The 64,511-nt window shown below is 36.9% G+C and overlaps 5 protein-coding genes and 1 non-coding gene across 10 annotated transcripts in view; 3 read left to right on the forward strand and 3 right to left on the reverse strand.

Annotated features, from left to right (window-relative positions):
• LOC131939637 (uncharacterized) overlaps positions 1-948 on the forward strand; it is a 27,159-nt gene extending 26,211 nt beyond the window's left edge. Inside the window, exon 19 of the mRNA XM_059298071.1 lies at positions 1-948. This exon is cut by the window's left edge and continues 3,354 nt beyond it. The gene's annotated coding sequence lies outside the window, so the exon portion shown is untranslated.
• A 1,086-nt stretch (positions 949-2,034) lies between these two features.
• Positions 2,035-9,150, reverse strand: LOC131939620 (splicing factor 3A subunit 3). Its single transcript, XM_059298036.1, has 17 exons — positions 8,933-9,150; positions 6,651-6,698; positions 6,437-6,489; positions 5,423-5,528; positions 5,207-5,279; positions 5,002-5,093; positions 4,706-4,788; positions 4,467-4,539; positions 4,306-4,371; positions 3,967-4,035; positions 3,679-3,746; positions 3,368-3,487; positions 3,014-3,248; positions 2,596-2,706; positions 2,403-2,493; positions 2,248-2,303; positions 2,035-2,160 (listed from the first exon to the last, which is right to left on the reverse strand). The coding sequence occupies exons 1-17, from the start codon at positions 9,026-9,028 to the stop codon at positions 2,083-2,085; spliced, it is 1,518 nt and encodes a 505-aa protein (XP_059154019.1). The 5' UTR covers positions 9,029-9,150; the 3' UTR covers positions 2,035-2,082.
• Positions 9,151-9,376: 226 nt separating this feature from the next.
• On the forward strand, positions 9,377-9,448 carry Trnaw-cca (transfer RNA tryptophan (anticodon CCA)). Its single transcript has one exon. It is a non-coding gene; the product is annotated as a tRNA-Trp (tRNA).
• A 1,967-nt stretch (positions 9,449-11,415) lies between these two features.
• LOC131939622 (adrenodoxin) lies at positions 11,416-18,965 on the reverse strand. 3 transcript variants are annotated; one of them, XM_059298042.1, is made up of 5 exons: positions 18,931-18,965; positions 15,872-16,041; positions 15,167-15,279; positions 14,047-14,179; positions 11,416-13,427 (listed from the first exon to the last, which is right to left on the reverse strand). In XM_059298042.1, the coding sequence occupies exons 2-5, from the start codon at positions 16,027-16,029 to the stop codon at positions 13,331-13,333; spliced, it is 501 nt and encodes a 166-aa protein (XP_059154025.1). In that variant the 5' UTR covers positions 16,030-16,041; positions 18,931-18,965; the 3' UTR covers positions 11,416-13,330. The 3 variants fall into 3 exon arrangements, with proteins under 3 accessions (XP_059154025.1, XP_059154026.1, XP_059154024.1); XM_059298043.1 differs by lacking the exons at positions 15,167-15,279; positions 18,931-18,965 and adding exons at positions 15,507-15,613; positions 18,182-18,533; XM_059298041.1 differs by lacking the exon at positions 18,931-18,965 and adding an exon at positions 18,182-18,497.
• An 11-nt stretch (positions 18,966-18,976) lies between these two features.
• On the forward strand, positions 18,977-29,922 carry LOC131939621 (radial spoke head protein 3 homolog). Of its 3 annotated transcripts, XM_059298040.1 has the most exons (9): positions 18,977-19,253; positions 19,694-19,711; positions 20,226-20,310; positions 21,872-22,159; positions 22,548-22,751; positions 22,921-23,083; positions 24,445-24,659; positions 28,753-28,784; positions 29,394-29,450. In XM_059298040.1, the coding sequence occupies exons 1-8, from the start codon at positions 19,135-19,137 to the stop codon at positions 28,780-28,782; spliced, it is 1,122 nt and encodes a 373-aa protein (XP_059154023.1). In that variant the 5' UTR covers positions 18,977-19,134; the 3' UTR covers positions 28,783-28,784; positions 29,394-29,450. The 3 variants fall into 3 exon arrangements, with proteins under 3 accessions (XP_059154023.1, XP_059154020.1, XP_059154022.1); XM_059298037.1 differs by lacking the exon at positions 28,753-28,784 and having other exon boundaries at positions 29,394-29,922; XM_059298039.1 differs by lacking the exons at positions 19,694-19,711; positions 28,753-28,784 and having other exon boundaries at positions 18,979-19,253; positions 29,394-29,922.
• A 4,705-nt stretch (positions 29,923-34,627) lies between these two features.
• On the reverse strand, positions 34,628-47,471 carry LOC131939638 (zinc finger protein Xfin). The gene is made up of 3 exons (XM_059298072.1): positions 47,181-47,471; positions 36,738-36,978; positions 34,628-36,151 (listed from the first exon to the last, which is right to left on the reverse strand). Exons 1-3 carry the CDS (start codon positions 47,469-47,471, stop codon positions 34,908-34,910), a joined length of 1,776 nt encoding a protein of 591 aa, XP_059154055.1. The 3' UTR covers positions 34,628-34,907.
• Between the last annotated feature and the right edge of the window lie 17,040 nt (positions 47,472-64,511).

Raw genomic sequence — 64,511 nt, forward strand, 5'->3', positions numbered from 1 at the left:
CCTGCTGTATGTAATCTATATTTGACTGGTGCTTTCCCATATTCTTACTATGTAACTGTTAGCCCTAGATCATAATCCTCATGTATACATTTTTGTACTAATTTAGTTTTGTTTATGGAGCATTACCTTTTTTTAAAAAAATAAGAGTAAAATGCTTTTGAACCTTTCTTACATTTACAAAGTTTCTTGAGGTTTTGCTGTATTTTTCTGTATCTAGTTGGTTTTCTTTTTAGTGATTATAGTTCTTTTTTTTTCTTAAAATTGTGTAAATTTTACATGAAATTCATTTCAATTTATAACCAAAAAAATTAGTTTCAATTTAAATTTTAATAACAATTTTTGCTATTTCAGTCCATAACCCTTGTCTTTCCATTTGTCTGTATATTACCTCAAATTGATAAAATAAAAAAAGTTTGTCAGTCATTTAAAGTGCATATTCTGAAGATTTTAGGGTACAAAATGAGCATATTCAGTTACAACAGTTTAATAAAATTGTTTTTGTACCCCTTTTTGAGCACATTTCTACTTGACAACTCCCATCAGTTTATGTTGTCTGACTTCACATTTGTCATCAACAGCAGCACTGTCAATGTTGGCTCATCTTGTTTTATATTGGAATGTTATTTATAGCTGCAACCTACATAAATAATTTAAAAATGAACTGGATGTGGCAAAGGTTAATGAAAAATAAATAGCTGAATTATCCAATGTTGTTTAGAACGAAGTTTAATTTTGGTAATTTTTTGTCGTTTACAAAAGCTAGCAGATTTAGAATGTATTAGATATTAATCAATTTATACAGCTGGTGTATAATAGGATGGTGGAAGTGTGAATTTTATTTTATTTAGGGTAGTTTTATTAATTGATCATTTTTTTTTCTCCCATGTCCATAAAAGATGTAATTATTTTTTTTGGTAACACTTAATAAAAGTTCATGTGTTAATAACATACCATTGTTCTGATATGTTTCACTCAAGTATTATTTTGGAATATAACGGCAACTTCCTAATTCTTGATAGTTTAGCTAGGACAGGGGTCGGCAACCTTTTGAAGCGAAAGAGCCAAAAGTTACAATTTTCAAAATCTCCCTGGTTTTAAAGAGCCACTAACATTTTTTTTTTATTTCAAATATTTTATTTTTTTATTAAGATTATTAGTATTTTTTCAAGGAGCTGGAGAGCCGCATCTTGATATCAAAAGAGCCGCATGCGGCTCGCGAGCCGCAGGTTGCCGACCCCTGAGCTAGGACATTCAAAACATGAAAATCTACCTGGTGCTCTTTAACATTTAAAGGGAAAAGGCTTTATTAAAATTCACAAATCACGAAAAAGATCACAAATGAAAATGTTTTAAGAGGTAAAGAATAAATTTATTTTGGTGTAAGTTATAACAATAAATGGTGGTAGGACTAAAAATAAAAGCCTGGGCACTTAATGATGATAATTGAACTTTCATTACTATTAATGAACTCCCTATGAAAAGGAATACTTTCTCCATCAGTGAGTGCCCAGGCTTTTATTTTTAGTCATATCAGCACATAACTTAAGTATGGTTACACCAAACTTAACTTTTTTTCACTTGTGGTATTTTGTGGTTTGTGAATATAATAAAAAGACTTCTTTAAAAAACATTTTATGTGCCAATTATTTTCCACTCTTTAATTTGTTCAAAATGAAATCCACACTAAAATAGGCTAGTGCTAAAATCTATCCAGAAGTTTGTAAAGTAGTGAAAAGAATTCACCTTTGATCAAGTTTTTTTTTTTTTAAGTTATTGAATATAGTAAATTTTAAATAAAATTTTAATGACAAAAGGAGGTAGGTTAAAAGAATTGAAAGATTTGTAGAGTGTGAATATAAAGCCTTTAAAATGATCATTTTTTAAATTTACATATTTTTGCATTGTCATCCAAGACCTACCACTGTGCCCAATTTCAGCTCTATCGGACAATGGGGAGTGGGTTAAATTAATATTTCAAAATTTGCTGAGCTAGATTTCTAGTAGGTTAAAAACAAGCAACCTATAACAGGTTATAAAAATATTAAGAGTTTATTTCATAAAAACAATTTTAAGTACAAACTCTTATAAAATGCCTTCTTTCTTCAGCAATGTGTACATTTTCTTATTAATAATATTTCCTTGAGAGTCCTCATATTCCTCCTATAGAAAAAAAAAGTAAAGAAGTAAGGAATAGTTAGTTAGCCAACCAATAAGTTCATTTTAAAAAATATTCAAAATTTTAAATACCTCAGTGTCAGCCTTCCATCGCTCAGCTTCCTTTCCTGATTTGATCCTTGTCCATACTAGAAAAGAAAACAGGATTTGTTAACTTAAAAATCAAACAACTTTTCTACTTACAATAATAATTTTTTTCTAAAACAATATGTAACAAAAAAACTTACGCGCCAGAGCATCTTCGATAGATGTGACATTAGCAAAATGAGCTGTGTTGGGGATACCAAGGCATCTCATTCCCAGTGCATGCCTGGATTCCTGTGTAAAAAAGTTACACGATTAACTTCTATAAAATATCCATCTAAAGCTAATAAAGTAATTCTCAACTTTTTGTGGAAGACAAAAATATGAAGCACTTACTGCAAAATGTCTTTGGAAAGCTTTAGGTCCTCTGTATGGATGGTTTCCACAAATTTCACACGTGTACGTCAAATTTAGACCATGAAGTTTATAAAGCCAATATGGGATTGGCTGAAAAACAGTTTTTAACATTTAATTATTTATGGGTTTAATTACTAAATTGATAATATATATAGACATTTCCCATTTATTTCTGACACTAACAGATAGAATTCAACAAACATTTGGACACAAACACATTTTAAAAAGGCAACTTTTCTTTGTAGTTTACAAGTGATTTTATCAAAATTGTCTTACAGATAGCAAAAAAATAATTAAAAATTAAACATGTATTGTGTAGAACTCTAAAAGATAACCTAGCGAAATACCTATTAAATAAACAACAGAAGCAAAAAAAAAAAAAAAAATTTAGTCCTACCTTCCCATCCCAACCAAGAGGCAAATCTTTAGGATTGTAAGGTGCATCATCAGCATCCTCATCTGAATCAGACTCTTCAAATTTCTCTTCATCAGACTCTTCCCTCTCCTCCCCTGTCTGAGCTTGCTTGCGCTGCACATTGTCGCGAGTGGACGACCTCTGTTCACTCAACAGCTCACTTAACCTGTACACCTGAGCCTCCAACAGAGCAATCTCCTTTTGCTTTTCTGAATCTCTGAATGAATAAGATAATTTCAGATACAGGAAAAACTTGATGTCTATATTAAAGAATAATATCGATGAATAAAGGGAAAAAACCCACAAAAAACACTAAAATTATTTGCAATGACTTACTTGCTTTTACCAACTTTGCTTGCTTTTCCTGGCTTGGACTTGGCAAAAAGAGCTGGGTCAAGTTCATCCAAACTTTTGCCTTTAGTACTGAACAAGCGCTGGGCTCTTTGCTCTAGGGTTCTGAAGTTTGCAGTAACACAAGTGTTAGAGAAGTTAAAAAGTGTGCAGAGATCAGAAAATAACCTGACTACGTAGATGTGAAAAAAGTCTATGTTCTTTGTAGTGTACCATTTACAGTGGTTTAAGAAGTATCCTTTTAGCTGTGTATAAAATAGTTCAGCTCATTTGATACATTAAAGAAAATTACGTACCCTCCACATTTGACTCCAAGTGCCATAAGAGCAGACTTCAAACGATCTAAACCCAAGGATGCCAATTCCTAATTTAAGAAACAACAAAAATCTGCTCTTAAAGAAAGTAATGTAATTTATTGTAATCACCTTATATTTATGTAAAGAGATCTCCATTTTAAATGTTAATAACATTTTTTTAAATAAAATTATTACATCTGGTCACTTCACATAAAAATTATTTTTGATTATACACCTAAACTAGCACCATTAGAATCAGAAGAGTCAACAAAGGATACCAAGCCTTACCTCCCATGATGAAAATGCAGACAGATCAAGATGGGCACCAGAGTGTGTCAGAGCACCAGATGCTTCTTTCTAGAATAAACCAATTTTCAACATTTAACAAAACATGTTAGGCAAGTAAAAATAACAACAATATTGTTTTAATAAAAACATTTCACACCTAGGTTAAAAAGATCATAAAACATTCTAATGAATCCAGCTAAAAGCAAATATACAACAATAATTTTCTATTGCAATACAGGTAGTTTACACTATACAAAACTATTTCTCTACTGAGCCATGGTTACAATAAAAAGTTCTGTATTTACTGAGATACAATTCTAGAACAAATGCTAGACTTACTGGCCACCCTGGAAACATGCCATCAACCCACAGTCTTTCAAACTCTATCTGGACTTGTTCAACCTCCTGAGTGGTGAAACACAAGGAATGATAAGAATATATTAAGTAGAAATGTTGGAAGCTCAGTCTATTCAACTGAAGGGAATGTTAGCACTACTTACATCTGACAAGTCAACCAGAGGCTTTATTTTTGACATGTATTCTGCTAGGTAATCTAATAAAAAGATTAGGTACCTGTAAACAGAAAAAATAAAGCTAGTGGATATGAATACATCCTACAATCAACATAATAATACAAAGTAACAAACTAGCAAAAGAATGTGGTAGTTTATTTGGCAAGATAAACTAAAGAGTATCTAATCAAGTAGAAAATGTTTCAAAACACAAATATTAGACTCACTCTCTGTAAGCTGCATTCTTTCTGTCTTTTGGTATATCATACAGATGATCAAATGTGGACAAATATGTAATGTAGTCAATTTTCTGAAAATAAAAATGTATTATAGGAATCATTCCAGAGTAAAATATACTATATATCTTTAAATCAACTTTGTGACCAGAATTTTTGTCATCAAATTTAAAAGCAAAATTCTTTGTGCCTGCAAACATACACTTAAAAAATGTAACATCATGGAGCTAGATTAACATATTTAACTCAACTATGTCTAAATAATGTATAAAATTGTATGCACTTACATCAATGCCTTTTAAGTTCAAAAATTGTTCAAAACATTTGTGTAAGTCCAAGTATTTACCATAACCTTCTTCATCAGTGAAATCAACCATATCTGTAACATAAGTTTGATAAATTAAAACAAATGAGATAAAACGTGAGTACTGTGCTGTTTTAAAATGTAACCAAGTATGCACTTTTTTAATTCATATAACTTTGTTAACTCACTCTGTGCATCATCTGGTGGACTTTCTCTCTGTTTAGCCAACTCATCAAACTCAATGGACATTGGTATGCTAACCTGCAACATTCAAAATAATGAAACATGTACAGACTAAATCAATTTTTGTGTGATTTAAATATGCAAACATAAGTCATAATAAAAAATCTCAAATTTCTATTACATACATAAGTGCTAAGACGCATGTGCTAGTTATGCATTACCTCATTGGGATGTTGGCGGTAAAAGTTTTCAATGGCATTAAGTCTTTTCTTAAACTCAGCATACTCATTGGGCCCAGCCAAAGTTTGTATTTCTTCTTTACGGACACTAAAATGATGAAACAAATCTTAGAGAGACATAACTAAGTATAGACTGTACTTTTGATTAGTTTAGCACTACAGATGGCTATTGCCCATGAGACTGTAACCTAACCCCATTAACTAGCCATCACATAGTAAGCTTTGTGGAAGAAATGAAGCATCTCCAATCACTTTAATTCTGAAATATTTTTGAGATGTTATGGGGGTGATGTGATAAGGTTATGGGAATTTGTTATAATCCCAATTTTAGAATATGAAGAAATGAACTTTTTCATCTGAATTTGATTTGGATCTAAATTCTATAAATCCACTTATCAAGACGTACACAATGAAATGTATACAATTTTTTAGGTCAAACTAATACAAATTACTTTAAAAAACAACATAATGATCATTGAACAACCAGCTTTTTAAAGGAATTATTTTAGTCTCTTAATCAGCATGTGCTGATATGGTGTTGTGTTGATTAATTAAGTATATAATTTGGTTTTAATTTTTCAAATAGGTATTGGTACCCTATGTTATTTTAAATGTGTTGGATTTTAGCAACTTAGTTATTTTTTTTTGCTTTGTCACTAATATCGTTCAATATGTAGTAAAGCACATTGCGTTTTGACCAATAACTATTTTATAAAATATTTTTGTCAAACATGTATAACAATAATAACATTAAAATATATAGGCTTATAAATTACTATAATTCACTTGTAAAGGGTACAGACGGCTAGTTTATACAGAATGGGCATGTACACAAATCAAATCATGGGGAATAAAATCAAAACACATAAGGTAGGTGTTAATTTGCTTGACAAGGTGAAAAGTATGTTTGCAACAGTCACAACCTAGTTACCAAAAATTTTTATTACTTCAGGAAAAAAAAAACAAGTGATCAGATCACAACTGAATTAGACTTACCCATCTTTATCTTCATAGAGTTCCTTCAACTCTCTAGTGGTTTCTGCATATCTCTGTGGATTGGAAGATTGATGATATATAAATAAGAGCTTTTGCTGAAATCTTTCATGTTAGCGCACCTTTAAAGATCATCTAGTTAATAAGTCAAATACAAGTTTAATTATAAAAGCTGTATTTTATTAATTTATTAAGAAAACTTCATCTTTATACTCACATCATGGAGAATTTTAAGCCTGTGGTCTGAATTTATTTGTTCCCTTTGCTGCAATAAAAATGTTAAATAAAATTTTTAATTTTAATGCTCAATATCTTTAACACGGCCATGTGGGACATCATTTTAGCTGAATCTTCTAACTTTACATCATTTTGGTTGGCCATGATTATTTAGTAAATTAACAGCACAGAGCCAACAATAAATAAATGAAGTTTATAAAACAACATATATTTTCATAAAAATTAAATGAATTTTATGGCAACAATTTGCCAAAAGCCCACACATTTTGAAATAAGTAATAATTAAGTTTACTTTAGTAAATGTTTATTTACATAAATTCTTAATACATCTTTTTAAAATAATAAAATTATTTCCTTCATAATTTATTTTTAAAAATATTTTTTTTAAAATAAACAAGCAATCATTAGCACAGAGAAATTTGAGTGCAGTAAAATTTCCACAGATTTAGACTAGACAGTATCTGTATTTCTCCAGGTGTTAACGCTAACCCTACCTTAACCCAAAAAAAAAAAAAAGCTTTTCCTCTAACCATGTGGCAACAGTCTACTTAGCTTAAATATTATTTACTACAGTACTACATTTACATTAAGTTTGGTCTATAGTTGCAAATTCTCAAAGCTGTATTAAATTTTACACATTTTCTCTTGTAGATTTGCTAGTTTTTGTTGGGCTTTTAAAGTTATTTATAGTTCTTTGGTGTAGTTATCGGTTCGGAATCAAAATACATAAGATTTTAAATTCTTTGTTCGTACCCAGAAAACCAGAAGCCAGACTTGTTCAGGCAGAAAGGTTTCAACTAAACAAGTAGATTGGTCACGAGTGTTGTATGTCATTTTTAATATCTTTTCAAGATAAGAGATTTTTTTTAAATATTCAAGATATATGTCGATTCTAAATATCTTTGGTTTTATGATTGCCAGCACATGTTTTATTGTCAGCTGGAGAAAAGTTCAAGGGTCACTTTAGTGAAGATATCAGCAGGCCTATCTAGGGCCTATAGCATAAATTAAGATTGTTGATGATGTCACTTTTGTTTTTCCCCAGATCAAGCAAAATGAAAAAGGAATTGGGGTCATTGAATATTATGGGGAGTTAATGTAAGCTTCTCTTCTCTTCTGTAACTTACTACTACCTTGATTGCGAGATGAGAGTAATTGGGCTCGAGTAAAAGGACCCAGGTCCAAATTTATAGCGGCTGTGGCTCTTTGTATCTGGGTCCGAATAGATTCCTCAATAGATTCAATAGGCTCCAATGTCCAATAGACAGTTTTTGTCACTGGTCTTCACTACTGACTAGTATTTCTCGCTAACCCGGAGGCGTGGCCGGTTGCTAACAACAATATGGCGCCCGGACCGGACGCTTGACTTCCGACGATTTTTCGGCCAAATTCCAGAGACCTTCTACTAATTAGTTTTTAAAATGTTTACCACGCGCAAAATGGCGGGACTTTCACGTTATAACAACAAGCTATAGGTGGCAGGGCTATATATGCCAGTAAAGCATTTTAAAATTTGCGTTGGAGAATGAAGGCTAAATTTAAAAGTTGGTTTCATCAAAAATACTAGAACTTTTTAAATATAGATTTCCCTATTACAAAATTGATTTCCCTACTAAAGCATTATTAGTTTTATCAGTCTATGAAAAAATAAATCAAATATAGTCAACCCTTTTTTTTATAAGAGTGGCCAAAAAATGACAACCAAATTTTTTTTATTTTTTTGACCACGTGACCGCTATTTGATGATCACTAGTGGGGAACTCTGGGTACATGGCCACTTAAAAAGTCTAACCCCATTTGTGGTTCTCTTTAGCTTCAAGTGCCTTCAGGGGTAAGAAGAGTTGTCATGGAGAGATGTGTTGTCCATGGCAGTGAGTGTCAATAAATATTAAATTGAGTAATTTAGTTTAAAACGAACTAAAAACTTCAAAATTAGTCCCTAATGGATTAAATATGGATGTCTATCATTCCGTAGTCATGTTTAATTTGAAATTTGGGTAAATTCTAGATTTAGTAAGAAAAGCTACTACTGACTACTCTCTCCTCTCTAGATTTCTAGATGATGAGATGTAGACTGTGGTATAGAGTGTTCACTAGGCTTAACTACGTGATACTATTTAAGGCCTTCTAGGTTTATATCTAAATTTTAGATCTACAAGACTAGTTCTACACAGTCAACTGCTTCAACACTCCTGACTCCTCTACTCTTCACTTCAAACGACTCTCCAAACGAGTACGAGTGAAAGAGAAGAGAGAACCTACCGTTTTCTTTTGGTGTAGCATTTCGCTTGTCATTGCTTCCATTAGTCTCTCCCTTTCTTCATGATTACGGCGTTGTTGCTCAAGTATGGATTCCATTACTGAATGATCTAATTAGTAGATCAAGTAATTAATTAGAAATAGATCTAGATTCTAGATCCAGAGTCTATTATTTTTACCAAAACATAACACAACAATGTGTCGTTTATACACCGGTCAGTTTTTTTAATAAAAGCGGAAGTAGATTTCAGAAACAATATGGCTCCTGAAATTACATTATATAAAATTCATCAAGAAAGTATAAATCCATAATTTAAATGGTTTGAATTACGATTAAGAGTCTAATAAACAAAAAGGTAATATAATTATTAATTTTCTTGAAATACTAACCAATATTGTTTTAAAAACTTACATATATAAAACTAATATTTACCCTGTCTTACAGCTGGCCCTGTGGCGCAACGGTAGCGCGTCTGACTCCAGATCAGAAGGTTGCGTGTTCAAATCACGTCGGGGTCATCTATAGTTTTGTTCTTCTGAATTTAATTGTAATATTATATCTCATTTACTTTGCGTGTGCTAAGTAATAATGAATTCGATGTAGATCTAGACTTCTAGCTTTTTTTTGTTTATCTAATTTTTTTACAAGCTTTTATTTATTTAATTCGCAACGTCTGACTTGTATGTGGGTTTGTGGAAAATCTTGTAACTTTCCAGATACCTTCCACTTCGATGACAACACAAGTCTATCCATTTTTAGTTTAATTAGATGTTTAATTAGTTATTCAAAATTAATTGAACAGTTTCGAAACTAACGGGAGGTAACAAAATTAAATCACTTGATATATTACTATATTCAAGAACATAATGGGAGATAACAAGCTAAAGACGATCACTTTAACAGTCTGGTGAGCTGTGGATCACAAGAATGTTTACAATCGTAGAGCCGGCTGATCTAGCGAAGGATGTTAATGACGGATAATAAAGTTTTTAAACGATTTGAAACTAAGTTGAGGAAGTAAGATAAAAAGAAATATCCTTCACTCTATCAGCTTGCTAGTGTATATTAATCTGGCTGCTTTCACAGGGCAGATAATCGTCTTTCAGATATCACGAGCTACTGATGGTGTTTTGAAGAAAATATTTTTAGTCATATGGACTTCATAAATTAGGAATCACTAAAAAGTAGAAAAGAAAACAAATATAAAAACTTTATAGTAACAAGCTTTTAAATGCACCGAAAAAAAGAAAATAAAACTAATCTGTTTTCTCTTATAAAAGCTTTGGTTACTAAAAGATCTAATGAGCGGCCAAGGCTTTTCTGAAAGAAAGCAAATTGGTCTTATTTTCAGTGCATTTAAAAGCTTGTTGCTATAAAGTTTTTTAATATTTGTTTTATTAAAATAATTTTTAATGACTAATTGTCTATCTAATTAGATAAAAAAATTTATATTCTTGCATCGTCATCTTAGATCTACCACTGTTCCTAAATTCAGCTCAACCGGATAATGAGATGTGGGTTAAATTAATATCAATTAATAGTTAAATTAATATTCCAAGATTAGCTGATTAACAAACAAAATAATATAAAATTATGTATCTAATTAAAGACTTAAATTAGAAATAAGTTAGATATCCTTGCATTGTCATCAAAAATCAACCACTGTGCCAAAATTTCAGCTGCATCAGACAATGGGAAGTGGGTTAAATTTCAGCTCAGTCAGAATATGGGAAGTGGGTTAAATTAATATTCCAAGATTTGTGGAGCCACAAACATCTGAAAGAGCTAAATAAAAACCTTAACCAATGTTTTTCATAAGCTTTTATTACATTCAGAATATCTGCCAATGTAAGGGTTTGTGGATTGTAACTTAATTTTGATTGGTATCTGGTCCTAGGTGTTTGATGTGGCTAACTGGTCTATGGTCCTACATGTTTGTTCCTATGTGGTATCTAGTACTATGTGTGTGATATTCTTATGTGGTATCTGGTCCTACATGTATGATGTTCTTATGTGGTATTTGGTCTTACATGTGTGATGTTCCTGCGGTATTTTGTCTTACATGTGTGATGTTCTTATGTGGTATTTGGTCTTACATGTGTGATGTTCTTATGTGGTATTTGGTCTTTCATGTGTGATGTTCTTATGTGGTATCTGGTCATACATGTGTGATGTTCTTATGTGGTATTTAGTCATACATGTGTGATGTTCTTATGTGGTATTTGGTCTTACATGTGTGATGTTCTTATGTGGTATTTGGTCTTACATGTGTGATGTTCTTATGTGGTATTTGGTCTTACATGTGTGATGTTCTTATGTGGTATTTGGTCTTACATGTGTGATGTTCTTATGTGGTATTTGGTCTTACATGTGTGATGTTCCTGTGGTATCTGGTAATACACATGAGATTTCCTATCAATGAGAAATTACCTTTTACATTAACACTCAATACAAAATGCTCAGATCACTAAAAAAAAACACTGACTAGTTTTGATTGATATTTAATTTCTCTGATCAACACCATCAACAAAACCACATACAGCTTGTGTAAGTTACAAGAACACTTCGTACATACAAGATGTATCTCCCACCACTGATGCCCCCTTTCACAATCAAAACATAACATGATAGCTCTCATACAAGAAGTTGTTTCTGTCAGGACCATGAAAAGGGCACCGGGAAGCAAGAACTATGGTCATAAGAACAAACATCTCTTCACTATTTTATAATCTTGTGTCCTAAAACAAGGAAAACATTTAATCTTCTAGAGCAGAGGTCGGCAACCTTTTGAGGCGGAAGAGCCAAAAATTAAAATTTACAAAATGTTCCAGTTTTCAATATTTTTTTCAGCATTATGGTATTTGATTAATATTAGGTAAATAGATTTAAAATAAATGGGTTTAAGTATGAAATAATATTTATTCATATATAAAACATACACATGTTTTTTCACCAAACATAATAGTATTTTAGCTAGCTCTGCTAGGATAATAAAATCAAATTATATAACTACAGGCTCTACTCCACCTATTCTCATTGTTTTTATCTTGTTTAATTTTTTTTTTACAGTATAATATTTTTATGTTATGAAAATAATATATTTATTATGGAACTGGCGAGCTACATCCTAGAGCTGTAGGTTGCCAACCCCTGTTCTAGAGAAATCTAATACATTAAAAAAAATCTTGTTATATAGTGAAATTATTTGTTTCTCTTTGCTCTGCAAGCATCAATTGTGGAGGAAGGTGGGGAGTATAAAAAAGTAAATAAAATTTAAAAAAAAATGTAAAACAGATTAACTTTTAAATTTAAAGCTTACATATCATTATATGTTACTGCAGTCCATATTAATTTTTTTACTTTGTATTTATCTTTATTTTATTCACAGAGTTGACCCATACACAACTCCAGACTATTGCTAGTTGGACTTTAGTGACTGTATGAATGGATGAAATATGACAACAGATTCATGTGGCCAGACACAGCAGGCCAATGAGAAACACTGATACAATATATGAATGAGTTAAAGTAACAAAGATATCAACATCAAGAGAAAAGATCTGTGATTGGTTATTCTAGAAAAAAAAAGAAATGCATTTTAAAAATCTGTGATCAATATTTGTACACCAGTTACCCATAAGTAGGACATGTACATCTGATAAAAATATGACATCCACACTTGGAAAAGAGTAAAATCAAAATAGGATTTAATTTAATCATCCATTGAATTTTAATGGACAGTTATAAACTTTTAGCAGTAGACTTAAATCACATCTGATGTGGTTAAAATAATATTTTAACATCATATTCATCCAGTTTTAAAAAATAAAACTTTTTAAACTATTACACAAATACTGCTTCATACAGCCATTATAAAAGAATTGTTGGTGGTCTAGTATAGAAAACTATTCCCATGACTTAACTATGATGTCAAATCACTCTGAAACTAAACACAAAGTAACCAAATTCAAAGATTATCTTACAGCAACAAGAGTCAAATGTTTCTATTTTAATTATTGCAAACTGTCATCTACTTCTGCTTCTGTTAAAAAACACTTCAAAAAATATATTGCCTTTGTTTACTCTGTATTTATATCATAAGAACACGTCCAAAATACAGTAATGAATAAAGTTAAAAAGTGCAAGTTAATAATGTCTTAGATAATGTTATTCTTTATTTCATTATCTGGACTGAGTGCTTCAATAGAAGGCATAATATATAAACAGATCAACTGCCACCAAGATATCATGGAACTAGTAAACAGTTAAAGTTATAGATAGAATTTTTAAAGAGTAATTTGGTGATGAATAGGTTTTAATAAGATCAAGCCAAGACTTGTTGAGTGACTATCTTATACAGAAGTAGTGATGTTGCATGGTCCAGCTGATGAGGTCAGTTATTATGAGCCACCTCTGGCATCTGCCACTCCTTTTGGAACCATAATCTCTAAACCATCCATATCTTTGGTGACAATAACCTGGCAGCCCAATCGGGACCTGGATTAGAGAGTAGAAAATATTCAACATATTGGCATCTCAACTGTATTATTTATTTATTTATAAAATATTAAAGAAATTTATGACTTATTAATGACACAAGTTTTTTAGATTTGTTTATATTTCCTATTTGTTTTGGAGCATTATGCATATTAAAACCTTGCATAATGTGCTTGAGACAACAGTTTTGCCAGTACTGCTATCCTGGCAGCAGTGGCACCACTAAGCTGGGAGACTTAGGATACCAACTCTATTCATATATAAGCTTGGTTTGTGCTTGAAACTAGAGGCAATATGGTGTCATCCCCTCCCCATGTGCTACCACTCTGAGCTCTAAAATGTTTAACAGTTTAGTGCTACTGAATTAATTTGACATAAAAGGTTTTCAAGCAGCATTATAAATGTTCCATTTTATCCCCACCATGCAGTCAGCACCCCTCCCCAACATCTTATAATGCTACTGCCCCAACATTAGCCCTAATCCTACCCTTGACACTGATAACGGAGAACACTCTCATAATAATCCTACATTTAGTTTTAAAAAAATGTGAAAACGTGTGGGTGTCATGACGGAAGTGTGGGTGTCATGACGGAAGTGTGGGCGTAGGGAATGACGTACGTGTCTGTGAGGCCATAGGCCAAGTCCAGCATGTCCAGCTCCTCATCAGTGGGCTTATCAGGTATTTTCTTGTAATCATCTGGCTTGAAAATCAGATGGCAGGTGGAGCAGGCCAGGGTTCCCTCACAAGCACCTGGGGACACAACATTCCACTGACATCACACCAAGTTATTGATTTTTTTAAGCTGGTTGTAATGATCAGAGCCCCAAAGGCCATGACCTTTAGAATTAGTTAATGAAATATTTCAAGGAGATTATTAAACAAGGAAGTTGCATGGAACTCAGTATTATAAGAGTATGCTTGTTTGTCATAGAATACTTAAGTTTTTTTTTATTACGAAAGCATTGGACGTGTTTATAATCCGAATGTGAGTTGAGGTTACCCTAAGTTATGGGAATTGATATAGGAGTCAGTCACATATACTTGCAGTTACCCTGAAGTTATGGGATTTGTGGAAGTTGGGAGTAAGTCACTGTTAACACTTTACACTGTACAAAACCCAATCCTCAGCCACTTATTTGAGTCAAACATCAGGACATATTTTCATGACATGAGGTAGTTGGGTACTACTTGATTTTATAAAATTATATCCTAATTTAATAACCCAACACCTTTTGTCTTTTTTGAGTTCCTGTGTTAAAATTAAAATATAATTTAAAAATTTAATTCTTAAAAGATTCTGATGGGCACTTGACTTCAGTTTGAGTTAGTGAAAACAAAATGGCTGGGCATAGTGCTAACCATACAATCTGCCTAAGCAGAGGTCAAGGAACAACGTGAACTCTACCTTATCTGACATGTGGCTAACAGGCTTGGAGGGGCTCTTTTTTTTTTAACCATTTAAAGGTCCTTCAAAAGGACTTGAGCCTAATATTTTAAACTTGCAAACATTTATTGATGTTTTTTTAAAATAAAAAACACAATAACACAATCAGTATGTAACAGATTGCAGACAATCTAACCCTGGTTTTCTGAAAATATTCTTTTTAGTAATTAAGAAATATATTTCCACAACAACATCAAGTTAACATGAGTATTCATATCAGAGTGAATAGTGTTTAAAAAAAGATTTTTTAGCTCATACAATTTGTCAAAATTTGATTACAAATAACAACTGACCAAAACCATCTATATCCACATTATTTTCAACTATGATGTCCAATAAGTTGTCGCCCACTTTAGCCTTGACATCCTGTCTCTGACCATCACGCAATATAAAAGTCACTTTCACTCTGAAACGGATACCATTAAAAGGGAGGTAAAACAACATATCATAACCCAGGTACACAACATATCCCTAACAAATTCTGCTTTTTAAAACTTTTTTGCATACCACGAATTCAAAAATAAAATAGAATAATTGTTTTATCTCAGTAAAATATATCAGATTCAAAATGAGATAAAAAGCAGTAATTTGTTAAAGATTAGTGTACAAGATAAAACAAACTGCTAATGCTACCTTCCAACTCCACATCATTATTTATGGCTGTAGTGAGCAAAGACTCACCAACCACAGCTTTGGTTGTTATTCTGTCTCCATCACGATCAATAAATATTACTGTGACACTGAAAGACAATGGTTGAGGGAATATACAACAAATGCCTAGTTTGTCAGATTTTCTGTAGACCTCTGGTTGTAAAATTCAATAGTTATCGGATTGTCATACCAAGTCATTACAGAAAGTCATGCTGCACTTTTGTAGTCTAATCACAGAAAGCTAGACCAACCAGTATCATCAGAATACAATCTGTTATTTAAAAAATACTGAATATGTATAGTCAGAAACAAATTCTTCTTTCAAACTTTAGAACACTAATACCTACCTATCTTTTTGTGGCTTTGGTACAGATGAACAAAATCTTTTTTCTTTCATTGTGTAATTGTTTGCTTTTAATCTTGACCATGACTGAGATGAACAACACAATGGTCTAGGTGAAAATAATTTAGGCAATAAGGCACAAGTGACTTTTCTGGCTGACATGTTTTAGTGAATCTGTGAATAAGAAAAATCAGAATGCATGCCAATCTATTGTAGATTTGTCTTATCAAAACCATCAATTTCTTTAAATATTGAAATTGTCCCCAACTATCAATGGATAATAAATATAAAGTATATTGTGACCATAATATTTTGAATTTTAAATAATTTTACAATGTACTCAAGACCCTGAAGGAAAACAACCCAAATTATTAATGAATTAATAATTTTGTTTTGAGTTTTTGATGACAACAAATTTTTCATGAATTGACACACAGCTAGGCCTATATGAACTTCACCTAGATAAAACTATGTGAATATCTTGACAGTCCTCAGCATGGATAAAGAAAAAGGGTTGGGCATAGGGGTAGTAACTCTACCCCATAATATAAAACATTTAAAAAATATAGGCCTACATTCAGACCTGTAAACAGCAGAGCTCATTAAAAAAAACCCAGAAACAATAGGTAGGCCTTATAGTTGAGTAAGTCTCAGTAAGTGTACCTACTAAACACACAACTAACACATAATTTGCGACTGGATTTCGTTAGTACAGACAATAGAACTATAATTAAGATTTTTTAGAAGGGTCCGGTGATTGTGCATATGAAATTATTAGGATTCAGTACCTCCATAATTTAATAAAGGTTAAGACCTACTGTTTAGATCTGTACTACTAGATTTAGGCACATAGAAGTAGAAATGTGCAAGTGCAGCATTTTATCTTCTGCTCAAAATATAAAAAAATATGTGTCACAACACTAATTATGATCATGACTTGTCTAAATAACTGGTTTAGTCTAGAGATTCATATTCTAAATAATAATTAAGTAGGCCTATAGGCTATGGGCCTAATCATATAATGATTATAAATGCCATCAATACATTTTGTAACAATAGAGATCTAATCTATAATAATAGTTTTGCTGTCTGTGTATATCTATCTATCTGTCTGTCTGTCTATCTGTTGGGAACGCTATAGAGAAAACACTTGAAAAGTTAAAACATTCACAGTAATGAGGAAAATGAAACGTGACGTCACATGGAACATATTATAGTAGGAAAGATTCTAAAACTGGGAAAGTACACACAATAATATGACGTCAATGATTCTTGAGTAAACATTGAATTTAAAAAGCCAATTTTGTCTAATCTTAAAAGTGGTTTGCATGCAGAGTTTCTTTCATTTTTTTCATGCATCTCTTCGGGTAGGGGCGAAGCCGCCCCCCCCCCCCAGAAGAATATCTAAGCTGCCCCCCCTCAAAATAAATTATGTCATTGATACACTATAATTAAAACACCAACATTTCTGCCTAATTCATGTGTCTAATCTTAAAAGTGTTTTGCTTGCAGAGTTTCTTTCATGTATCTCTTTGGGTAGGGGCAAAGCCCCCCCCCCCCACTTGCTTACACTACTTCATAAGTGAGTGATGTAAGACTCGCTTATTAATATAATATTATTATCGAAGTGACTACTCGGAAAAAGATTTTTCGCCCTAACCTCTCCACCTAGTCTGCAAAAGATAGTTCTGCACATGCGCAATGACCTATAACTAGGGTTAGGGATAGGATTAGGGATAGGGCTAGGATTAGGGTTCTGCGGTTGTAAACACACGCATGCGCAGTACCATCGAAAACATTGCCGCAAAGGCAAGTCGTAGTCTCTCTCCATTGCGCATGCATATCGTTTTCCGGCTAGCATCGGCCTATTATTATAGATTACAAGACTTTGGTAAACTTTAGTTTAGACTAGACTGGCTAGACTCAACTAGGTCTAGATTCTAGATAGATCAAGTCTAGAATAGTGAATAGTGTCTGTCCATCTAGAATCTAGATTCTAGATTAGGACATTTAAGAATAAGATCTCAATATTTTTCTTAAGCCTAAGAGACAAGATTTGATTAAGGTTAGTAGGGGCCTATAATTACTAACTAAGGGCTAGTTAGTCGAATATTAAAGTTAGAATAAGGATTATTAAGTAAATAGTAAATATATTAAATTAATTAATAGGCCTAAGTCAATAGTCAAGTCATTATTAATATTATTAAGTAGATCTAATTTGAGTAATTAACTTTAAGAAGTCGAAAACATTTCATCGTAATTCTAAACTAATTCATGAAATAAAAATATAGGCTATTAAATTAAAATTAATAACCTTCTGTTGATAATCTTGCTCTGTGCGTTTAAGAGATACGACGATTTATGTTTCAATTTCACCGAATTTAAAGTTACACTTTGTCACTTGCTTACACTACTTCATAAATACTTCTTAGACGTTACACATTACACAGGTTAGGCCTACGACGTTACAGTTACTTCTTTTATAGGGCAAAAGGTAGAAGGTCATGGTGTTATAAATAATCCAAAGCTAGACAACTCTGTTGAGCTCCGCGAACTAATTTCGGATTACAAATTAAAACTTAGTTCGTACGTTTAATAAAATACCTTTTTTAATAAGTTAAAATTCAGATAATTGATCTAAATTATTTAAATTAATTTTATTATGGTTACAGTACCAATATTATAGCTCTGAACAACAACAAAAATAATAAGGATTTAAGGATCAATTACTGCGCACCTGACGTTCATATGGCATCGAATAAGGGCGATTTACAAAGTCCTATAATTGTTTGTTGTTGAAATAAACAACATATTATTTTAAAAAGCTCAACTAAATGTCTTTGTCGGTAAAAAAAAATATGATCAAATTTTATTAACCAGAAGTATATAATAGTATATATTGATTAGTCTATAAAATTGGATTTTAATGGGAAAATTTATCTGACATGGGCCTACTGTACTTTTCCAGGTATAACATATCAAAACAAATACAACGGTAGATAAAAAGTCAGATACAAATCATAAAATGAGGAAAAAACAATAAGATTGATTAAAATGTTTGACCTGGGAAGTGAAGGGGAGGGATGAGTTTAGATCTGTACTTCTAGATCTGTATTTGCTGCAGTACTGCATAATGGCGGCGTTGCTAAGCACAACGTAGACGTAAATATTTTGAGCTCGGGAAGCTGCCTTTCTCCACCAAGGCGAAACTTTTTCGATAGGATTGACAGTTATCGTTGTTGCTGATCAATCAAAGATAAAACCAAAATGACTACCGTCCTTCCACAAAAGCCTGAAGGGACATACACTTTCGCAAGTCAGCCAAGAGCCGTACCACAGAGAAAAAAGTACAGAGATCCTAATTCTGGAGCGGCATCTCAAAACCCGTAAGTCTAAAAGAAAAAATAGAAAAAAAAACCCACTAAATTCTAAAGAAGTAACAAATCTAGTAGAACTAGGGATCTATTTCTCTTCTTGTCATTCTGTGCTAAAGCACTTTAGTCTCATATCGACAGCCAAGTCCTGTAGCTACTTTAACAGGACTTTTTTAACTAACTAAGTTAGTACTTACTTTAGTACTTAACTTTAAATCATTCAAATATCACACTCTCACTCTATATTTTATCAAGCTTTTACTAGACTTAGATCACAATGTTTTTCTGTTGGTTGGTGGACAATCATTGTAAAACGAATTAAATTTTAACCCATTTTAAACTAATCTAATTGATTTAGAACAAAATTGGAAAATAATAATTTGATCCCTTAGAAACTTAGATCTATATAACATAAGCAACTAAGTATTTTTTAATTTTTTCATGACGTATAGGCGTCATTGCCAGTGTGGGTGAGTTGAAAGTGTTACAATTTCTAATTTGACTTTGTTCTTTTGAATTTGAAAATTTTGAATTTTTATCTGATATTTTAAATAAATTTTCTTTATATACTTTTATTCTATGTTGAATTCATAATTATTTGTACCCAATAAAAGAACAGTCCTATACACATGGCATCCTATTTGTCTTATATACTTATTCTATGTTGAATTCATAATTATTTGTACCCAATAAAAGAACAGTCCTATACACATGGCATCCTATTTGTCTTATATACTTATTCTATGTTGAATTCATAATTATTTGTACCCAATAAAAGAACAGTCCTATACACATGGCATCCTATTTGTCTTAAACACAAACTGGATCTCATGTTTGACAAAACTGTATTTTATAGCCTCACCTGGAGCCAAGCCACTGGAAACATTTACGAATTAAAAATACATAAAGTTATTAGTATCTTAAAGATCCACTACATTAAGTACACCATGCCACTTGTTTAAAAATGTATTTTTTCTTTTTTAGAGATGGTCCGATACAATATGGCAACATTATGTATGACAGGAGAGTGGTTCGTGGTAATACCTATGCCCAGCACACACTGCCTGCGGTAGGTTTCACTTTACAAACACATCAGTAATGCTTTACTTTACAAACACATCAGTAATGCTTTACTTTACAAACACATCAGTAATGTTTCACTTTACAAACACAACAGTAATGGTTTACTTTACAAACACATCAGTAATGCTTCACTTTACAAACACATCAATAATGCTTCACTTTACAAACACATCAGTAATGTTTCACTTTACAAACACATCAGTAATGCTTCACTTTACAAACACATCAATAATGCTTCACTTTACAAACACATCAGTAATGTTTCACTTTACAAACACATCAGTAATGCTTCACTTTACAAACACAACAGTAATGGTTTACTTTACAAACACATCAGTAATGCTTCACTTTACAAACACATCAATAATGCTTCACTTTACAAACACATCAGTAATGTTTCACTTTACAAACACATCAGTAATGCTTCACTTTACAAACACATCAATAATGCTTCACTTTACAAACACATCAATAATGCTTCACTTTACAAACACATCAGTAATGTTTCACTTTACAAACACATCAGTAATGCTTCACTTTACAAACACATCAATAATGCTTCACTTTACAAACACATCAGTAATGTTTCACTTTACAAACACATCAGTAATGCTTCACTTTACAAACACAACAGTAATGGTTTACTTTACAAACACATCAGTAATGCTTCACTTTACAAACACATCAATAATGCTTCACTTTACAAACACATCAGTAATGTTTCACTTTACAAACACATCAGTAATGCTTCACTTTACAAACACATCAATAATGCTTCACTTTACAAACACATCAGTAATGTTTCACTTTACAAACACATCAGTAATGCTTCACTTTACAAACACATCAATAATGCTTCACTTTACAAACACATCAGTAATGTTTCACTTTACAAACACATCAGTAATGCTTCACTTTACAAACACATCAATAATGCTTTACTTTACAAAAACATCAGTAATGCTTCACTTTACAAACACATCAGTAATGCTTCACTTTACAAACACATCAGTAATGTTTCACTTTACAAACACATCAATAATGCTTCACTTTACAAACACATCAGTAATGCTTCACTTTACAAACACATCAATAATGCTTTACTTTACAAAAACATCAGTAATGCTTCACTTTACAAACACATCAGTAATGCTTCACTTTACAAACACATCAGTAATGTTTCACTTTACAAACACATCAATAATGCTTCACTTTACAAACACATCAGTAATGCTTCACTTTACAAACACATCAGTAATGCTGACAAAAATAAAGTTACACTTTATATACAAGTAAATGCTTTACAGTACAAAAATGTCTTTAGTATTACTTTACAAAGCATTTAACAGCAATTAACTCATTAACAACAAAAAAGTTATGCTCAACTTTACAAGTATCAACATTGTTGTTGCATTTGTTTCATGTCTCCCAAAAGTTGGTTTAACTTCATTTTAGACCAAGTTAATTATGTGTGTGTAGTGTTAAAACATCACACAACCTTTAACCTTGAATAAGACAAAATATAACTTTCTCATTATGTTTGGCAGACTGCCCAGCCCGACCCTCTTGAGCTACAGCGGCTTCAAGAGAACAGGCGCAGGGCAATAGCAAGGAAACGTGCCAAAGATCAGCTGAGGCCAAGGTCGCCAGATCCGGTGGAGGGCCGCAAACACATCGATGTCCAAACTGAGCTGTACCTTGAAGAGTTGAGTGACCGGGTGGAAGAAGCTGACCAAGAATGTCAGACAGATGCTTTCCTTGACCGCCCGCCCTCACCCATGTTCATCCCTGCCAAGACAGGTCTAGACGTAGCCACACAGATATATGATGGCGATGTGAGAACATGTTATCTTTCGTTATTCATTTTGCTGATATTGTAAGAAAAAAAGAACCTTATGTTTCATTATTTTACAGCCTTACTGTTAATTATTTAACTGGCAGTTAGTAAGAGAAAATGCAATGAACTTTTTAAATATTCTAATAATAAATACAAGTATTTTTTAATAGATTCATAAATTTTGTAAGTAAAATACGGATTTTAATCTAGAAATAACTTTAAATAAGCTGTTACATAAAATTATGTCATCTAGTTAAAAATACAATAGTGTATAACCAAACTAGCATTATGCATTAATCTTTCAATACTGTAGTCTATCTGTAGAAAAAACCAGTCCACTAATTAGTAAGCATTTTAAAAATACTATGTATAAACTCTATCAACAGCTTTTCGATTTCGACTGTGAAGTCAAGCCAATATTAGAGGTCCTTGTTGGAAAGACAGTTGAGCAGGCCCTGCTGGAGGTAATGGAAGAAGAGGAGTTGGCTAACCTCAGACAGCAACAACGTGCCTTTGAGGAGCTGAGAAATGCTGAACTTGTGGAGCAACAGAGGCTGGAGGAGCAAGAAAGACGTCACAGGGAAGAAAAGGTATACTCAAGGGAGGCAATTTCGTTTCTGTACTCTTGTTTATTTTATGTGTTGTTTCCCTTTGTCAGAAAACTAACTTGGTAAAATTTTTGCTCACTACTAAAGTAACTAGTCTATTTATGGTGGTTTTTCTTATTGCTAAAAACATGTATGATTTTTTGTGTTGTAGGAGAGGCGAATGAAACAACAGAGAGAAGTCTTAAGGAAAGAAAAAGAAACAGCAGAGAAAATTGCTGCTCGTGCTTTCGCTCAGAGTTATCTGGCAGATCTGGTGCCCTCAGTGTTTGGCACTTTGTCTGATAATGGCTACTTCTATGATCCAGTCGAGAGAGGTGAGTAATGGACCATTAGGTTACGGGAATCTTCAAGAGTTAGTGGAGTGGAAGCAGTCTTTGTAATTTCAAAATGTAACACTACTTTTCCCCCACCTATTAATTTTTCAATTTACATTTTAAAATTCCCATGAGGGATGTAGTCACATTTGCCAGATTTTGTAAAAAATGTAGTCTTGGATTAGAGGACAGAGTGGCCTAGCAGTAGAGAGCTAGACTGCCAACCCGTAAGTCTCAAGTTTGAATTCCGGTTCAAGTTAGTAGACCGTCTCTGAGTCCACCCAGCTCTGGGCATAGTGCTGATCACAGTATCCATTCATATTCCAAGGTCTCAGAAATATGTGAACTCTACTTCACTTGCCCCATAGACCATCAGGTTTGGAAGGGGAGCTATACTTTCACTTCGTTCTTAGATTGGTTCAGAAGGCAGTCCCTACAGTTTCCCTACATTACCTTGCACAACTACTTTTGAAAAATGTATTTGATGTTTCCCTCTGATGTTTCCCTCTATTGATGTTTCCCTCTACTGATGTTTCCCTCTATTGTTTCCCTCTATTGATGTTTCCCACTATTGATGTTTCCCTCTATTGATGTTTCCCTCTGATGGTTCCCTCTATTGATGTATGTTTCCCTCTATTGATGTATGTTTCCCTCTACTGATGTTTCCCTCTACTGATGTTTCCCTCTATTGATGTTTCCCTCTATTGATGTTTCCCTCTACTGATGTTTCCCTCTATTAATGTTTCCGTCTGTTGATGTCTCCCTCTGTTGATGTCTCCCTCTATTGATGTTTCCCTCTATTGATGTTTCCATCTATTGATTATTCCCTCTATTGATGTTTCCCTCTGTTGATGTCTCCCTCTATTGATGTTTCCCTCTATTGATGTTTCCCTCTATTGATGTTTCCCTCTATTGATGTTTCCCTCTATTGATGTTTCCCTCTATTGATGTTTCCCTCTATTGATGTCTCCCTCTATTGATGTTTCCCTCTATTGATGTTTCCCTCTGTTGATGTTTCCCTCTATTGATGTCTCCCTCTATTGATGTTTCCCTCTATTGATGTTTCCATCTATTGATTATTCCCTCTATTGATGTTTCCCTCTGTTGATGTCTCCCTCTATTGATGTTTCCCTCTATTGATGTTTCCCTCTATTGATGTTTCCCTCTATTGATGTTTCCCTCTATTGATGTTTCCCTCTATTGATGTTTCCCTCTATTGATGTCTCCCTCTATTGATGTTTCCCTCTATTGATGTTTCCCTCTGTTGATGTTTCCCTCTATTGATGTCTCCCTCTGTTGATGTTTCCCTCTATTGATGTTTCCCTCTATTGATGTTTCCCTCTGTTGATGTTTCCCTCTAGATGTGGAGCAAGGCTTCATGCCCTGGCTGATGGATCAGGTCACGGCCGAGCTGGACAGGTCAGAGCGTGGACGTCTGGTCTTGGATGGCATTATATGTGAGCTGGTGACCCGCAGGATAGAGGTCTACAAGCAGCTGGACAAGGAGCCAGAAGTCAAGGAAGAAGTTACACTGCAGGATAAAACACAGGAGCTGGAGATGTCAACTTCCAATATTGTGAGTTTAGCATAGATTAGTCACCTTCCTATTGGGTTAGTGTAGCATGGATTAGTCACCTTCCTATTGGGTTAGTGTAGCATGGATTAGTCACCTTCCTATTGGGTTAGTGTAGCATGGATTAGCCAACTTCCTATTGGGTTAGTGTAGCATGGATTAGTCACCATCCAATTGGGTTAGTGTAGCATAGATTAGTCACCTTCCAATTGGGTTAGTGTAGCATAGATTAGTCACCTTCCAATTGGGTTAGTGTAGCATGGAGTAGTCACCTTCCAATTTAGTGAGTTTGACATAAGCCCCATTCCAGTTTGTTTAGTTTGTTTTGGATTAGTCACCATCAAAGATGCTAAGTTTAGCATGGCCTAGTCACCTTAAAACTTGTAGTTAAATATCTATCTGTCACATTCTAGTTAGATGAATTGTTTAGTGTTCCATAATCATGTTGGTATTTGCTATGATCTTATGAACACACAGGAGTAGCTTAGATAGGCTACACATTAATACGACTAGTTGCCAGTCTTTTAGCTGATGAGGCTAGCCTAAAAATGTTTCAGTTTGTAAACTAACGTACCCTGTTCTCACATTTTTCTTTGAAACTGTGTAGACTCAGATTTTTTCTTTCAATTACGATCTCTAAACATTATACAAATAATCATGGGCAAATCATGACATACATATGTCAACCATTGGCAAATCATGACATATGTATGCCTTCTCTTATGACTGGAGGCAAACTATTAAATTTTAACGTCATTAGTATTATTTGTAGTTCTAACTAGATATTTGGAGGTCAGTTGACTTATTCATTGGGAGCAGAGGGCTGCAGCATCCACCTCTCCACTGGACTCTGTAGCTCTCTTTATTTGCCCCCATGTAAGTCACTGCAGCCCCTCCTCTCCACTGGACTCTCTAGCTCTCTTTATTTACGCCCATGTAAGCCCCGGCAGCCCCACCACAGGATAGCCTTGACCAGCCTACTTACCCTCCCCCTGGGGATTCTAGTCTATCACTTGCCTCCAGACGCTACCCTCTTCTCAGAGCATGCCCAATCCATCACCATTAGCGGGCTACTGTCCCTGTCTATTGGCTGTTGTTTTCGTTTTGCCACAGGTCTTTATTTGACATTTTGTCTGGCCATCTTATCTTAAAGATTTGTTGTAAACTTATCTTTGTGAACGATACTTCATCTGCCCCATGTGTCTTGTGCACAAACGGGAATTCCGTGAACCACACAAAGAAGTCTCTTATTGTCATTTTACTTTCAAAAAGATTTATAATGTAACTTCACCAAGTTAGATGTTGATGACAAGGTTCTACTTTCCCAGCACGAGGTGTATTCGAACCCTAACCCTCGGGTTCTAGGCTGTATCATCGCGACTCGACTCCAGCCATCAGATCCCTTTAAACCACTTAACCCAAGCCCTAACGATCGACCTAACTAATAACCGCGCATACAACAGTCGCCCTTAATCAATACCTAACGCGCCCCCCCCCCCCCCCTCCCTACTGGGTGCATTTGTCTAAACAAAGCAGATTTACGGCCGCCTAGCCGTCAGCGAACAATCGCCTCCTAATTGTTAATTAATTTATTCATGCACTCTAATATTTCCAATACAACTCATAAAAACAGAACTGATGGAAACTGAATGTCGCTACAAAAATACATTAGTCAGAGAACATTACAAACGAGAGAAAAAAAAAACGTATTTTTTCCTCCGTAACTTAGCAAATTACCACATTAGCAGAAATCCGTTCCGGTCTTATTAACATGCTTTAATGCAGAAAAGACGGCCAGGTATTGAAAGTAAACGTGTTTTTTTATGAATTGATCTCAAGTTTTTACTTGACAAAAGTTTGATGAAAGTATAAAGGCAGCGCGCATGATTGTTGTGCTTTTCAAGGTGACACTAAGACAAATGTCTGATTGTCGTTGTCTCCCCTCGACACCAATGCCCGATTGTAGTTACGTCCCCTTAACGATAAATTAGAAAAGAGACAAAAATTTCGAGCAACAAAATGACTTAAACAGCCATAAATATTCATAATCCCAATGGGTCGTACAACAGGTGAGGGGATTTCTTGTGGGAACTACGGGGCTAGTGCACCCTCGACGCAGCCTCCCTCAATGGCCTCCATCAGTCTCCTCGCGCCGGATGACTTTCTTTCCCGGCGCGCGCTGACACGTGTTTGCGTCATCTCCTACAAGCTAATCATGGTTTAATCACCCTCCAACTTTCAATGCGCTTTTTGTCCGCTTGCGTGCGAAATCAGTTACAATAACCGCCACATGTTTAAATTAGCCCCCGCCCCTGCGTCACCCAGGACCATCTCCCATTCTGTGGGGAGAAGAAAAGAAGAATAAGCGGCCTCTTTGGGGCCTGGTGAAGGGCCACAAGGTAGCGGCCATTGAGCTACTTCCGTGGCTGCAGAAGTGACGAGTTAGCCCCCCTCGACAAGCTCTGGAGTGTAGACTTGCTACGACACAATCAAACACTAGAGCGGGGCGGTTTGCTGCCTGCCTTGTATTCATAGGAGGAGAAACACGCTGAAAGAGATCTGGGTTGACGATTTGCTTGGCCGCTGGGAGGGGGGAGGGGGTGGGGTGAGATTAAGAAAACACAAGCCGCCCCCGGTGTCATGCCTGACGAGTACCCCTCCATCTCCCCTCGAAGGTTTGCACCCCTGGGTGCCTCGCTGTTGGGTTATATAATCGGCGGCTGTTTGACCAACAAAGGGCGCAGTAATCTGGTCTCACTTGAGTGTTTTTCATTACTGGCCTGCTCGTTAGCATAAATAACATTATCTTAAGAACCTCGCAGGAGGGGTGGGGGAGGGGGGGGGGTCGCTGTGACGCAAGGACATTGTAGTGAATATTCATTAGAGAAAGCGGGCGAGAATGAAAGAATATGTTTCGTTTTTTTACGGCCTGGTGAGTTTTCTTGGGGAGTTTTCTAGATTGTTAAACGGCTGTAAGGTCGCTGGGATCTTACCTCATGTTGGAGCCTTTGTTTGACAGTTTAAGTCATGCTGCATGATGCTGTATGTTTGACAGAGGTTAAAGTCATGCTGCATGTTTGACTGAGGCTGTACTTGATACTGTAGCCTACCACATGCTGTTTGTGATGACTGTGTCTGATGTTCTATGTTGGGTGCTGTAGTTAATCTCACGGCACTAGGCTGAATGCTCAATATCTGACAAACTTTTGTCTCACATCTTATGCTGAATGACTTATGTATGTCAGATGCTGTCTTATTCAGTATGTATGATGCTGTATGTTGGACTGATATTCAGTATGTATGGTGCTGTATGTGGGACTAAGGTCGGGCCGCATGCTGGATCTATGAAAGATGTGTTTAGCCGTGTTAAATCTATACATGGCCACTTGTTTTCCTACGTTTCTACTATTACATTGATACATTCACGTCTTTTGTCCATTGTGTGCCCATTCTTCTATTGAACACAAGGCGACGTAACCAAAGTTTAATCGAATGATCTAGCTCACGGCGCGCACACTAAGTTGGGCAGCTCACGAGTATATTATTATAACATTTGGGATTAAGCTCGGTTTTCCACCCTCACATTGTGTGTGGGGAACGAGTACCACCCTCACATTGTGTGTGGGGAAGTGTGGGAACAGAAAGCTCTGGCCCCATCTAGAAAGATGCGTGTTTGTGTTGAAAGATGGTTTGAGTTGGGCTGTTCAGTGGCGCGTGACCCCCTGATCCTGCCCGACATTACCGTTACTTAAGCTAATGATAATTAGTAGCAACACTGACCCGATATTCAGGATTTTAAAAACAATTGCAGTAAAAAAAAAAACTGCAACGATTGAAGACATGTAATGGGGGTGGGGGGGGGGGGGGGTTGTCCAGGTGCAGCGGTGCAGTTAATGCAGAAATTGGAGGCTCGGTGCATTGTGGGGAGTGTAATTTGGGATGGGGTAGCTGTGGTAGACGGACTGGCTACAATGATGGTATCAGTAGGGGGCTGGGAAAATAAAATAAAAATCCGTACCAATGAAACAAACAGTCCACAGAAAAAAATCTATTTTGATTAAAAAAAAACGTATTTCTAAATGCTATTTTTTTCCAGTTGAATTCAGAGGAGCAGCTAACCGAATAGAAGTAGACATCTACCATTGTATTCGTTTGTTTTATTTTCTCGTTAATCTTATGCAAGATTTTTAAATTGTTATTTCAATTGTATTTTTTATGTAATTCTATTTAATTTCATCTTTTTTTTAAATTGTTTCTCAACTTTCTTTAAAAAAAAAAACGTATTTTGTTGGATCTGTTCCAGGAAATTTAATGGAACAGAAAACTTGATCATAATTAATTAAGGAATCACATATATTAGGAAATGTAGCCATTATTTTAGGAATAGTCAAAACTATATGATAATAAATTATTTGGAAGTTGTAAATTACCTAGAACTTAGAACTCTTTAGAGTAGATGAAGTAGAATCTATCTGTTTTTATAAGACAGTGACCAGTTAATGCTCGGCAAATTCAAAAGTGGGCTATCGATAATGACACAAGAAATGTATTAATTGCTACGTGTAGTGCTAAAATACAACTCATTCCGTGCCTTAAATGTGTTACATACACCGTTAAAATTTAAAAAAATGTAATACATATTCTTACGCTCTTATTTTATTTGCATAGATTAGAAAACTTCACATACTGGTCATATAAATGTAATAAGAGATATTTTTTTCTTCAACTTTTCTTCAGAAGCCAGAGGAGGAAGACAGTGCGGCAGGGGTGGCTGATGATGGTGAGGTTCAGCCGGTGGGAGGGGAGGAGGAGGGGGAGACAGAGCAGGATGGTGAGGGTGGAGCCGATGGTGACCAACCTGCCGACACAGAGGCTGGCAGTCAGGATTAGCTCAAGATTATTTCATTTACAATTAAATAATTAATTCAATTATGGGTTTGTTAATTATCTTAAGTTTGATTTAAAAGTGGCAGTTTATGCTAGTGTTTATAAAGAAGAAAGGGCCCATTTGTGTAAGAAAATTAATCATTACATAGCAATACCGGAATTTACATTGGAATTTAGTTTGGAAATTTTATTATCCACTAGATTTGTATTTTGTTTTGCTATAAATTTATCCGGATTTACAATAAAAACCATTTTATTTAAAAATAGCACTGATTTTTAAATTTTAAACTGCTAGAGTTGTTTACACTTGTTGCCAATGTAATTTTTGTACTCGAAAAATATTTGATGAAATTTATACAATAAATATGCCTTTACTCTTCCAGATGTTTTAATTGTGTATATTAGAATGTGAAGTTCTCTATCATAAAGTAAGATAAAGTATGTTGAAAGCCAAGTATTATTACACCAAATTAAAAGTAAGTGTGAATGAATGTCTTTTCTTTATATTTGTATGTGATGAGATGAAACGAAATGGAGGATTTTGTCAACTTGATTTTATCCAATAATTTCTGCTAACATTTTAATTTATTTATATATCTATACATCTTTTTATAGTACAGGCAAGTACAACTGATTGAAGTTTGATTGGTATGAATAATATTTGGTACATACATTACAAACATTGGTCTAATTGTCTAGTATAATTTTTTTTTAATTTGTTGTATTTTAAAGCTCGCAACAACAATTACAGAAAACGTGTTTTATTAGTTTAATTTTATAATTAAGCAGCCAAAGATGTTAAACTGTACAAACTGTTTTATAGACGATTATTTTAATTTTACTCTTTGAACTCCAATGTGGGCTGTGATATTAACATAATTAAATGATGTAACCCCTGACCTTTGGTATTATATTCATTAGCAGGAGGTTACACTTTTGCCTCAATGTGTACGGAAGTTTGAAATAAAATAATTTGTGTTTATTTTCTCAGGTTTAACTGGCAAATGTGTTTGAAAAAAAATTTTAAGCCTTTTTTTTTGCTTTTAACAAAGGGCGTTTTAAAGTTGGCCACTCTTCTTCATTTTTTAATGGTAGGAGGTGGTGCGGTATATCTAAATCTCCAGTCTCAGGTCATATGTGGCTTAAGATGGTGAGTATAAGGCTGTTGGGCCGTTAAGTTGTGGACTTGTCTGAAGTGCTCAATAAAGCTACAATTTAAAAAAATATATAATTTTAAAATGTATAACCTTCCTTATAATTTCTAACAGCAACATTTTATATTTCCAATGTTCTAGTTTTAGTATCACCTTACGTTTTGTCATTTCATTCATAAAAAAAGGTTGAATGAAAGATTGGTATCAATTAAAAATCCTACTTTTTAAAAATATATTGACAGTATTTGAAGATGTATGATGGTTGCACATCTTTGTAACTGATGAACGGGAAATAAATCTTGATAAATAAACTATGTCTTGCTGTTGGTTTTTTTTTCTTTGGTAAAATATTTGACCTGTAGAATTTACTGATTTTTTCTTTCTCCAAGCATCTCCATCTACCCCAACGAAGTAAAATGTATACAGTGGTAGGGTTGATGGTAATGGTTGTGATTTTTTTCCAATGATATCTTTTATCAAATACAGACCAAACTACTTTAGAGACCGACTTTTCTAAAGGTTCTTAGCGAGGTCATCCTGTAGGGTTTCTTCCAGGGATCTCAGTAGAACCCCCCCCCCCCCCGCCCCTCCATACGGCGACCAGTAGAAACATGTTTAACTTCACTAACCAGAAGTTTCAAATGACACCTACCCCTAGAGCCACATGTCTGAAAGAAACCCTGTCGTCCATGGTATGGTTGGCTTTAGGTGAAGTCTTTGACTGCAGCTCTGGCAGGGATCCTGGTTTTTACTTTCTCGTATATACGTAGTATAGAGAAAGTATTGTAATCGTGCAAAAAAAAAAATCGAGATTTTTACAAATCTCGACGTTTTACACCTCACTGATACGGAAAAACATAATTTTGCAATCTTGTCCGTATGTCTGTGTGTCTGTCTGTGTGTCTGTCTGTCTGTCTGTGTGTCCGTGTGTAAACACGATAACTTGAGTACCGTTACAGCTAGGTTGATGAAATTTCATATATAAGTATTTTATCAAAATCGTAGATCCGTATCAACTTTTAAGCGATTTCCGATAACCGGAAGTGGTACTTTTCCTACTTTGAATTTTTCAAAAGCCTATAACTTGAGTACTATTTCAGATAGATAAATGAAATTTCACATGTAAGTTAAAGATCTAATTCTCTACCTTTTGTTAAATTTTGAGTAATTTCCGTTGACGGGGAGTACTAATTTACGCTATTTCCGATTTCTCAAAAACGCATCTAAATTTATAAAGTACTAATAATATTGCGCACCATTATGAACATCTTTATTCGGCGTTCGCTTGGTGTGCAATACTTTTTTCTATGAGATTCTATTTTATTTTAAAAAGTTAATGTATTTAAAATTGATTAAAAATCATAACTATATCCCGAGTTCCCATCCCCTGTTGTTTTATATAAGAATATTCGAGAAAGTTTAGGGGAGATCACTCCCGGTTTATTTCTGAGATAGGGATCCTTTTTTCTGAGATAGGGATCCTTTTTTCTGAGATAGGGATCTTTTTTTCTGAGATAGGGATCCTTTTTTCTGAGATAGGGATCCTTTTTTCTGAGATAGGGATCCTTTTTTCTGAGATAGGGATAATTTTTTCTGAGATAGGGATCATTTTTTCTGAGATAGGGATCCTTTTTTCTGAGATAAGGATCCTTTTTTCTGAGTGATTCTTTTTTCTGAGGGATTCTTTTTTTCTGAGGGATTCTTTTTTCTAAGGGATCCTTTTTTCTGAGATAGGGATCATTTTTTCTGAGATAGGGATCCTTTTTTCTGAGATAGGGATCATTTTTTCTGAGATAGGGATCCTTTTTCGTTAGGGATTCTTTTTTCTGAGGGATTCTTTTTTCTGAGGGATCCATTTTTCTGAAATAAGGATCCTTTTTCCTTAACGATTCTTTTTTCTTAGGGATTCTTTTTTTCTGAGGGATTCTTTTTTTTCTGAGGGATTCTTTTTTTCTGAGGGATTCTTTTTTGTGTGATAGGGATCTTCGTTTTTTTTTCTATGACAGGGGTTTATTTTTATGATGTGAGGAAGCGTGTTTAAAATGTATGTGGGCGTCAGTAGCAGATAGTTACAGGCAACTAATTACAGGCAGTTAACGACAGGCAGCTAGCTACAGGCAGCTAATTACAGGCAGATAGTTACAGGCAACTAATTACAGACAGTTAGCTACAGGCAGCTATTTACAGGCAGATAGTTACAGGCAACTAATTACAGACAGTTAGCTACAGGCAGCTATTTACAGGCAGATAGTTACAGGCAACTAATTACAGACAGTTAGCTACAGGCAGCTATTTACAGGCAGATAGTTACAGGCAACTAATTACAGACAGTTAGCTACAGGCAGATAGTTAAGATGTCAAAATTCATGTCGGTTTGGCACCATCTCCGGAGACATGGAGACCTGTACGCAGGGCCGGCGCTACCTATAAGGCGAACTAGGCGGTCGCCTAGGGCGCTGGCCGTAGGGGGCGCCAAACTGGGTTGGAAAAACAAATCGAAAGTTTGGGGGGGTGCAAATCGAAAGTTTGTCCCCGGGGGCACGAAACAAATTGCGGTAGGGGGGGGGGGGGCGCTTTTAATAAGTTTTGCATAGGGCGCTAAATAACCTGGCGCCGGCACTGCCTGTACCGTTGAAGAGTTCTAACATAACAGATCAGTCAAGATACATGCAGAGTTGTTGGACTAGCTAGACAAACAGGAGATTGGTTCAGGTCATTTTTTAGCCGTCTCTAAGTAATTTATTCAAGGCGCGTGCTCAGACACCTTTAATTGGAGTTATCTAATGTTGACCGTTCAGATCTATGTCGCTCAGATCTACCATTCAGATATATCTGTGTTCAAAATTTCAGATCCGTCATTTAGATCTATGTTATTATGTCTTTCATTTACATCTGCCAAAGCCGGACTGTTTATTTTTTAAACATTATCTCCTCAAGTTCTCAACAAAAAAAAAAAAAAAAAAAAAAAAAAAAAAAAAAAAAAAACTTTTCCCCCATAGAAAACATAGATAACGAAGTCATGAAATTTCAAGCCTCTAGCTCGAGTTGAAAAATTACTTGTATTTATTTGACCATTTTATTTCGATTAAAATGGTAAACATTAATAACACATAACAACCGAAGAAACTTAGAAATGTCTGTTTATTGTTTACATTTAATGTGCATGAAATCAAACGAGCAGAAGCATGCATACAGTGTTTGTATACCATCCATATTCTCACAGTTAACATCTGACATCAAGGTAATGAGCAAATTCTTGACAATTTAGTCACTAATTTGCCTCAAGTTTACATTCATACATAATTATTACAAATTTACATCATGTTATTTCTGTAGTAAAGAGTAAGACTAGTATTTCAAGTAAAGTAATAGTTTGGGTTAAAATATCAAGAAGGTTTTTGTTTCATTACACACAGTATTCAAATCACAATACGTCTTTGAAGCGTTGTCTTTTCATCAGTTTTTTCCTTAAATTATGGACGAAAAAACTGGCCACATTTGTACCAAATCGAGGACTAGCAGAAGTTGAAATCTTGTGTAGATTTGAATGAAGTGAAGGTAATACAATGCCAGAGTTGTCATTAAATGTCATTGACATAAAGGAACCGAAGGGTTAGCCAGAGATGCCATTGAATATCTTGGGCATCTTGTGTAGATGGGAAGCAAGGTACACAGTTGCCCAAGTTGTCTCTTTTATTGAACACAACTGTGGTTTAGCTAGTTGAGTTTGGCCACACGGCCTGTGGTTTAGATAGCTGAGTTTGGCCACACGGCCTGTGGTTTAGATAGCTGAGTTTGGCCATCCGGCCTGTGGTTTGGCTAGCTGAGTTTGGCCACACGGCCTATGTTTTAGATAGCTGAGTTTGGCCACCCGGCCTGTGGTTTAGATAGCTGAGTTTGGCCACCCGGCCTGAGGTTTTAGATAGCTGAGTTTGGCCACCCGGCCTGTGGTTTAGATAGCTGAGTTTGGCCACCCAGACAGCAGAAATATTGTTGCCAAATGTTTGCAGGGAATGCCATTTAGTAGCCTGTACTACTGGACACAAATTGTATGTCGGTACGCGAGTAGATTAAAGCTCTTGTGCCCGTATTAACAATTAAAGCTTGTTTGGTTTACAAAGATCAAGGCGGATTTACAACTGGGCTGATATTACAAAACATTTTTGTTTAACTAATGTCATAAAGTGTTCAGTTAGAAGTTGAATACAAGTCATAATTTGTGATTGCTGATGTCAGCATGCGGTGACGTCACGACAGGCTCCGGACTGTCCGCAGTCACGGTCAGCGGGCTGGAATCCGGCGATGACTCACACATCGGGAGGGTCTCATCCCCCTCCACGCATCCCATTGGATGCCGGGATCTCACGTGACGCTCCAAGTCCCGCCTCCTGACCAACACTTTCCCACAAAACTCACACCTGTACGGTGTCTCCCCCTGGGCGTGGAGTCGGACATGTTTATTTAAATTACTGGGGTCACCAAAAGGTCGGGAACAAATCTTGCACTTGAGGGGTTTGTACCCGTTGTGTGTGCGCATGTGGATCTTCAGGCCGTACTTTCTAGAATAAAGCTTGCCGCAGCACAGGCAGAGGTGGCCTTTCTTGGACTTGTTGGCGAAGTACGCCTGGGGGAGCAGGTCCAGGGGTTCTTTATCAGACGGCAAGGCGAACCCGTACGGGTTGCTGTTGCGGAGGTGCCGTACGGGCGACATGGAGGAGGTGTGGGCTTTGGAGGAGGGGAGGGCACCACACTCCTGCATGTCGTCCAGGTGTGTCAGCTGGAACTCGCTGCTGCAGCTGTTCCTAGACTCGAGGAGGGCGTGGTAGGCGTGGCTGGGCATGGAGGTCTGGCTGTTGAGGAGCTGAACCTCCAGGGGGTGGAGGTGGGAGGGGATGGGGTAGCAGCCCGCCAGAGACGAGTACTCAAACGGGACGGCTATGGAGGGCGCCATCATGTGCTGAGCAGCGAAAATGTTCCAGGAGCGGAAGTTGGGATCTTCTTTGGCGGCGGACAGCGAGTTGTGGCTGGTTTTGACGGACAAATTGAGAGCCGAGTGCTGGTCAGTGGACGAGTCTGGCGTCATGAGAGAATCGTCTGAGCTTTGTTCTCGTTTGACTTCCCGTGACGTCGAGGGCAGCGCCCTGAACGCTGACCTATAAGACAAGGCGTCTTCCGTTGTGTTGGCCTTTGGTATGTGTTTCAGGGACGTTGATAATGACGTAGTTAACGTAGTCACTTCCGGTTTGCCGCACATCTCTATTTTTTTATCACAAGAGTGGCGCCCCCTGGGTGTTTTGCTGATAGTTTGGAGCAGCTGGTGGAATGGGATCAGCGTGTCCGTGCTCGATGGTGACGTCAGTGACACGTGACGGCACTGGAGGAACATGTGTGCTTTGAGTGTGTTGGGGTGTGTGAATCTTGTGTTACAACCGGTGCATACGTAACTTTGGTGACCTGGGAAAAAAAACAATAAATAATAAAATAATACAAGATCTGGGTGGCGTATTTCTTCATAGTCAGTTAAAAGTTTTATTACTAAGACAATCACAGTGAATCACTTAAATATATTAATTATATTATAAATTAAATAGCTGGATATTTTTCTTTAAATGTAACTCATTTCTTTAGCATGGTGTCTAGATACGAATTATAGTATTGTAGTTTAGTTTTGAATATTACTATGTCATTAATAGTTGATGGAAATGTGTGACATTTAATGGCGAAACAAATGAAATGCAAGTAGATGCAAGTTTCATAGGGTGGGTGAGGAGTTTGAAGGGGTAGATATATGTTGGATTAGTTCATTGGTGTATGTTTAAAATATAAACATTGGACTGTGTTCAAAATACAATCATTTTGAACATTGTGTGACACAGCTATAAAGTTTACTGATTTGTTTTCTCACCTATAAATGTGTGACAGCACTAAACCCTGACTTTCTAATGTTGTCACATCACTAAAGCCTGACTTTATAAAGTTGTGAGAGCACTAAAGCCTGGCTTTCTAATGTTGTGACATCACCAAACCCTGACTTGTTTACCTCGAATGTGTGACAGGGTCAGTATGGGCACGCCCATGGCCCGGGCCAGCCCATCCTCGTACCACAGGAGTAACGCCTGACCCCGCGGGATCTGCCGGATGGTCCTCACGTACAGACCCCGCTCCCCGTGGGTGAGCTCAGCGTTTTGCTCGTGCCTGTCTCGCGCTGACCTCACCGACTGGACCCACGAGCTCACCTTCAGCTCGGCGCACGGCTCCAGCTGACCGTTCCTCCAATACACCTGAGGGGGGAGGAGATATTTATAGAAATAACTTGCAAGCAACATGAACACGAACAGTAGGAGATATCGATAGAAATAACTTGCATGCAACATGCACACATACAGTAGGAGGAGATATCCATATTTATAATTATCACATATACAGGAGTAGAAGATAATGATATATAAAAACTTGTTACAAACACGTTAATGGTATTGTTGTCATGATTAATGTATTCATTTTCACTACCAACAAAACGATTGCACTCCGGCAATAGATCTTCATACAGTCGTTATATTTATTTGAAGTTTTGGTTAAAGTTGTCTAAAAGTAAAAGTCAATTTGTTTTAAACAAGATATACGTAGATAAATCTACATCGAAAGCCAACGACAGGTGCCGTATATCTTTAATCTATATAAACACACACACCCGTATACTTACATATATATATATATATATATATATATATATATATATATATATATATATATATATATATATATATATATATATATATATATATATATGTATATGTATAGAAACTCCCAGCATAGCTCTGTCACCTCACCTCTCAAGAGCCCGTATCACAGCCCCACTGCATGCGGTAGTTTTCTCGCGGCTCAGGCAGGGGAACTAATCTGATTTTGAATACATCACCACCCTCACCCGGCAGAACTATTATCCCCCGCGCCCTAGACTGCCATAAACCCTAACGATGTTTTGCCTGTGCACCGCAGTTCATTACCTGTCCTTTGCAGTGTATTGAAAACTTAGCGGACAAGCATTCCTCTCTGGGGTACACGGCGACAATCCCCGGGGACCTCGACTACCCGCACCCTCCCATTGTCGCCAGCTACGATATTTTTTTCTCTCTCAAGCAATCATCTCTCAAGTTCATATTCTTTAATCTTCTTACGTGCGCACTCCTGAACATGAATTAGCCCCTCCACATAAGCCAATCAGTCAAGAGCCCTCGATAACGCCTCAGAAATCACAAGGCTAATGCGTCTATCAAAACCTCAGACGAGGGACCATTGTTGTGGCTTCTCTGACTCCGTCGTACACACAAAGGGCTGGTTCTCGCATACACACTTCGACTAATTTTTTTATTCTGTTTGGGATTCCACCCGGTTACCCTACACCTGCCTCTTCCCTGGGAGTGAATTCACTACCAGCAGAGGGACAACCCTCCAACCAGTACAGCGACAACCCTCCATCACCACGCAAAGCTTGGCAGCGGGTGGTATTAACGTCTTTCAATCGCTGGGGGAAAAAATTTGCGGCGAAAAAATAACTTGTCTTTTCTTGTGGGTTTCGTTTTCTTTAGACACCGCTACAGGTGGCAATCTGATACCCTTTTTACATATTCATCTCTCGGATTTGTAAAGCTCAGACCCTTCTTAGGGGGGATTGGCGTTAAGACGTAGGGTATTAGGTCTTGGAGTGAGGTATTAGATCTGGGAGTGAGGTATTAGGTCTGAGAGTGAGGTATTAGATCTGGGAGTGAGGTATTAGGTCTGGGAGTGAGGTATTAGGTCTGAGAGTGAGGTATTAGATCTGGGAGTGAGGTATTAGGTCTGGGAGTGAGGTATTAGATCTGGGAGTGAGGTATTAGATCTGGGAGTGAGGTATTAGATCTGGGAGTGAGGTATTAGATCTAGGAGTGAGGTATTAGATCTGGGAGTGAGGTATTAGATCTGGGAGTGAGGTATTAGATCTAGGAGTGAGGTATTAGATCTGGGAGTGAGGTATTAGATCTGGGAGTGAGGTATTAGGTCTGGGAGTGGGGTATTAGATTTGGGAGTGAGGTATTAGATCTGGGAGTGAGGTATTAGGTCTGGGAGTGAGGTATTAGATTTGGTAGTGAGGTATTAGATCTAGGAGTGAGGTATTAGATTTGGGAGTGAGGTATTACATCTGGGAGTGAGGTATTAGATCTGGGAGTGAGGTATTAGTTCTTGGAGTGAGGTATTAGTTCTTGGATTGAGGTATTAGGTCTGGGAGTGAGGTATTAGTTTTTGGAGTGAGGTATTAGTTCTTGGAGTGAGGTATTAGGTCTGAGAGTGAGGTATTAGATCTGGGAGTGAGGTATTAGGTCTGGGAGTGAGGTATTAGTTTTTGGAGTGAGGTATTAGTTCTTGGAGTGAGGTATTAGGTCTGAGAGTGAGGTATTCGGTCTGGGAGTGAGGTATTAGGTCTGAGAGTGAGGTATTAGGCCTGAGAGTGAGGTATTAGATCTGGGAGTGAGGTATTAGATCTGGGAGTGAGGTATTAGGTCTGAGAGTGAGGTATTAGGTCTGGGAGTGAGGTATTAGATCTAGGAGTGAGGTATTAGGTCTGGGAGTGAGGTATTAGATCTGGGAGTGAGGTATTAGGTCTGAGAGTGAGGTATTAGATCTGGGAGTGAGGTATTAGGTCTGGGAGTGAGGTATTAGATCTGGGAGTGAGGTATTAGATCTAGGATTGGGATATTAGGTCTGGGGTAAAATACCGGGTCTGGGCGTGATATATTAAGTCTGGGAGAACATGTACGTGAGATATCAGGTATGGGATTGGGATATTATATCTGGGAGTAGTGATTTAACTATTGGACGCTGTGTAACATTTGGGAACATTGACAAATTAAATTCGTATTGATAAATCAATTTTCCATTTGTAATTTTAATATATTCTTGCGTCAACTGAGATTATCACACCTAACGTAAAAACTGATTAAAAGTTCAAATTAATTAAACTTAAAGCACACAGATAACCTTACAGGTGCGGCACGTCCCACCCACCTAGTGGGTCCACACGGAGAAAAAGTTATTGAAGGCGGACGTACGGGGAGACACCAGAACAGCAGGGGAAATAAAAGGAAGAGCAAGCAAAGCTGATTGACTTCCGTAACGTTTCGGGGGAGGTAATCTGGTCCGGCGTCTAATGGTCGCCATAGCAACACAAAGGGCGGGTAGAGCTTTCGGTTGGGTGTGATGTCAATCTAGGGCTATTGTCCCGTGGGGTCCCCCTCCGTGTTGCCATCAGGGGCGACGTGTGGGGTGCAATTAAAACAATTGGCCCCGTAATACAGAAGTGTGGCAAAGAGTGGGGCTAATATTTTCATTGTACCCGGGCCCAAAGAGTGGGGCTAATGTTTTCATTGTACCCGGACCCAAAGAGTGGGGCTAATATTTTTATTGTACCCGGGCCCAAAGAGTGGGGCTAATGTTTTCATTGTACCCGGGCCCAAAGAGTGGGGCTAATGTTTTCATTGTACCCGGGCCCAAAGAGTGGGGCTAATATCTTCATTATATATTTCAGGGTGTGGAATAGCGAGGGAGAGGACTAGAGATTTCGTTTGCGTCTCCAATGAAACTTGATACATATATTTTTCTATCATGAAGATATCTTTTAAAAAATATATATTACAATTATTTGTAAATGTCGGAAACTCGCCGCTTTACTGTAGATTATATTTGTTAGGCCATCATGTTTACTTACATATTTTTTCTATAAGATTACATTGGTTTGGCCGTCTTGCTTACATACATTTTTTTTTTCAATTGTACGGGTTGAAATTATTACGATCGTGCAATGCAAATAAGAACTCTTTTTTTAAATTAATATTTGGCCATGAATGGTCATCTTGTCTTTTTTGTCGCTCTTAAGTTTTTCATATTCAATGGCCCATACAAGCCTAATGTCCCTACACAATTTTCTCTAGATGGGGTCAGAGTAGAAACCTCGTTTGTTCGTAACAGCTGTATAGGCCTACTTGTAGAACATGGGCCCTAATAAATGTGATTTCCATCCGGTCACTGTTTCACATGGTAAACTAAAAACATAAAGTTGTTTTTTCTTTTAGATACAATATTTATAAAAAAAAAAAAATTAACGAAAACCAGAATTTATCTAATAAAGAAAAAATTCATTTTTAAAAAAAAAAAGTCACCATGATAAGACTGAGTTTTATGTTATACACATTTTTGTAAATTTGATACTATTAATAGGACTAGCTACTGAACTGAAGTGATGTATTATTTAAAACATATAATCTTCTTTTATTCAAAGACATCACAACAAAATAAATAGAAATGAAATGAGAAAAAAATAAAGTGGTATCGTATTTCAAATAGGTTCTACTGCATTTAAAGCGAATTAATAATATGAAAGCGTTTTGTCATTTCTGTACTCTCCGGGCGCTCTTCACTGCGAAGCTTTTTTTTTCTGCGCGACTATTGTGTGTTTCTCAAAGGACGTTTCTATGCAGACGGAGTAGCCGTTCTTTTAATCTCCACCCAAACAGAAGAAGAGAAATTGGGGGATCAGTAACACATGCAGACGGGGTGAAAAGGGGGCTACCTGCGTGAGACTGTGCTATGTTGGGGGCTGGAGTTATGAAAATATTGTAATACGCTAGAATTTAATCTGTACACTTTGGGGCGTCGCGGGTGTCGGGGCGTCGCGCCCAGCGGGAGTCAGGTGAAACTAGAAGCCGGTGGTAAAAAAAAAATCTGGGTACTAGCGTTAGAAAAATAATATTTCCATCTAGGATTAAAGCCTTGTGCGGAACAACACTTAACAATTCTTGCAGAAACAGAACTTAACAATCCTTGCAAGTTTTTAAATTCTTTCTACACCATTGTTGTCATAGACTCGACGTTTAAAAAAAAATAAAGGGGTAGTTGGGTTTGAATATAAGCTGCGGTAATAATTGGTGGTTTTCGGTTTTTAGTGTAGACATTGTTTACCTAGGTAAAGAGGACTTTGTGATGTAAAGCGTGTTGGGGTGATACCTGTTATTTCCGTGTAGCTGCGCTGTTTGTGTTGTAGAACACGATACGTGTGGAAAGGTTTTGGGGCCAATTATAAATAGCGGCCATGATGGATCTTGTACCAGTCTTTTGTGTGGGGCGGGTTGTATTCTTTGGCGACTTGTTGGGCTTGTCTTCTAGACCAGTCTGTCTACTTGACTTTCTAGACCTGTCTGTCTTGTCTTCTTGACTTCCTAGACTAGTCTGTCTACTTGACTATCTAGACTAGTCTATCTTGTCTTCTTGACTTTCTAGACTAGTCTGTCTACTTGACTTTCTAGACCTGTCTGTCTTGTCTTCTTGACTTTCTAGACCAGTCTGTCTTGTCTTCTTGACTTTCTAGACTAGTCTGTCTTCTTGACTTTCTAGACCTGTCTGTCTTGTCTTCTTGACTTTCTAGACTAGTCTGTCTACTTGACTTTCTAGACCAGTCTGTCTTGTCTTCTTGACTTTCTAGACTAGTCTGTCTTCTTGACTTTCTAGACCTGTCTGTCTTGTCTTCTTGACTTTCTAGACCTGTCTATCTTGTCTTCTTGACTTTCTAGACTAGTCTGTCTTGTTGAATTTCCCATACAAATCGTTGCTACCATTTCCCCTCATCTCGACCGCCCTTTCATGCGAGTCACGTGATTTAGGTTTGGTTTGAGCATGTTAGACTCAGTTGACATTTCGCCACCGTTAACTGTAATCAGGTGTTACCCTGGACTTAGGTCAGGATTGGCCAATACCCGTGGTAAATAAACAAACACTAACTGGCCACAGCGCACCAATTTCCAGTGCGGTAAAACCACTTGAAGGAAAACGTTGGTCGGCACAAAGTCAGTGTGTAGTGGTGGAGGTGATGACGTTATGGAGTCAATACACATGGGGGGGGGGGGGGGGGTGACAGTGGGGGTGTCAGTAGTGGGGTGTCTGGTCGGAGGGTGAAGCATGGGTATGCTGCTAAATATAAACACAACGTCGTTAGCTGTAGACGCGCGTGACCCAGCACTCACCTGTATAACACCTGTAGGCTCAGGTCGTGTTACAGTAAACATCTAAATGGGGCCGGGTTTACTCCAGCCAAACAGTGGTCACCCGCGGTCTCTTGAAGCCCACTCGAGGTGTGACCAGTGGACGCGTGTGTACCCCAGCCCCCTCCAGACCATTGTTGCCAGATCTGGCACCTACGCCGCTCACCTGGGCAGGTAGAGGAACTCGGTGGTCGAGTGTTTGATCATTCAACACGGCAAGGGTTCGACTCCCGTGGGGTAATTGTGTTGACAGACAAGTTTGGTCGTGTTTTGGCCTGGTGTGTCGTGTAGGACAGACTAACATGGTGTGTCGTGTAGGACAAATTGATAAGGTGTGTCATGTAGGACAAATTGATAAGGTGTGTCCTGTAGGACAAATTGATAAGGTGTGTCCTGTAGGACAAATTAATAAGGTGTGTCGTGTTGGACAAATTAATAAGGTGTGTCGTGTAGGACAAATTAACATAGTGTTTTGTGTAGTAGTGTTTTAAAGTAGAGTGTTTGTTTATAGATAGAACTAACAGGTTGTGGGGTGAACGTGAGAAAAAAATATTTCGTAAGATTCTCTCTCATACATGCCACCCCCCCCCCCCCCCCCCACACACACATCAATTACTCGTTAGTACTCACACTCTCACGCTTATTGAATAAAATGTCCTCCTTAATAAAATATTGTAGTTGAGTTACTTTAAGAAAAGAACTAAAATAGGTAAAGCAATTTGTGAGAACTCTACATTGCGCATGCATTTAATCGAATTCTTTAACAAAAAATAAATACATTTTTAATTAAACAAAGCGCACTTTATGATTATCAAAAGAAAGATTCACAAATTAAAAAATAAATAAAACAACTTAACGAACATTTTAATTTCGGTTGATCTTTTTAATTATGTCATCAATCCCGTGCAGCTAATCTAAAGCACAACGGATTATTTGAATGTCATTCTACGCACTAATCCATTCCCTCAACATCGTGGGGATGCCATGAGAAAAATGTTTCAAACTTAGCAAATGACTGGCTATGATATCCTTTAAATAGCAGGCTGGGATAATAGAAATCCACAATTAGCTGTAATGTGGACTTCATAAAAGTTCGCGAGGCGGATAAAAATTGAATACATTTTTTTGTTGAATGAAAGTGGAGTTTATCGTCCGCGGTCGATCAAGTTTCACCTCCAGAGGGAGCATCCATCAGCGCGTGAAGGGAGTTAATCGGGGATAACTCTAACCTCTCGCCCATTCGTCACTTTTATTTTATGCTTTCCGCCAATGTAGTCCAACGGTCTGTTTTTTGTGTCGCGTTTTGGGAGTGTATGGGTCCCGCCATGCCGGATGAACTCTCCACTGAAGGGCCTTAACTCTTGTTGACACGGATGTCTGTTACACGAAACTTGATTCCGACATGAACATGATTATACGGAAGCTGGGTCGTCTGCAGCTAGGCGCGAGCTTTTTGGACGGTTTGGCAATGAGCAGCAGTGAATTTTTTTTTTAAACGCTCCAGTTTCAAAAATAAAAAAAATAATAATTGATTACCGAAATACGGCTAAATGTTACATAAAAACAACATAATGAAAGGTTATTATCATCATTGGTTGTTAAGGGAGGTTTAAAAAAAAATGTTTAATTACAGCAAAGCAGAAATGATAATGTTTTGAGAAAAACGCTTTCCACCTCATTTTGAAAACATAAAACGTAAATTGTACAACATATTTACGAAGTCAAATATAATACCAAAAAAATCATTAAAAAACGTTTTAATAACAAGTTTTTATGTACTAATGCACTAAAAAAGTAGAAAAAAAATTATACACTTTTATTTAAATAACTATAAAGAAAAGCGTGAGTCACTTCAGTACCTATTGGATACCTTTACTAACATAAAACGTTTTTTTATGAATTTTTATTCAGTACTTTACATGTTTTTATTTATAATAGAGTTACATGACTAAAAACCATTGCGCACCTATTGAACGTGATGACGCCCTATTGAACCTGCTGAAGCGTGTCTAATAGTGCGGAGTAGTTGGATAAGACTGCCTACTAATTTGGTCAAAATTTTAATTAATCCAGAAAAAAATTAATTAGGCATCCAATTAAGTCAACTTTAATGTCATGATGCATTGTCTTCATGTCTTGACCCACGTACCAACTACGAACCGTATCTGTCAGTTAGAAGTGTCCGAAATTTCGCTCGGGCGTTTCGATCTAGACTGACGACTGACGACAGACAGAGGAAGTGAGTTAAATCAAAGCTTGTAATAAATATTAAATTGTAGACTTTCAGCGTACATATTTGTACACATTTTCATTCACAGAATCCATGTATAAATTCAATAATAATTAATGTATATGCATATATATGGCGGAAAAATACATGCCCATTTAAGTGGGTGAGGGTGGAGGTGGGGGTGGGAAGAGCTAGATAGTTTTACAACTAGATATCGCATGACGAATTGTATACTCTTGAGTTTCATTTAATGCTTTAGTTTCAGGTATAGGTCTACAGAGTTACAAGTAGTTTACAATCTGGTGTATGTGTTAGTAATTAACGGAATGTATAACACATTCGGTAAATGTGTTGTGTGGTGTGACTAAAATTAACGTATAACACATTCAGGAAATGTGTCGTGTGCCAGTCAAATAAATATATCTGTGTGTGTGGAAAGTGTAAAAGTGGAGGGGTGAGGGTGGAGACTGATTTCTTATGATTCTGCTCCAGAGGAAATACATTTTTACAATTTTGGTTTCTTTGAAGTATGGTACAAGTATCGTAATGGTATGAATGTAGTAACTCAAATTAAAATCTATAATAATATTTGATTTATTTAATGAACTGTGCTTTAGTGACATTTGTGATATCAAACAATAACCCAGTAACAATTATTGTAATGTTTGCTATATATTTTAAATTCTTATTTTGGTTAGCAACAAGCAATGAATCTTTACAGTGGCAACTACCTAGCCAACACGCCATTTTATGACCAATCATTTCATGTTTAACTATTTTCTCATGGAAGTTAATTCATCATTTTGTACTAATGAATTCATGAAAACGTTAAAAATATTAAAATGGTGTAAATCGAGTAGTCTATTGATGATTTAAAGTTAACTCGTTGAGCAATAAAGATTGTAAAAATGTGTTAACCATAACATTAACACTAAAACCACTTTAACATGGGTGGGGGGTGTATGGTGTAAAGTCAAGTTCCCCTTCCAAACATGAACGCCTATGGGGCAAGTGAAGTAGAGTAGAAGTATGATCTCTGCATATGAAAGGATAGTGTGGTCAGCACTATGCCCAGCTGTCTTTACTTTCCCTAACGTGAGTTAGGTATCCATCAGAGCTGGATGAACTCAGGTACGGTCTAGGTGTATGGTGGAGGGGGAATAAGTAAATCAGATACGGTTAAATAAACAACAAATTATAAATAAACATCAGGGATACATCTAAGTCGGAAATGGATAAATAAACATCTGTGCAGATATCAAAATCAGATAAAGTTAAATTTGCAAATATTCAGATATCTAAGCCAGTTAAGGTTAAATTAGCCAATGTTCAGATATTTAAGTCAGATAAGGCTACATAAACATACGTGCAGATATCTAAGACCAAAATGGATAAATTAACACCTGGGGTATATCTATGTCATATACGGCTAAATTTAACATAAGTGTAGATATCTGAGTCAGATATAGATAAATAAATATATGTGGAGATGTCTAAATCCTACACAGGGGGAAGAAGCTGGGGCTAGATTGACCAGTGACCACAAGAGAATGAGACTGGTGTGGGATGGCTAGCCAGAAGACAATACAGTGTGTGTAGCCTGTTGTGGGATGGCTAGCCAGAAGACAATACAGTGTGTAGCCTGTTGTGGGATGGCTAGCCAGAAGACAATACAGTGTGTGTAGCCTGGTGTGGGGTGGCTAGACAGAAGACAATACGGTGTGTGTAGCCTGGTGTGGGATGGCTAGACAGAAGACAATATTGTGTGTGTAGCCTGGTGTGGGATGGCTAGCCAGAAGACAATACAGTGTGTGTAGCCTGGTGTGGGATGGCTAGCCAGAAGACAATACGGTGTGTGTAGCCTGGTGTGGGATGGCTAGCAAGAAGACAATACGGTGTGTGTAGCCGTTACACAAAAGACGTTGGAAGCCGGTTTGTAAAATAGTGAAGTTGCAACGCTGTGCTTCTAATTTAAATATATATTTTAACACAGCAGTATTATTTTGGTAAGTTAAACAACATATTGTAACAATACACTACTGTGTTGGTAGCTTCAGAGAAAATTCTATCCAGGTGGTAATACTAGGATGTAAGGTGTTTCAGAAATTAAATTAAATTGGTAATGCTATACATGTTGGTGCTAGATACTGCGATTGGCGTGTAAACTAAAGAATCGAACTCTTACCTTGAGACTTCTGGCTGGAGACGCATGGTCGTCTGGGAGTCTAGTCTTCATAAGGAGATCTCTGCCCAGCGTCACATCAATGGAGTCCAGCGTCACAGTGACTCCCGCAGGTATCTCATTCCCTGCCACGACTCCTGACGGCATCTCAGTGCACGAGACGAGGCTGGGCGACTTGACCGCGATGCCCAGACAGCCGAGGGCAGCAGTCTCCGAGTTCTTGGCGTGGACGAGGGTCTGCAGGTGGGAGCTGGAGTCTACCAGCTGCTGGACGTCCAGAGCCGTCGAGATCATGCTGCCAGACTTGCTTCTACTCACGGCCAACAAGACTTCAAATCTGGCCAAACTTTTACTGTAAACCCGAGCGATCTATACACGCACTGTTCCGGTCCTCCATCGCCATTTTATTTTATTTTTAAATTTGGCGAAAAAATGAAGTGAGTTTAAATTTTCGTATTTTAAATTTTTAAAAAAGAAATAAAATAATTTTTGTTTAATTGTTTTTATTAATGAAGTCTATGTCTCGATACTTTAAAAAATGAAAGTCAAAATACTTGATTTTATTCCCAGCTTGAACAGATTAACAAATGTAATGTTCCTAATTGAGAACAGTTCCGAGTAAACCTGACAGTCTGTGGGGACCCAGCGAATAGAAGTTAACTTGGTTTAAATAGGGACGTCGTCCATTGAACGCCCCACGTCTGCCAATCTTCGGCGCAAACAGATGGAACCGTTCTCATAAGTTTCCCTTCCGAAACTTTATCGTAAACTTTTTCTCCCCCCCCCCCCTCCCAGGGTCCCATTCTTGTCCGCGCACCACCCCTTGTCACTCGGCTCGGCTGTCCCATCTCGCAGCGCCGCCCAGCGATTGTTGTCCTGTGTCGTAGCAACCTCCTAGCAGACTTGGAGCCTCCTTCAGGGCGACTCGGGCGTCCGACTGCCCGTTTCCCGCGCTGGGATTGGTCGGCGTCTGATCAATTGATCGCTCGTCTGCTGGAGAGGGACGGACGCGTGCCGGCACGGCGACATGCTTGTTGACAAGGCTGCCGTGAAAAATAACATGTCTCACTAACGGTAGTGAATGGGGGACGGGGCGGGGGGGGGGGGGGGGGGGGGGGGGGGGGGACGGGACGGGGTGACTCCCGGGACAAGATGACCACTTGAGGCAGACACGTCACTAGCGATCAGTGTAATAAATGCATGGCTAGTCCGACCTCTGAACTTCCGCTTTACACTCCAGAAACTAAGTTAATCACCCGCTAGACGGACTCACCCTGGCATTCTAATTAATTATGATCACTCGATAAAAAAAAAGAAAGAAAAAAAAAAAGAAAAAAAAAAAACAGCCATCAAAAATGGAGTATCCAATTTTAATATAATGCGTTTCTAACGTAGACGCCTAAAGAACATACGCAAAACTTAAATGTGGGTGCATGTTTTCTAAGAAATTAGGTGAAGTTTTCTTTTCTTTAAAAAAAAAACTGTAGCCTGATATCCGCGCAAAAAAAATTGTTTTTAAGTCCTAGAGATCAATATATATATATATATATATATATATATATATATATATATATATATATATATATATATATATATATATATATATATATATATATATATATATATATATATATATATATGTATATATATATATATATATATATATATATATATATATATATATATATATATATATATATATATATATAAAGTTTCATGAAAACAGTTTTTATAGCTTCCATGCGAACGTTCATAAATCTTAATAGCTGAATATTTTCAAAATCTATGATAAGTTTGTTTAGTTTTCTAAACTTCACCAGGGGAGATGTCTTCAGCTAAAACTTTAGGAGCCTATCGTTAATTCGGCGCGATAAAATGTTTGTATCAAATGTATCGGTTATTTTTACAGGCAACTGTTGAGAAATAAACAGACAACCAAACTAAACAAGACAATGTTTTCTGAAATAAACATAGGCCAAATACAGAACTAGGCAAGAAATAAACATAGGCCTTATACAGAACTAGGCAAGAAATAAACATAGGCCTTATACAGAACTAGGCAAGAAATGAACATAGGCCTTATACAGAACTAGGCAAGAAATAAACATAGGCCTTATACAGAACTAGGCAAGACATAGGCCTACTACAACCATTTTTGCTTTCAGTGACCCATCTCCAGCCTTCTGCACTGACACGCCTCTGTCATCTGACACTGGATAGTACGGCTAGTTAACAAGACCTACATCGTGTAAACACAGCACCACTGCACTTGTTGTAAGTTCAGCTTCCTTAAAAAATAGTAAATAACAGAAAACTAATCAAACAAAATAACAAGATTTTTTTTAAAATGTGGTTTACATTCCTATTTCTAGTGCTTTTAAAAGTTTGTTATTGCAAAGACATGTTTAAAATTTCTATTTCTTTAGTAATGAGAAATTTTAAAATTTTAAATTAGTATTAAAATCCAGTGGTGTAGCGAGGTCGGGTGTCACCCGGTGCGGCACTTAATGGTGTCACCCACCAGAGGCGTAGCGACCCTTCCCGGGGACAAACTTTCAAGTTTTCGATTTGCACCCCCATCAAGTTTTCGATTTGCACCACCCCCCCCCTAAAACTTTCGATTTGCACCCCCCCCCCCCCTCAAGTTTTTCTCTATATATTTTGCTAAATGGTGTCACCCGGTGCGGTCCGCACCCCCCGCCCCCCCCCCCCCCCCCTCGCTACGCCCCTGTTAAAACCTACATAAAAGATTTTGAAAATAATTAGTACCGTTGTTGTTTTTTCCATCATTTCATTTGTTCATAACAATCGGTTAACTTGGGATCTTTAAACGACAATCATCTGCCCTTTAATTAACTCCCTTGGTGGGCTGTGAGGTGTGAAAACATCATTGAACACAACTCACCTCAATCACCTGGCTGATCGAGTGATAGCTACTACTTCATCCTGTTACCTTCCTAGTGTGAGTCAATCTTATACATTAATTTTTAATAAGTAATTCATAGGTGCGTATTCATTTGAGAATATGAAAAACTAGCAGAGCGCCCGCGTTGCGCTGCGCACGGGTGGCGGTGGCACGGATATCCATTCAGCGCACACCAATTGTATTTTTTTAAATTGGGAAACAAACTTTAAAAAAAAAAACGTGATTCACTTAATCTGAATCAGGGTCATAATGATAATGACGCGTTTTTTTTTTTTTTTCTAGCGCGAACCTTATATGAATAATAAATAAACAAATTATTAAACCAAACGCCAAAAAAAAAATCATTTAGAATCATTTGCGTGCTTTGAGATTTCCCTCTGTCTACTTTCTGGGTGGGAACATTAAAATAAAAATAAAAGAGACAATGACTGCTTAGGTTTCGTACCCATGCCACCTGTGTGATTAGTTAACGCGCTATCATCTTGGCAAGTAATTCACTTTCAAAAGGTGAAACTATTTTGTATTATTTACCAAACTCTCCGTAATCATAAAGTTAGAATCTAGAATCCAGTATCCCCGACATATCTAACAGACACAAGAAATGGCTAAAGTCAATTTAACGCATGTATTCTCGAATTAGATAATTGATAATCAGTGTTTCTTCCAGACTTTTTTCTTCGGGGGGCTCTTGAAATTTTTTGGGGGGGGGGGGGGGGGGGCGGTAGACTTTCTTCGGGGGGGGGGGGCGGACACTGCTAAAGGTATATATTTTCTATATAAATTATATAAATTTCATTTCGTTCGGGGGGTAAAAAAATTTCGCCCCCCTCCCCCCCAAAGAGATGCCTGGAAGAAACTCTGTTGATAATAGTGTTGGAACCCAATAGAAACAACAAATATTTATATGATTAAAGTTATTGCCGAAAGGTAATAACGTATTGCAAGTGACTAAAATGAACGCATTGGACAGCCAACTTTGTTTTAAAGCGAAGTTCAAAGTTCAATTCGGCTTCAATATTATGGCTTCTTACACGCTGTCCTTATATAAGTAGATGTAAAAAATGATAAAAATGAGTTTCCAAATGCATTGAGAATAAGATAATAATAGCAAACTTGAATCCTTTTATTTTTTATTTTTGCAGACCACTTTGGGTTTTCGGTAGAAAGTTTGGTTTTTTGGTTTTTGGTGGAAAGCGGATTTTTTGTGGAAACTGGATTTTTTTTCGTGGAAATTGTGAAGCAAGTATGACTTTTCTGTTGATTCTGTGCTAACACAACTTCCTTTATCCAGCGACTTTCTAAAGCATTGTGAACATGTGGTTGGAGTGCCATGAACTTTACCACTAAACTACATCACACGACACCACTAAAGTACAGCAGAGCGGGGATCTCAACTTAGCAGGTAAATACAAATATTTGCAGCTTCTTTTTGTTTCATCAGAAATGTTGCTTGCCTTATCGCCACTGGTAAAATGTTTGTGTTTTTGTTACTTGTAAAATGTATGTGTTTTTGTTACTGGTAAAATATTTGTGCTTTTGTTACTGGTAAAATGTATGTGTTTTTTTTTTTACTGGTAAAATGTATGTGTTTTTGTTACTGGTAAAATGTATCTGTTTTTGTTACTGGTAAAATGTATGTGTTTTACTTAGTGGTAAAATGTATGTGTTTTTGTTACTGATAAAATGTATCTGTTTTTGTTACTGGTAAAATGTATGTCTTTTTGTTACTGATAAAATGTATCTGCTTTTGTTACTGGTAAAATGTATGTATTTTTGTTACTGATAAAATGTTTGTGCTTTTGTTACTGGTAAAATGTATGTGTTTTTTTTTTACTGGTAAAATGTATGTGTTTTTGTTACTGGTAAAATGTATCTGTTTTTGTTACTGGTAAAATGTGTTTTTGTTACTGGTAAAATGTATCTGTTTTTGTTACTGGTAAAATGTATGTGTTTTTGTTACTGGTAAAATGTATCTGTTTTTCTTACTGGTAAAATGTATGTGCTTTTGTTACTGGTAAAATCTTTGTGCTTTTGTTACTGGTAAAATGTATGTGTTTTTGTTACTGGTAAAATGTATGTGTTTTTGTTACTGGTAAAATGTATCTGTTTTTATTACTGGTAAAATGTATGTGTTTTTGTTACTGGTAAAATGTAGGTATTTTTGTTACTGGTAAAATGGATGTGTTTTTGTTACTGGTAAAATGTAGTTATTTTTGTTACTGGTAAAATGGATGTGTTTTTGTTACTGGTAAAATGTATCTGTTTTTCTTACTGGTAAAATGTATGTGTTTTTGTTACTGGTAAAATGTATGTGTTTTTGTTACTGGTAAAATGTATCTGTTTTTGTTACTGGTAAAATGTATCTGTTTTTGTTACTGGTAAAATGTATGTGTTTTTGTTACTGGTAAAATGTATGTGTTTTTGTTACTGGTAAAATGTATCTGTTTTTGTTACTGGTAAAATGTATGTGTTTTTGTTACTGGTAAATTGTATCTGTTTTTGTTACTGGTAAAATGTATGTGTTTTTGTTACTGGTAAAATGGATGTGTTTTTGTTACTGGTAAAATGTATCTGTTTTTGTTACTGGTAAAATGTATGTGTTTTTGTTACTGGTAAAATGTATCTGTTTTTGTTACTGGTAAAATGTATGTATTTTTGTTACTGGTAAAATGGATGTGTTTTTGTTACTGGTAAAATGTAGGTATTTTTGTTACTGGTAAAATGTATGTGTTTTTGTTACTGGTAAAATGTATCTGTTTTTGTTACTGGTAAAATGTATGTGTTTTTGTTACTGGTAAAATGGATGTGTTTTTCTTACTGGTAAAATGTATGTAATTTATGTATTTCCCCATTGGTAAAATGTATGTATTTTTGTTACTGGTAAAATGGATGTGTTTTTGTTACTGGTAAAATGTAGGTATTTTTGTTACTGGTAAAATGTATGTGTTTTTGTTACTGGTAAAATGTATCTGTTTTTGTTACTGGTAAAATGTATCTGTTTTTGTTACTGGTAAAATGTATCTGTTTTTGTTACTGGTAAAATGTATCTGTTTTTGTTAGTAAAATGTATGTGTTTTTGTAACTGGTAAAATGTATGTGTTTTTGTTACTGGTAAAATGTATCTGTTTTTGTTAGTAAAATGTATGTGTTTTTGTAACTGGTAAAATGTATGTAATTTATATATTTCCCCATTGGTAAAATGTTGTGAACCCGAGGCTATGTTTTCTGGCCGGGTAAATACAGCTCATGTCGACATGCAGGTTCCGAATATGGGGTGGGCGTAATAACACCACACCCCCCCCCCTCTGTACCCTATCATTATGGGGCCACGGGGAGCCATTCATGTGAGGCTAACGTGTGGGTCACCCAGTGGAACTGGTACACGACTTTCATGTTTTTCTTGTTGTCCAGCACTACTCACCAACAGGCCATTGTCTGTGATTAATGGAATTGTAAACCATGTTCATGTTTGTAGCTGAAAGCATATAAAAAAAGCCTATCCTATTTACTAGGATCCTACGAAACTTAAAAAAAAAAAAAAAAAAAAAACCAGCCAAATGAATGGACACTCACCCAATGCTGACTACCCATATTATCCCAAGTAAGAACAACGCCCACTGAAGACAGAGTGAAATCCCAATTCACAACCGTCCCTTCGAATTCCCACCCCAATAATACAGTTCGGCAATTCGGGTGTCTTAGACTGGAAAAATCAGGGTCTTACATTGAGCTAAAACGGTTTGCAAAGATGACAAATGTAGAAAATAAAATATACCACAAAATTTAACATTACTACTTCAGCATGAAGCAATAAACTCATTAATTTTTAGTGACGTTCTCTAAGGATCTCTTTCACTAAAATATTATTTTTAAAAAATCCCAAGTTGTGCAGTGTTTTACACGAACTAATTATCCTATGCTTGATTGTCTGGTGTTCCTTCATAGTTTACCGTGTAAATGGCAGCCAAATTACAGGCAATTAATAATTAATTAATTAATTAATTACACGAGTACAAGAACATCTTACGTTTAAAGAGATTAAAAGACCCTCAATGGAGAACATAACTGAAGGTCAGTACGTCTGACGTCACTTCCACCTGGAAGAGAGGCGGGGACTATCTCCAGGTACACAACAGGTAAGGTTCAAGGTCACGCGTCGGAAACTATCAGCCAAAAACACCTTCTCGTTACTGGTCAAGATCTCCATAGAGCTGTCCACCAGTGCCATTGCCCGTCCGTCAAACTCATCATCTGCTGGTGGACGGTGTGGCAGCGCAGGTAGAGAACTAGACTGCTAATCGTAGGACAATGCTTGAGTCCACCCAGCTCTATAGGGTACCTGACTCAGGCGAGGGAAATAAATGCGGGGTAATTGAAAGAGACGAACACTATTTCATCTGCCTAAAGTGACTTGGACATGGGAAGGGAAAAGTTTATGATGATGTTCGGCAAGATATAGATGCAACATTGGTAAAGATCTTCATTGAGCTGCCTATCCAATGTTTCCTCTAAGCTGCGCAGGTGCACGGCCGCGCAGGGGTTTTGAAAGTCATTTTGTAAAATACATATTATCTCCTTATATTATAATACTTTTAGAACACCGCGCACATAAAATACTCGCTGCATAGGCCCTAACTTCCCCCCCCCCCCCCGTTAGAGGTAACGTTGTACCAGTCAATCGGTTGAATCATGGCAAACTTTGTGAGAAAACTGATCTCAAATTGTAGGCCTACCAGTCAATCGACTGAATCATTTCAAACTTTGTGAGAAAACTAATCTCAACTATTTTTATGCCCTTGAACTTTAACAAACAAAATCACATTAAAATACAAATTGCTTCTGTAATCTTTCTATTTACATTTTTCAACACCCCGCTGAGAAAAACATACATTTAAACTTAAAATAAGAGGCATAAATGTCACATTTATGAATTTAATTATCAACTTTTTACTGAAACAAAGGTTCCGTTTTTTATTTGTTTTTTTTTCCTCCACCCAAAATTATGTATCCATTTTCCCCGGCAGGCAATGCGGTGAGGGCTTGGCAATTTCTACTTCCGGCTGTGGGCGGATTTCTAGCCGGCAACGTGTGAAGCGCGGCCGGGCGGGCGGGGGTGCCCGTATGATGGTCGAATGGCCGACACGGTCCGCACGGTCCATTTTTTTTTCATGTAAAAAATAATTGTGACTAGATGTAATGAGAGCAATACATAACACTTCACCTGAAGAGGTAGGGGGGGGGGGGTAGGGGCACGGGGAGAAGGAGTGGGGGTCGGGAATGGCTGGACGCAGGGGGTGGTTGGGTAGTTTTTTAAACAGTGTATATACGGGGCGCGTGTTGAATCTAGGGGTCACGTGTTGAATGGTGGGGGGGGGGGACTTTTGTTAAAGGGGTCACATGTTGAATGTAGGGGTCACATGTTGAATGTAGGGGTCGCATGTTGAATGTAGGGGTCACATGTTGAATGAAGGGGTCACATGTTGAATGTAGGGGTCACATGTTGAATGTAGGGGTCACATGTTGAATGTAGGGGTCACATGTTGAATGTAGGGGTCACATGTTGAAGGTAGGGGTCACATGTTGAATGTAGGGGTCACATGTTGAATGTAGGGGTCACATGTTGAATGTAGGGGTCACATGTTGAATGTAGGGGTCACATGTTGAATGTAGGGGTCACATGTTGAATGAAGGGGTCACATGTTGAATGTAGGGGTCACATGTTGAATGTAGGGGTCGCATGTTGAATGTAGGGGTCACATGTTGAATGAAGGGGTCACATGTTGAATATTGGGATCATATGTTGAGTAAAATGTTCGGAAAGTAACTTTAGGGGTCACAGTTAAAATGCTAGGGCTTCATGTCGCCATTTTGAGAATAGGGGTCGCATGAATGTGTCTAATGAGGTACATGTTGAATGTAGGGGTCACATGTTAATTGTTGGGGTCGCTTGAATGTGTCTAATGTTGAATGTAGGCATACCATGATGAATATGGGGGATCAAATGTAAGGGTCGCACTTTGAATGTAGGGTTCACATGTAGGTGTTGCTAGAGTTCCATGTTGATGTTGCATGTTGAATTGGACATTTGGGTGTAGGGTTTGCGTCAAATCAAATGTACATGTTGGGGGGGGGGGGGGCTGTTGTGGGTATAATGGTGTGTCGAACATTTAAATGGGGGGGGGGAGGGCTGCGTGGAGTGTTGTGTTCATTCAAATTTGGAATAATTTTGGCTTCAGCCTTTATTAAAATTGTTAACAAATATTTTAGTCCGTCTTTTACTTTTGTATGTTTGTATAATGATTATATAAATGTATCTGTATATTTTTTTTTCCGTTGTGCTTTTTGTAGTTTTTGTGTTTTTATGACTATATGCTCCTTTTACCTTTCTTTTTTTTTTAAATTATATGGAAACAGTCTAATTGCATAGGCACTCGCAGTTTTAACGTTTAAGACCCAAATCCGAGTTAAGTTTAATGGGTATTTGTTTGATAAATCTCTCAGAATGCTGTCATAAGATTTAGATTTTTAATTAATTAATTAAAATAAAAATAAAATGGACATAAAGTTTACATCCCAGCACAATGTGACTTAAAAACAACAGGATGAAGGGATGGCATGGTCAGCACTATGCCAAACAGCCTTAACTTTTCCCAACATATGCCAGGTATCTATTAGAGCTGGGTGGACTCAGGGAGGCCCTGCAGCCAGAAGTTTCACTCTACCATTACACTACGCCGTCTCGATGGAGTAGGTCTACTTTAATAATCTCGTGGGACCGCGCTATTTGTTTTTTGTCTAAATAAACATTAAACCTAAGCCTATGAATTATGAACATCACATAATGTTGAATAACATCACAAAATGTTGAACAACATAAAATGTTGAACAATACCACAAAATGTTGAACAACATCTCAAAATGTTGAATAACAAAACAACAAAATGTTGAACAACATCACAAAATGTAGAACAACATCACAAAATGTAGAACAACATCACGAAATGTTGAATAACATCACGAATGTTGAACAACATCACGAATGTTGAACAACATCACAAAATGTTGAACAACACCACAAAATGTTGAACAACCCAACAAAATGTTGAACAACATCACAAAATGTTGAGCAACATCACAAAATGTTGAGAAACATCACAATATGTTGAACAACATCACAAATGTTGAACAACACCATGAATGTTGACAGCGTGTATCACAACCACACAGGGCCACCCCCCAGCCCACCCCCGACCCACCCCACATTTCCAGGCAAACAACTTAATCACAGCTCGAGTTACCTCCCTGTCTGACTCCCCCCAGCCGGCCATGATTTCCTTCTTCCCATATGTAAGCTCCGCTAAAAGAGATCATGCCCGGTTATTCCCCATTCCACCCGATTCTCTCGCTTGTCTCCCCTGGCCCTTCTCATTCAGCCTGTAATGATGATCATTAGAAAACCTTAATGACTCAAGTCAAGCCCGACCACGGCCGCGATGAAAACACACGTGCCCATGGTTGCGCGTCCGTATGTAACCTCTGTTGAGTTCTCACACGAATCGGAGCACAAGGTACTCACGCGCCCCGTGCCCCTCTCCCCCGGGCAAGTGTCCTCACCCCCATTCCCTGATGCCTGGGATGACCGACCTAAGCGTGTCAGCACTGGGCCTATTAAATATCCCTGTTGTGTTTTAAATACGAGGTCAGAAAGGCTAAAGACGATGTCATTGTGGCTTGTAGAAACACCGAAGACAGTTTCTTTCTGGGTTGTTTTTTTGTGTAATACAGTTTCTTTCTGGTTTTTTTTTTTGTTTGTCTGTTTTGTGTGATAGAGAAACAATAAATACAGTTTCTTTCTGGGTTTTTTTGTTGTTGTTTGTTTTTTGTGTCATAGAGAAACAAGTAATACAGTTTCTTTCTGTTTTTCAGTTTGTTTTTGTGTTTAATACAGTTTCTTTCTGGGTTGTTTTTTTTTTTTTTGTGTGATAGAGAAACAAGTAATACAGTTTCTTTTTGTTTTTTTTTTTGTTTTTGTTTTTTGTGTGATAGAGAAACAAGTAATACAGTTTCTTTCTGTTTTTTTTTTGTTTGTTTGCTTTTTCTTTCTGTTTTTTTTTGTTTTTTTTTATGACAGAGAAACAAGTAATTAAGTTTCTTAAGAATGTAGCCACCATAATTATATGCTAGTAGTTTGGCTGTAGGTAGACCATACTACAGCGAGACTTACTAAGTTCTGTTATAATCCAGAGATTTGAGATTATCCAGAAATTTCCTTTAATTAAAATAACGGCCGGTCAAATAACGATATGTAGTGAGTTGAATCAGGCTTTGCAGTTGAACTTGCATAAAAATAGTTGAGTCTATGTGACTATACAGTGTTTAGTGTTAACTTAACACTGTTAAGTATGATAAATATAAAAAAAAAATGAAGCCATTCGTATAAAACAACACGTCTTTCTGATGATACTATGACGTGGTTTTAATAATTTCAAGGTTCGAAGTGGCAATTTAGTTTAACTGAGTAAATTGACCTCGATAATTTGATTATTTATTTAGAACCATCATCTTTTTAAAAAAAAATCTACAATATAGATTCTAAATACATTATTAAGCTTTATAATTTAGTTATTCTTTTCTATCGATATTGAAAATATAATGCACCTTAAAACTTACAATACAACAGCTTAGTATGATAGATTTTATAGGGCTATTGTAATCTGGTTTTGCCTCATTTTACAATAGTGTATAACTGAAGAAACTCGAAAATAAATCAAAAGTATGCTGATTTTAATTGTTATAGAATATTATTAAATAACAGATAATTTTAAAAATAATTTTGCTTGCTTATTTTTTTACCTAAATATGTTTGTTTGCTATTTATTTGAGTAAAAAAAGAAGAGTTTTAACAATATTTTATAATATTAACATACAATTTGTTAAAGAAACGTCCAGAATACTTTCAGTCTAAGAACGACACTATGACTATCTGTTACCCTTCGACGGACTTGATGTTTTCTATAGCGTTGAGAGGATTTGTAATGTTCACAAATCTGCTGGGTATCCGTTTCATACCAGCCTAGAATAATTAATACAATTTTATTTTTAAAAAACTATTTACAGTAACATACAGTGTTCATGTTATAAATGTTATTGAATTATCATAAGGTGGGGGGGGGGGGGGAATTAAAATAGATGGTGATGGTGATTGGGGTGGGGGTGGGGTGCAATTATCGAGTGTCTGTGACAGTGGAGTAGTTAGAATTTCGGGCCCTTATGAGGAAATTATCAGCTGGCCTTTTTGTCAGACTACACCTGAATCAATCGTGTGCAGTGAAGGCATGAATAATCTGTGCATTTTGTATACGTCTTGGTTGTACATTTATACTGTATGAGTATGTCGTAACCAGTAGCATAAGTTATCTATGGTTTTACAAAACTTTTATGCCAAAAACAAATATTACATTTCCAATGTAAAATTTTACATTTATCAAAGAGGGAAAAAAAGGCCTTATAATTCTTGGCAAGGGCGTAGCGAGGGGGGGGGGCGGGGGGGGGGGGGGGGGCGGACCGCACCGGTTGACACCCGACCTCGCTACGCCACTGATTCTTGGGGGCCCTCATGCTGGGTTGGGGGCATGTCTGAGCGAGTTAGGTACTGTCCTAGGCTTGCAACAAACTTTTTTTTTCAAAAATTTCATGTCCTTGGCCGATTTAAGAAGTTATAAAAAAAACTCACCATAATATTGAGTCATTTAATAGGAAAGAAAATGATATAATTTATCGTATTGTTCATCACACATATTTACCATATTGTTTGTTAATTTGCATATCATTTGTCAATCATCTTGTTCATTTAATTACATTTCTGTTATTATCTTGATCATCAAATTACCTTGTAGTGCCTATAGTCTCGACATGTTAAGTAAGTATGTAAAAATGTTGTTTGTGCTTAGCACATCAAGGTTAAATAAAACAGATGCAGGTCAAATTGCAATCTGTGTGCACATTTTTGTGAGTAGTGGACGATGACTGAGGTTGTTGGATGAGTGCCTTAGTCAGGTCTCTTCTGGTTGTAAAACATAACCTACTATCAAGTCTGTCCAACCAGTTTGTCCAACCAGTCTGTCCAACCAGTTTGTCCAACCAGTTTGTCTAACCAGTCTCTCAGACCAGTTTGTGCAACCAGTTTGTCAAACCAGTTTGTCCAACCAGTTTGTCCAACCAGTTTGTCCAACCAGTTTGTCCAACCAGTTTGTGCAACCAGTTTGTACAACCAGTTTGTCCACCAGTCTATCCAATCAATTTATCCAACCAGTTTGTCCAACCAGTTTATCCAACCAGTTTATCCAACCAGTTTGTCCAACCAGTTTATCCAACCAGTTTATCCAACCAGTTTGTCCAACCAGTTTGTCCAACCAGTTTGTCCAACCAGTTTGTCCAACCAGTTTGTCCAACCAGTTTGTCCAACCAGTTTGTCCAACCAGTTTGTCCAACCAGTTTGTCCAACCAGTTTATCCAACCAGTTTGTCCAACCAGTTTGTCTAACCAGTCTCTCAGACCAGTTTGTGCAACCAGTTTGTGCAACCAGTTTGTGCAACCAGTTTGTGCAACCAGTTTGTGCAACCAGTTTGTGCAACCAGTTTGTCCAACCAGTTTGTCCAACCAGTTTGTCTAACCAGTTTGTCTAACCAGTCTCTCAGACCAGTTTGTCCAACCAGTTTGTCCAACCAGTTTATCCAACCAGTTTATCCAACCAGTTTGTCCAACCAGTTTGTCAAACCAGTTTGTCCAAACAGTTTGTCCAACCAGTTTGTCCAACCAGTTTGTCTAACCAGTCTCTCAGACCAGTTTGTCCAACCAGTTTGTGCAACCAGTTTATCCAACCAGTTTATCCAACCAGTTTGTCCAACCAGTTTATCCAACCAGTTTATCCAACCACTCTTTTTTGTAACCAGTTTGTCCAACCAGTTTGAACAACCAGTTTGTCCAACCAGTTAGTCCAACCAGTTTATCCAACCACTCTTTTTTGTAACCAGTTTGTCCAACCAGTTTGTACAACCAGTTTGTACAACCAGTTAGTCCAACCAGTTTATCCAACCACTCTTTTTTGTAACCAATTTGTCCAACCAGTTTGTACAACCAGTTTGTACAACCAGTTTATCCTACCAGTTTGTCTATCCAGTTTTCCACGCAGTTTGCCTAAAGAATCTTTCTTCTGTTATCTGTATTAATTTGTCAAGATCTAGCGTACCATTCATGTTCCTAAATAATAAAATATGTGTCAATTAAATTTTATATTTTCGCTCAAGACTTACTACTTAAAATTTTCCTCAAGTTTTGACAAAGTCACGCGCTAACCTCCACTTGTTTATGTAATTTGCAGATGTTTTCGCATCTTTCAAAAGACGATTTAAATCAGAACAAAGATAGAATAACAAGAGCATTAGTCTACATAAACCTTAAGCCGCGATAAGTGGACTCAACTTGAAATGATTTCAAATTAAAATTTCGGAGACTGAGAACCCATTAAATTAAGGACCTGACGTCACGTGCACGGGACACTTAATCTTGTCAGTCCCAGAACTTTCTGGAATCAGCTGACAAAACCTGGGGTCGTTAAAAACGCACCGTAGCCTACGAATCTTGGGACTTTGTCAACAGCTTTTGAGCTTCAGTCTAGCTGAAGTTATTGCCCTTGGCCCCATCTACTTCCATGGAAATGTTGTCAATGAATGCAAATTTGTGTAGAATTGGTGCGTAATTACTATTGAAATGTTGACTGATTAGACCATGGTGCGTCGGTGTGCAATCCACGGAGCTGGTGCCAGGATTGTGGATGGCATAACCTGGTTAGTAATTGCTTCATAGCCTTTTGTTGACTTATTCATGGCGTCTTCATTTCATCTATCGTTCAAATACATCTGCGCGTTGTAAAAAAAAAAAAGTTTCCAGATTTTAATGAGAAAAAAGTAATTATAAACAATGGGAGTAGAGATAAAAAAATGCAATTATTGTAGAAATTATAGCCTGAACTAGCGCCGTGGCTTCTTAGGGTACTGTGTGCTTGCATGCACGGCCGAGGCTAAAAACAGAGTGAGAAAATACTGGCGAGAACCATCCTGCCCGGGACACGGGGACTTCATTAAACCGCGGGCGTGGGGCCCGGGGAAGCTGTTATTGTGGGGGCGCGTGTCGCCATGCCCGGGCGGGGCAGGTGCAGACAATTTGGGCCCGGGACGGTGCTTGAACGGGGACCACGCAAAAAAAAAAAAAAATTCGCTCCTTCCCGCGCGGACGTCCACGCAAAACGCCCACGCGTGGCGAGCGTGCGTCCCTCCGGCAGGGCAAACATCGGCAATAAAGTTTGCCGCTCACGGGGTAAGATGGCCTGCACTGATGCCGGCGAACACGAGAATTATCGTTCTAATGTATTCATATCTAGCAGGCCGCATGGTTGGGAGCGTCTCCTCTTTCAGTCCGCTATTCATTGTAAGTAACAGATCTGCACGCGATTCTCCTGCTCCTAACTCGGATATTGGCAAGCGCATTTTTGCTTTTAAATAAAACTGTAAACGCAAAATTAGCAATTCTGAAAATTTCTATTTGAATCTGGATTAAATTTTTAAACGAAAAAAATCAAATTTTATATTTTAAATCTATCACACTTTGACATTTTCACAAAAGCCGAAAAGCGGGTAGACAAATATGAAAATGTGTAACAAGCAGAACCGCACGTTGTACGCTGCAGAGTTAAAAGCCCGCGTCCATTAAAACAAGGGTGAGCACGCTATAGGCCCAGTGTCCCATGCACGTGAGTCTGAGACTGCCTCGAGTTGTCAAGTAGTGTCTGAAAGGCCGTAAATCTAGCACTCTGATTTAGTTGAAAACATCACAAGTTATCATTAATTTTAAAATACATTTTAAGATCCGCCGCAAGTCAGGCTAATTTGACCCTCATTTGAGGTATTAAAATGTAATTACCTGGGGGTTTTAATAAGAAAATGTCCTGCCTAATAGATAATGAATTTGAGGGGTTCTCGCAATGAATGGCAATGAGCCCAGAATATGTGGGTTGGTGGGGGTTGGCGCGGTCTTGCTCAATGCTCAGGTAATTAAAAGTTGGAATGGATAAAACAATGGGCGGGTTATTTCTGGGGGTGGGGGTGTGGAGTGGCGTGGACGGCCCGTGCAGGGTATGATGGGGTAGGGACAAACAACGGGCCCCTGAAATGTGGGCGCTAAGCACATTTTTTTTTTTCTAGTGTGGTCTTGTCGATGTTGTTACAGCGTTTTATTATTCGGAGTTGGAATTGTATCTTGTTTTATCAAAGGAGCTGCAGCTACATTTGTATTGCAGGAGCCGGGATTTTTGGTTTACAAAGCAGGAGCTGGAGTTAGAATTTTATTACTGTTTATGAACAGAGGAAGTAAAAAAAAAATAAGGGCGCCATACCAATCGTAAAATAAAATAAACTATAAAAACCCAAAGTAGCTTGTATTTCTAGAGAATGTCCAGCACTAGTTGCGGAGCTAGAAAAAAAGGTCATCACGCAAAAAACTTTTTTCGTCCCCCACCATATATATATATATATATATATATATATATATATATATATATATATATATATATATATATATATATATATATATATATATATATATATATATATATATATATATATATATATATATATATATATATTGCGGAGGCCTGGCGGTGACGTGAAGTTATTGCTGTAAACTGTTAGAATAAGGTTGTTGTAGATAAGGTTTTTGTGTTAATATGTTAGGGTAGGAAGGGAACTGTTTCTATAAACTGGGACATATCTGACTCTATCGCTCACCGTAGTGACTAAGCCTCATGCCCAATGTTCCCTCTAAGGACCCAGAGTGTGTGTGCAAAAAATATGTTGTGTGCGCGGTGCTAAAAATGACTTGGGCAACTTTATATGTATGTTTAGGCTTGCAATTAAGCAGAGTAATGAAGGCATGCATTTTGATATAAATTAATAGTATAATGTGTAGGACTAGTGAAACGTATGCAATTAAAAGAAGATACGAATCCCATCAAAATAAAATAAAATACACAACAGAAACTTTCAGAGTTATACTTAGACAACATGTTATATGGTCGACTTACTATGTTAGTGTAATGCAATCATATGTTAATAATGTTAATACCGTAACGGTAATACAAATACAACAGTTTAACATGTTAACCATTTTAAAAAGCTGACTTGAAAACAAAATTAGCTAACCTTTCAGGGGCATTTATTGCAATTTCTCGCGTCTAACCGTGCATTGCTTCCACACCTTATATGCTTTGTTTAAATCCACATCCTCTCCAGCATTTAGATATAATTTAATTCGCATTAGATTCTCCAAATGTGTGACTTCAAGTCTATTTCGTG

Source organism: Physella acuta, unplaced genomic scaffold (genome assembly GCF_028476545.2).
Source record: "Physella acuta isolate Inbredline_101_S28 unplaced genomic scaffold, ASM2847654v3 ptg000285l, whole genome shotgun sequence".
NCBI classification, from domain to species: Eukaryota; Metazoa; Mollusca; class Gastropoda; family Physidae; genus Physella; species Physella acuta.

Bases quoted from the DNA above. Each gene is read 5' to 3' on its own strand.
- LOC131939638 (XM_059298072.1), bottom strand. From the start codon at position 47,471: ATGATCTCGACGGCTCTGGACGTCCAGCAGCTGGTAGACTCCAGCTCC. The intron at 36,979-47,180 runs GTAAGAGTTCGA...CTCCCCCCTCAG, and splicing joins CTCCAGCCAGAAGTCTCAAG to GTGTATTGGAGGAACGGTCA. The intron at 36,152-36,737 runs GTAAACAAGTCA...TTTTTTTCCCAG, and splicing joins GACCCTGTCACACATTCGAG to GTCACCAAAGTTACGTATGC.
- LOC131939621 (XM_059298037.1), top strand. From the start codon at position 19,135: ATGACTACCGTCCTTCCACAAAAGCCTGAAGGGACATACACTTTCGCA. The intron at 22,752-22,920 runs GTATACTCAAGG...TTTGTGTTGTAG, and splicing joins GACGTCACAGGGAAGAAAAG to GAGAGGCGAATGAAACAACA. The intron at 23,084-24,444 runs GTGAGTAATGGA...GTTTCCCTCTAG, and splicing joins CTATGATCCAGTCGAGAGAG to ATGTGGAGCAAGGCTTCATG.
- LOC131939620 (XM_059298036.1), bottom strand. From the start codon at position 9,028: ATGGAATCCATACTTGAGCAACAACGCCGTAATCATGAAGAAAGGGAG. The intron at 5,529-6,436 runs GTAAGTCTAATT...TCATCATTTTAG, and splicing joins CTCTATGAAGATAAAGATGG to TGTCCGTAAAGAAGAAATAC. The intron at 5,280-5,422 runs GTAATGCATAAC...TGAATGTTGCAG, and splicing joins ACCGCCAACATCCCAATGAG to GTTAGCATACCAATGTCCAT.
- LOC131939622 (XM_059298042.1), bottom strand. From the start codon at position 16,029: ATGTCAGCCAGAAAAGTCACTTGTGCCTTATTGCCTAAATTATTTTCA. The intron at 15,280-15,871 runs GTAGGTATTAGT...TATCCGTTTCAG, and splicing joins CCAAAGCCACAAAAAGATAG to AGTGAAAGTGACTTTTATAT. The intron at 14,180-15,166 runs GTCAGTTGTTAT...TTGTGTCCCCAG, and splicing joins TGTGGATATAGATGGTTTTG to GTGCTTGTGAGGGAACCCTG.